Source organism: Lentinula edodes (genome assembly GCF_021015755.1).
Source record: "Lentinula edodes strain Le(Bin) 0899 ss11 chromosome Unknown C8R40scaffold_43, whole genome shotgun sequence".
Classification (NCBI taxonomy): Eukaryota; Fungi; Basidiomycota; class Agaricomycetes; order Agaricales; family Omphalotaceae; genus Lentinula; species Lentinula edodes.
In genome coordinates this window covers 128,024-178,507 of record NW_025764349.1, presented here as the reverse complement: position 1 = coordinate 178,507, position 50,484 = coordinate 128,024, and the positions used below count along the sequence as shown (strand labels likewise).

Below are 50,484 nucleotides of genomic sequence, written 5' to 3'. Positions count from 1 at the left end.
GTCTGGTGCGCCGCAGGATTCACTTACTCCCAGCAGCTAGCAGAGGAAGCCAACTGAGACAAACCTGTGAAAACCTTTGAAGAAATGGTCCCTGAGCAGTACCGTGATTTCAAGAAGGTTTTCTCAGAATCCGCCTCTGAACGATTACCTGCCCACCAACCTTGGGACCATGCGATTGATCTCGTACCTGGAGCACCGGCAACCATGCGTACCAAGATTTATCCCATGTCCCTAAACGAGCAGGAGGAGTTGGATCGTTTCCTAGAAGAAAACCTACGGAAAGGCTATATCGTCCCCTCAAAATCACCAATCTCATCACCGGTCTTCTTCGTAAAGAAGAAGGATGGGAAACTCTGTTTCGTACAAGACTACCGGAAACTGAACGAGTACACTGTGAAGAACCGATACCCTCTCCCATTAGTTGCTGACATCATTAGTCGACTTCAGGGAGCAAGATACTTCACGAAGTTTGACGTTCGCTGGGGCTACAATAACATATGGATTAAGAAGGGGCATGAATGGAAAGGCGCGTTCGCAACAACCCGAGGCTTGTTTGAGCCTAAGGTTATGTTCTTTGGTCTCACGAATTCCCCTGCCACATTCCAACCACTTATGAACGCTATATTTGCTGATCTCATTGCAGCCAGCAAGGTGGCAGTCTACCTAGATGACATCCTTATCTTCAGTAACGACCTCGAGGAACACCAACGAGTAGTACGTGAAGTATTAACTCGGTTAGAAAAGCACGACCTCTATCTACGACCCGAAAAATGCAAATTCGAACAACAACAGATTGAATACCTTGGACTCATCATCTCAGAAGGGGAGGTGAGAATGGATCTGGTAAAAGTAGCGGCTGTTCGTGACTGGCCAGTCCCTACTAACCTTCGGGGACTATGAGGGTTCTTGGGATTTGCAAACTTCTACCGACGCTTTATCCGGAACTTTGCCAAAATAGCATGACCTCTGAATGACCTGACCAAGAAAGACACCAGCTTTACCTGGACCGACACTCAACAGAAAGCATTTGACACCCTTCGAGAAGCCTTCATCTCCGCACCAATCCTTGCTCTATGGACACCAGACAGGCCTACTCGAATCGAGGTAGACGCATCAGGCTTTGCCACAGGAGGCGCCCTTATGCAGAAGCAAGACGATGGCCAGTGGCATCCGGTAGCCTTCAGATTGGCATCCATGCAGCCAGCGGAATGAAACTACGAAATCTACGATCGAGAGATGCTTGCCATCATTGAAGCACTGAAGGATTGGAGGAACTTTCTAGAAGGACTCCCCCAACCGTTTGACATCATTACGGACCATTCGAACCTTGAATTCTGGCGCACTGCACAAGATCTTACCCGCCGACAAGCCCGATGGGCCCTCTATCTGTCACCGTTTGACTTTCATATGATCCACCATCCTGGCAGAGTAAACACCCAAGCTGATGCCCTCTCCCGCATGGCAGTTCATCATGTATTGGACAGCGACGATAACCGACAACAGATAGTCCTTAAACCTGGCCATTTCGTAAAAATTGCAGCTTCAATCCTATGGAACCCCTTAGAGGATCATATCCGAAAAGCCTCAGAACGGGAAACACAGGTATTGGAAGGTCTCAAAACAGTCAAAGAGCACGGACTACAGCGCTTGGCCAATGGGATAGCTGAATGGGAAGAGGACAATGGGTTGGTCTACTACCGAGGTCGAGTATATGTACCAGCAAACGACGACCTACGCACTGAGGTACTCCGTCAATGCCATGACCATCCAACTGCAGGACACCCCGGACTACACGGGACACTCAACTTGGTCAGTACCCATTTCTGGTGGCCAACGCTGCGCTCTTTTGTGGAGAAATATGTTGAGGGATGCGAGGTTTGTGCCCGTAAGAAGATCCAACGACACCCACGGGCCGTAACTCAACCATTAGATGTACCATCCGGTCTATGGGAAGAGGTAGGGGTTGACCTGATAACACAGCTACCTAGGAAAGAAACAACAGAAGGAGGGATACGAACGCGGGAAGCGGAAAGCTCATCAATTTAAAGTTGGAGACCTAGTCTGGCTCAGTGCAGAGGACATTAACCTTCAGCTTTCCAGTGAAAAGTTGGGAGATCGGCAGCTTGGCCCGTATCACATTCTGGAGAAAATTGGCCCTTTAGACTACCGCCTTGACCTCCCCCTATCCCTAGATCACCTTCACCCCGTCTTCCATGTTGATAAACTATATCCCTGGAAGGGTAACTCCATTAACGGCGAAATACCAACACCACCAGAGCCGGTATACTTAGAGGATGAAGATGAACTGGAATACGAAGTAGAGGAGATCTTAGACAGTCAGGTTCGATGGAAGAAGTTGGAATATTTGGTTAAGTGGAAAGGTTACGACGCAGGGCACAACTCTTGGGAACCCGCAGCCAACCTCAGTCGGGCCCCAAAAATTGTTCAGGCCTTTCATAAAAAACACCCAACAGCGGCAAAACCTTGACCATCGAGGGCAATGGTCATAAGGAGGGGGGTAATGTCATAAAGTACGCAGCCCCTATCATTTTCCTTTTCTCACGGTCTCAATGCCTTTACTTGTACGATACATCATCCCATCACTGTCAAACCCCCATCGATTACTGATCCACCTGACCCATCTTCTCTTTCTACCGGCTTCCGCCACCTTCCTTGCCCTTGAACTGTACAGTATTACATCGTTGTTTCTCGCAGACCGGATTATGTATATATAGCCAACCCTCCACAGCCTGGTCCCTTATCTTGACCTCTCTGTCATTATCTGGGACCAGGTATGTGCTTACTTACTACTACCTATGACTACGATACTCAATATATCTCTGTCATTATCTGGGACCAGTTTGCCTCCGCTCCGCTTAGTTGCTCTGCCTCACTGACCTGCTTAGTCGCTCCGCCTCACTGCCTTGCTTAGTCACTCCGCTTTCCTGCTCTGCTAGTCACTACGCCTCTGCCGCTTCGTGACAGCGTATGCCATCAGACAATCCCTTATCAATACAGCCTCATGGGCTCCGCACTTCATGCCATCCCCATTAGATGCTCGTTTATTACAATGTCTCTTTACCTATTCATCCCACCTATATAAGTATCCTCGGTAACATAAATGTCCCCAGCTTGGTATATTTTGAACACACACCCTTTTGCATAGGTCCAGTCCCTGTCCCTCTGTACCTGCTAACCATACAGATTTCTCTGTACTCTCAGTTTCTTTATCTCTGTTTCTCTACTACTATCTCATCTCTATGGTCATCTAAATAATCCAATCGACATTTTTACCTCACGTCTAAGCAATCTGAGTGAGTTTTCGAGCTCCCTCGACCAGTACTAAAGCTCCCCAACGTCTATCGTTTTGGTGAGCCAACCTCCCCCAAACCTCCTCAAGCTCCCCAAGTGCTCCACAAGCTCAGGGACCTTGATCTAGGTAACGTCGAACTACGTACCACTTCTCCATTACTACCTCCAATGCTCCAGGACATCCGCCTCTACCCCCACTTCCCCGGGACCTCCCTCCCAGGCTTACACTCTATCGGGAGCTCTTACGTTCAGAACCCACTTCAGCTATGATTTATAATGATCCTGTGTTGTCATCCCTATTTACTACAACTCGTATGACATAACCATCTGACATTCACTAGCTCCTCGTAACCTTTATCCCTGTTAACATCCTAGGGACCCCCCAGGACCTCCTAGGAACCTCGTTGAAGGTCAACCCTTTCAATCCGAACTACTCGTAGATCATTCCTGTCCTCGGTCGCAGTTCCCGTAGCTCCCTTTGAGCTCCAGCTTGCTCCTAGCACGCTACAACATAAATCTGTTATACCAAACCCTACCCTAAGACCCATTCCGACCCAGGTCCTACAGGAGCAGGAGGAAGAGGACGAGAAGTGGTATAATGGTTTGTAGGTACACAGTGATGCCAAGTTTCGGAAGCTGATTAAGGAATCATATGGAGAGAAGGAAAAGATTGAAGCAATGGGATCGTAGAGCTATGATGAATCTGGGAAAGAATGGGAGGGGAAGAAAAATTGATCAGATGTTCCGGTCCTTGTCCAGTAGACATGCGATCCCGAACTGGAACATGCATATATGCAACCAAATGTTGAATTTGGCAGAGAGGTGCGGAGACCGGTGTTTGATATGACATTGATGGAGCACAATCGCAATGGACAGGGTCTGTCAGATCCATCGGTGACCCGGTTGCGTCAGTATACATCCACGGCGGCAAGTTTTCACGAATTGGTCATGTTAAGCGAGAACAAATGCGTCACTCCAAAGATTTGAGCTAAAAGTTTGGTTCTATACGTTCGATGTATAGAGTAAAGTATAGAGTAAAAGACCTAAAGGGAAAGACCCATAACCTCTTAGAGGTCGAGTATCCTATACGATGAACAAAATGAGCCAGAACCTCAGTGTGGAACCAAAATGGTGTAAACAGCTGAGATTAGTACCTATACGATGAACGAAACAAGCCAGAACTACGTAGCTGGTAAGGATCAATAAGTAGATGTACTAATAGGAAAAACTCACCCTCAGTGTGGAACCAAAATGGTGTAAACAGCTGAGGGCAATGAACGTGCAAAAAAGTCTATAAGAATGAGAAGTCACGTGTATCCGGAATGAATCGTCAATAACAGGGAAAACATCTCCCAACACAAAGCATAGAGAAAATTTCAATATTTTGTCAATACATATGGTAAACATGCAGGTTGAAAGGCCTTCCCTATGCTTAGAAATCTGCACAATGACCAGCTTGAACATATGTGATATGGTTAAATTCAATTAACATTTCAGGCTCACCAGACCTTTCATACTTCTCACCAACAGCCTCTATTTTCATTTTCTCCGTTATCTTCTTCTTCCTCATTGAAAGATCTCCCATCCAATGGAGCACCAATATTCCCCAACATCCGGTTGGAAGCAAAGTCCAATGATGACACATAAGTCTGTTGAACTTGGGACATTCTGGTGTTTCTAGGTTTAGAAAATGTGTGCAAGTTAAGCATCAACCGGCTGATGAGAAGGTTGGGCAATCTGGAAAATGAATCAGAAGGAATTATAATCAACAATGAAAGATTATTTCACATATCAAAGAATGGAGTAATAAAGTCCTCAAAATTCTGTTGTAAATGGTGAGTGTGGTTTGCACTAGTCTAAAACCTTGTGGATACAATAACATACATTAGCATTTCCTGACTTTAATGATACCTGGAAGAAGTCTATCAATATAATGCCCCCAACAACATCAAGAAATTTTTGAAAACTGACCACTTGAAAGATAGTTTCAACTATGGCTACCACAAGCATGAGTCTTAAAATACTCAATATCAGTTTTATTTCTCCACTTAAATGATGGAATAGAACATACAGGAAGTACAAAGTCCCTATTGGGAATCTTGAGCATTATTCTCAGAACAATATATACAAGAATTACCATCACGGATGATTATTTGTGTGATACTAGATTGATTGAGCCTTTGCATTTCCACTGAATGTTTGACAGTCTTTACAGCAGTTGAGACAAAGATGAAAATGTCATATCCCAATGCCAACAATGGAATAGCCAGTTGGACTAGAAAAATCAATGGTCAGAATATTGTTACTTCACTATGGTTAGTTCACACTTCTAGAAGATGCAAAGTCAAATGATTGTAAAAGGCCTGATAGATTGTTGCTTACTGATTGTCTTGATCAGGTGATTCCAAATCACATCTTGAGATGTATTGAAATGGAGACTCAATTGTTGAAACACCAATTGTTAGTACTGTACTCTATACACAAAATGTGTCAATGGACAATGAGATACAAACCACTAATCCTTGCTGGCCCAGTGATGATGAGACTTACCCATATATCAAGTATAAGTCTTGAAATGATGAATGCAGAAGCTATACCAAAAATCACTTTATTTTTACTGTATATTGCATAAACCCTCAAAGCAAAAAGAACTTTGATAGGTGAGTGGGGGTCATTGAGGTAAGATTTTTACCACACCATTGGTTGCAAACAAGGCAATAGTTGAACAAACCGAAAATATCAAGTCTAATGCTTGGCACCTTTTGGTCATAATTAGTACCCAAAGAACCTGTGCTAGGAGAGTCGGAGCTTACTGTTCATCTGTTCCATTTCCAGAAAAATTGGATACTGCTTGGGTCATGACAAACAAAAGCAACATGTATCTGTTGATTAGGAACAGTACTGAAATTCCAGTTTTTCTTGTTTTCCATATTGAGCTGATTTCTGTGGGCCACATCTCGATATGGTCTGCAACACATAGGGCTGAACCAAATAGAATCAAAGGCATAGTTGGCACAGGAGATAAATTGCTCACTGGTAACAGCAGCCTGTGCGTAATTACCCAATACCCTTGTTTGGAAAAATAAAAGTCAAATGATGTTCAAAGAATTTATGAGTAAATACTATCAATAGGTATCATGGGATTCATTTACACAGATTGAACTTGTGGAAGTATATCATCCATTGTGGCGCTCTTGAAAATCTGAATAGGTGGATCCGGAATGATGAGAAATATGGAGAGAGTTAGGACCAGTTCCTAGGTGTAACCCAGATCTGTTTGCGCAGTATTGAGAAACGTGAAACAAGAATTATTGTGTTTTGCAATCACCTCATATGCCCTGCTTTTATAAGTGTGAGATGGTTCAAATTAGAATGGCAGTTGCATTCAGGTTGCAGATAGAAAGATGAATTATCTTGATTTGTTTTGATAATCTTGGCTATTTCTATTCTCTCCTCAACATCTGTCAAAACCCCCCTCAAATTTCAATCTCTCCTTTCCATATCTACATCAATTCCCATGCACTTGGCAGTTTGAACAGTTAGATCCTTGGAACATGATTCATAATGTGATATCTGCCAAACCCTGTTATATACCATAGCTCGAGTCTGCCTAAGGAGACTACCTTATCATAGCACTAAAATGCATTGTCTTTTGTGAAAATCAAATGACCTGAAAAAAACCAGGTTTTGCAATTTTGCTATAAAAATACCCCTGCAAGTTGAAAAAACTCACTTTTTAGTTCCCAGTGGATTCTGAGTCGTGTGTTCTGAAATTTCCACCTGTGGATCAGTTGAAAATAGAAAGGATGAATTGAAGCATCTTTTCTTAATTTACTCTCTCTAACCATCATCCCTCAATCCAACCAACTTCTTCGATATATATACCACATCATTTCTTATGTACTTGGCAGTTTGAACAGTTGGATTGGATTTGGATTCTGGAAACTCTGATGATTTATTTATGGAGCAGCGACTTGCGAGAGAGCTCTGCCTTTTGCAAAACCTGTAACATGTTATGCTTGCCAGAGTGGTGGTGGTGTTGGTGATGGGCATGAGAGTACTCCAGTACAGTACTTATATGAAGTACTAGCATGACTCTGATTCTGGAGTAATAATAATGAAAACAAAGCTCAAAAGTGATATATGATATGATATGTGAATGATTACTGCTTACAGAGTGTTTACGGTGATTATAATCATTTCTTATTCATGTACTTGGCCGTTTGAACAGTTTGAACAGTTGGATTGGATTGGATTGGGTTCTTGGAACTCTGATGATTTTTTCATGGAGTGGTGAGGGAGTCTGCCCTTTGCAAACCCTGTGACACATCACACTTGCCGGAACCGAGTGGTGATGTGCTCTCTAGTACAGTACAATTTGCATCAAGCAAGTGCTTATCAGTTGGTTCAAGAACAGGGACAAACGAGGCAACTGAAGTATGTAACAATTGAAAAATCTATCTGAACAGAACTCAGCAGCAAAGAAAAGAAAAGAACGTTAACCATTGAAAAATCAAGGGATCCTGCACCAGGATGTTGTTGGTTGGGGGAATTGAAGTACAGAGAATTGAAATACATACATACATACTCTGGACTGGTGAGGATAGGATAGGACTGGTGAGTACATATAGACTTGTGAAGATAGGATAGGATAGGATAACATGATGTCAGGACAGAGACAGAGACAAGAGAGAGTGATAATGCATAATGCATAATGTAAGAGGGAGTAGTAAACTCATTTTTGTGATGTCAAACACCATTTACATACTTACTTTATGTTGGTTTGGAGGGAAAAAACTCGGACCCGGATTCGGATTCGGAGTGGGATTCGGAGTTGGAGTTGGAGTGGGTTGTGGTGTTCATTGATACAGCAGGATGTAGAGAAAGGAGATGGGGACGGGGAAGAGGAAGAGTAATGATTAGTGATAGGTGATAGGTGATCGGTGAGTGGTGTATTGTGCCTCTAATACTTGCTCAAGTATTGCATTGTATAGCGGTCCCGTTCTCATTGCGCTCCGATCTTCTCGACGTTGTTGCATTTGTGAATTTGCGGCTCCTTCGCTTCTCTCTCTCGATCTATATCTGTCTTTGCACTCAGCACTGATCCAGTGAACTCTTGTATGGGGTGCATATGATGATGGCTGGTGCTGCTGCTATCGCGTTCTCTAGTGCTTCGGGTCGTGACTATGTAGCTCGTTAGCATTGACGTTGACACTGGATCAAAAGTGGTGGTAGCGAAGACCGAAGGCCGAGGGATAGTGTGAACATTGAATATTGATGCCTAACGTCGATGAGGAGTCGGGAGATAGAGATGGCGGGGCGGGTTGGAGTCTGGACTGGACGAGACATGTTCAGTCAAGATTGGTTGGGTCTACGATGACGCGGATGAAGGGAAAAGCGACGATGGATCGATGGATCTTAGGGGTTCAAGTTATACCATACAGAGAATGGTGACTGTCTTCGCTCTTCCCGCTCTCGTTTTGTTTACTCAAGTTTCTGTCCAGGTTTGGAGATGGATGGTATCACCAATCCTCCTGTTCTCCTCACAGCTACCGCGCTACCGTGCTACTCCCGGAAACCACCCTTTCCCTCCGCGCCTTCTATGGCTATCGAAACCGCCGACATCGTCCCCGCTCTCATTGCGATTTGAGCTCCTCGACGTTATTGATGGTTACATGATCTCTGAGTCCTCACCGTCGGCGTATTTGCGGCTCGTTTACCTTCTCTCGATGGATCCATCTTCGCAATCATCTTCGCACTCATCAAGCGAATTCTTGTATAGGCGTGTATTACTCTACACGCAATACAACCATCCTCGGTATCCTCGGTATCCCCTCTCTCCCTCTCTTCGTGGGTATATTCCTCCTCCCTACTGGATTGTGCATGCACCCTATGACGATGATGGCTGGTGGTGGCTGATAGCCTGGTAAGGCGGCCCTATGGCGCTCTGTAATCTATCATTTCGGTCGTGACTGGCTTGTTACTATGTAGGTCTCTTCGATGTTGACGTTGACACTGAACCCGAAGTGGTGGCGGCGAAGGCTTGGAATAGATGTAATGCCTGATGTCGATGAGGAGTCGGGAGATAAGTGGTTTTCAGTCTGGAGTCTGGACTGGGCTTGGCTTGTTCTTTGATACATGGTGCGAGAGCGGGTGTTGGAGATGATGGAAGTGTTGGAGGTTTGGTTAAAGGGAGAGGCGTGGTTAAGGAGAGATAAGCGGGGTATTGATGTAGAGAGGAGGAGACGTCGTGGGTCGTTCCGATTTAAAACGCGTATCCAGGGCGTCGAGTCGAGCATTCCTCTGTGCTAGTCACATCCAATCATAATGTAAGAATACTGAAACTGAGGGCAGGAGGATGAGCGTGTGATCAGGTAACAAATAATGTGACATAACAACGTGTGACTAACGCGTTTGTTTTTGCTCTTCAACGTACCTTCACCGTTGTCGTCGTCGACCGTCGAATCGCGATGAGTAAAACTGGCCAGTTCAGCACAATGTCGGATGACCAGTTTCGGCATGTCATATCTCAGGTGAGTATCCGAGTTCTTTCGCAGAGATAGTAGCTAATTAGACGGATTGTATGTAGTTGCCATTAAGCGGTAGACCAACAGCAGGAGCAACAACGCGTGCGACGCGAGGATCGAGCTCGTCTACGCCTCAATCACCACCAATGTTGATGCTCGCACCGCCGTCGTATGTACCGCAGTATCCGCAGGGGCAGCAACCACCACAAACGCAGAATCAAACTCAAACTCAAACACGGTATCAACACTACCAAATCCCACAACCCCAACCACAATCCCAACCACCCGCGGTAGCTCCAATCGCACCAGTAGCAGGAACCCCGATATCCTCCTCCGCCCAAGCGTACTTTACGAGTTATGCTTCCCGACTCCGAACAGGCTCTACGCTGCTCGTTCAACCGACTCTGTTCCCAGGGTCCACTACCACGACTGCCTCTTCCTCTTTGCCTATCCCCTCCACCTCATCATCATCAACCCTGGGAACAACGACGCGTCCAACACGTGCATCCCGTCGATCTCGGGGAACAGTGATCAACTACGCCGAGGTAGACGACGAGGGGGATGACGACGAGGGTGACGGTGACGATGCGAATGATACTAAAAAAGACGGAGATCATATACCGGACGCTGGTGCACTCGATGATGATGTAACCGATGGGGATTTCGTCGCTGGGAGTGGGAGTGGGAGGAGAGTGGGGAGACCGAGCAAACAGCAGCAGCAAGTTAAGGAGTATAACTCGGATTTGGATCAGAGTTATCTCGGCCTGGTTCCACCTGCGAGGTTCATCAAGTCTAGGGGGTTTCTATCCAATGCTGCGACGGCGCAGGGCGGTCCGATGTTCAGTTTAGACTACGGTCCAAACTACCTTTCTTCTCTTCCCCTTCCCTCCACTCCTCCTCCGCACCCAATTCCAAATCCCATCCTCATCCCAGTCCGGCTAGAATTCGACGTCCCAGAACTAGGCTTACGCATCCGCGATGTCTTTCTCTGGAACCTCCACGAACCGTCGGCGTCTATAACCCCAGAAGTATTTGCTGCGCAATTTTGTAGGGACCTGGATATCGGGGTGGATCCGTATGGGGAGATCGTGGCGAGGCAGATTAGGGCACAGGTGGAGGATACGAGGGGCGAGGCGTGGGTTGGGTGGATGGATTCGTTGGGTTTCTCTGTTGATGAACACAACGACGACGACGACGACGAACAAGACCTAGACCTAAACCAACATCACCACCAAAACACCCCCACCCAAAACACCAGCCCCGAATGCCGCGTCATCCTCTCCCTCGACGTCCAAATCTCCACCCACCACCTAACCGACCACATCGAATGGGACCTCCTCTCTCCCCTCACCCCCGAAGCCTTCTCTCTCCAACTCTGTGCCGACCTCGGGTTATCCGGGGAAGCCATCCCACTCATCGCGCATGCAGTGCACGAGGAGCTGTGTCGTCATAGGAGAGATGTCGTTGATTGGGGTGTTTTAGGTGCTCTGCATCCTCCTAGTGCCCCTTTACTTGGTGACTCGGAAGGAACGGTGAAAGACCGAACAGGGCTTGGCCTCGGGTTAGGTGTAGGATCCCTCGGCCGTCCGTCCAGAGAACGAGACGGGCGGTACCCGAAGCCTCTACGGAGTGCGTGGAGGGATTGGGCGGAGGCGGAGGAGTATGCAACAAGGTGGGAGGTGTTGAGTCCCGAGGAGGTAGAGCGGAGGGAGGTCGAGAGGGAGAGGGCAGGGAGGAGGTTGAGGAGGGAGACGAGTAAGTGGAGGTCGAGGAGGTGATTGATGTAGATGATGTGTTATGTTATATAGTGTATGATTGAGTGTTTGAGGTATGATATACCAGTTCATTACTTTTTGCATTACTTTTGCCCTTCCTCTCCTTCCTCCGATCCATCCTATAAACGTCCTGCTGTATCCATCCCAAGTCTGAGTGCGAATTTGACTCTTTGAGTCTATTCTCCACCATGAACATCAGATCCGGGAAAAACATCGAGAGACCCAAGAAAAACAATCAAGACTAAGTGTAAGAAAAGCCTTTTCAATTCCTGACTTTTCAACTTTACTTTGATTTTGCATTCCGGAAAGACATTTCATGGATGGAATGGATGGATGGATGGCCATGACCTATGTATATGCTCGAGTTCTCACTTGGGAGGACATCCTCTAAAAGCTCCACCACCCCCTCCCAGGCAGTGTGGCCATGCTTATACTAATGTAGAAGGGGACTGCCAGAGGAATTAATCCCGCCCCTGGAGCTGAGAAGGAGTCTCAACTCACAACAGCATTTCACAGCTACTCCTGTTAGATTATATCTCATTCGAGATTCAGAATTGCTGGACTTGGGAACTGAGTTGCCATTGTGATTCTTGTTGAAGTACTCACACAACTGCGATTCCAACTTGACTGACCTGAACTGTTGTAATCCACACCTATAAAAGCAGGGCATTTGGAGACTGAACAACACAATAATTCTTTTACCACATTCACCAATATTACACAGACACAGTTTCAACTCTCTGCATTATCTATCACTTTGGATTGGCTTTCTGAATTTTCCAGATTTTGCCACAATGGATGATATTCTTCCACAAGTTGAATCTTGGTAAATAAATTTTATGATACCTATTGATAGTCTGTACTCATAGTTTTTTTTTCATATTATTCAACTTTTATTCTTTCGAACAAGGTTGTTGAGCAATTATGCTGAGGCTGCTGTTATTAGTGAGCAATTTATCTTGTGTTTCAACTACACCCTTGATTACATTTCTTTTAGCACTATGTGTTGCAGACTATATTAAGACATGGCCCAGAGATTTTAGCTCAATATGGAAAAGAAAATTGACTGGAACTTCAGTACTGTTCCTGGTGAACAGATACATGTTGCTCTTGTCTGTTATGATTCAAGCAATACCTGGTTTTCCTGGAAATGGAACAGATGAACAGTAAGTCATGACTTTTCTAATACATGTTGGTCTGGTACTAATATAAAAAAAGGTGCCAAGCATTAAACATAATATATCCAATTTGTGGAATTTTGGCCTTAGTTGCAACCAATGGTATGTAGTCAATCTGACCTCAATGACCTCCACTCACCTGTTTAAGTTCTTTTTGCCCTGAGGGTTTATGCAATATATAGTAGAAATAAAGTGATTTTTGGAATAGCTTCTGCATTTATCATTTCAAGATTCACACTTGATATATGGGTAAGTGTCATTATCACTGAGCCAGCAGGGATTGGCTAGTTGTATTTCATTGTCCAGTGACCCATTTTGTGCAAAGAGTACAGTACTAGAAGTTAGTGTTTCCACAATTGGATCTCCATCTCAAAACCTCTCAAGGTGTGGGCTAAGCATTAATAATATAGATCAATACACTCAGTAAGCACCAGTTTATCAGTTCTCTGACAAATATTTGATTTTGCATCTTCTTCAGGTGTGAGATAATCATGTTTATGCAACAATATTCAGACTGTTGATTTTTCTAGTTGAACTGGCTATTCCACTGTTGGCATTGGGATATGACATTTTCATCTTCATTCTAACTGCTATAAAGACTGTGCAACATTCACTGGAAATGCAAAGGCTCAATCAATCTAGTATTACACAAATAATCATCCGTGATGGTAATTGTTGTTTATAATGTTCTGAAAATGATGCTTAAGCTTTCTAATAGGGACTTTGTATTTCCTGTATGTTCTATTCCATTATTTGAACCGAGAAATATAACTGATATTGAGTATTTTAAGACTCATGCTTGTAGTGGCTATTATTCTTGCTATCTTCAGTGTGGTCAGTTTTTAAAATTTCTCAAAGTTGTTGAGTGCATTATATTTAAAGAATCCCTCAAGGTATCATTAAAGTCAGGAAATTTAAATGTATGTCATTGTATCCAAAAAGGTTGTGGATTATTGCAAAATACACTCTCCATTTACAACAGAATCTCAAGGAGTTTGTCACACCCTTCTTTGATATGTGAATCAATCTTCCATTGGTGATTATATTCTTTCTAATTTATTTCCCAGATTGCCCAACATTCTCATCAGCCGCCTGATGCTCAACTTGCGCACATATTCTGAACCTGGCAATACCACAATATCCCAAGGTCAACAGACCCGTGTGTCATCATTGAACTTTGCTTCCAACCAGATGTTGGGGAATATTGGTGCTCCATTGGATGGGAGATCTTTCAATGAGGAAGAAGAAGAAGAAGAAGAAGAGAGAGTGGAAATAGAGGCTATTGATGGGCAACATGACAGGTCTAGTGAGCCTGAGAGGTAACTTGGATTTGATCATGACATGATACAATCTCATGTCACATATGTTCAAGCTGCTGATTGTGCAGACTCCAAAGCATAAGGAAGGCTTTTGAACTTGAATGTTTACCATATGTTTTGATGGAATATTGAAATTTTTCTTGCACTTTGATATATATATATTTATTTCTTTTGTTCTTCCCACAATACCTAATTGAATTATTTATTTAGCTTGGGTGTTGTTGTTGTCAAATTGACCTAAGTAAATCAGGACAGTTTAGTATGGTGTCATGATCAATTTAGACAAGTAACATCTCAGTCTTTTTACAGATGAAGTAGCTAATTAGATATATCTGTCATTGAGTGGAGGCACAACAGGTTTAACAGGAGTAGAAACAACACATTAGATGCAATGGTTGAGTTCTTCAACACCTCAACCACTGCCAATGTTGATGTTGATACTCCCATCTTATGTTCCACAATATCTGCAGGTATAACAGCAGACACAGGATCAAACACAAACACAGTATCAGCATTACCAAATCCAGCCACCGCAGCCACACTGAATGTGACTCTGCACAAATCAGTGCACAATTAAGAATACAAATACGGAGTGTGCATTGCAAGCAACGTGATTTTCAATTGCATGTAGTACATATAGTTGTCACTCCTCACTTTTTTCCACCCAAGTGACAAGAGGCAAAAGTCTTCAATAAACTTTGGACACTATTGAAGCCTGACTGGTCCCTGAAACTGTGCCTACATTCATGTCCTGCATGATTGCAGCTCCAGAGGACCTGTATAATATACATTGACACAGGGTTTTTGGATAAGAAAGAAACACAAGGGGGGAACCACGTATGTCCCAACCCTCTCTGCACCAGCTCCCAACATCTCCACACATTTCTCAAATGATTGAATTCCCGCACTTGTTTTCACTTTAACTTTATCACCCTTCCCATCATTCCTCCCAGAAGTATATTCCACAGACCGATACAAAAGCCCCACATCCTCCATCGTCGCTCCTCCCCCACCAAACCCAATACACATTTTGACAAAATCTGCACTGGCTTCAGCAGCGATGAATGCTCCAGCAATTTTTTCGGAGTCAGAGAGAAATATAGTTTTGAGGATGACTTTCAGGTTGACTTTTCTCATAGCTTCTTCACTTGTTTGGGTGAGGGATGACTCGGAGGATCGTAGATCGTGCTGATGGAGCTGAGGCTGGTAGACGTGGCATGCTTCAGCAACAGCACAAATATCATTGAAAACAGTGGTGTAAGATTTGTATTTAAGTGCGCCAATGTTTATTACCATGTCGATTTTGCGCGCGCTGTTGAAGATGGCGTCTTGGGCTTCGCTTTGTAGTAAGTAGGTAAGATCGTTATTGAGTGTGGGGTATTATTATCTAGTGTTGAACTCACAACACTTTTACCGCCGTTGTACTTGCCCCGAGAGGAACCCCAATCACTGCACATGGAATAGATTTGGATCCGTGTAATCGTTCAGCAACTTGTTTAACGTGGACTCCATTCACGCAGCATGACTAGACTTTGTCCACATACACTGTGTACACATGCAGACACAAAATAAAGCCTTACCTTGAACCCATACCTTATCACCTCATAGCACAAAACATCGATCTGCGCTGAAGTAGCATCCGGTTTCAATAGAGTATGATCAATAGTCAAAGGGAATAAAGGATCCGATGGGTATGTTATGGTTATGAACTTGGTCTGGGATTACCAGTGTGTGCTGCTACTGTACCATTGTTATCAGTGTTCTTGAGTTGGAAAATCTTTTCCTCAATGGCGATTTTCCATTCCTCATCTGTAAGAGCCATGCTAGCACTGTGGATATCGGTACTGACTCAACTGGAACGATACAAGCAAAGTTCTCACGCTTGGTTTCTTTCAATTCTCAGCACATCTTTTGGTGGTATGGATCAGGGATACATGAACAACAGAATACTCAAGTTGCTGATAAATAGCAGCAAGAAAGGATCCTATGCAAATAAAATAACCAGAGTGATAGTCCTCCGAGTCCCTTTCTAGTTTGTCACCACCTTGTAGCTTCGATCCTCCTGCTCAAGTTCACTACTAGATGCTGACATTGTGGTGAAGAACCCATTCCCATAATCCCCAGATACCGACTGCTCCGACTCGCCGGATACAAATTGTCCAGGTGCAAACCGGATTGTACTACACTTTGGCAAGGCTCCGACTCCTTTCTCAACATCTTGCTTTAAAGGCTCTCTATGGCCTCCGACCACTGCTGAAAAGCTTTCCAAAATGGATCTTTGGGAGGCGATGATTGAGATTACGAGTGCTGAGTGTGTTCCCTATGTGTAAAGATGAGGTACAGTACTGGATCAACATTGAAAAGAAAAAAAGTGGCAAGGTAGGGGAAGAAGAAGCTCACTGCGAAAAACAATGTAAACTGCGCAACAATTGCACAACCAAGTACTGAAGGCGCATTGTCATCTACAGTCAACGTTCCATTTGCCACGGACATTCATGAGTGAGCATCAAAACTACATTGGACTATTTCATCCATCAAGTAATAGAAACCCCACCTGAACTGCACAGTAAAATAAACCACACTCAACAAGGGAAAGCAAAATTTTGAAAGACACATTCTTGTTCACTCGATCTCGAGACATTGTTTTCTTGATTGACTGTTGGAAGAGCCTAACATGCAAGTTATTACAAGTGTGTAGTATGATTAGCATCAAAAATGTGTCAAGGACAACAAAAACTCAATGGGAAAAGTGAAAAGATCAAGTTTCCCCGACATACCAAGCTTTACTCATAATACAGCTCATCGCCGCGAGATTCACAGCTAACGAGACAAACATACTTGAAGCATTGCCCTTCAAGAATCCATTTCCGCTTGCTCCCTTGTTGCTTGTGAGGATGATGGAGAAATTTGTCACGTCATATATTGATGCAGCTGAGATTGCAAATAATATTCCCAGTCAGCAATTATTGTATGCCAGAAGATTGCAGGAGGATTTGGAGGGGATTGGAGACCAGGAGGTCAACATAGGTAGTAGTATGAAGGAGTAGTCTGTGGTAAACTCAGTATGTCAACTGACCTGCACTTCCAGCCAACAGTACACACAATGTATACCACACAGCTCTTGAATGGTACCAAAGAACAGAAATGCACCACACGACAATTGCATCCCCGGCAAAGAACTAGAGAACAATTAACAAGGTATCCAGATTTCAAATATCAGCAAACTCAATGATTCATCACTTCGGAGTACCAATTCTCCAACAAGGTTTACTTACATTCAAAACCTGAAAAATCAGGGAAGCGATCCCATAGGGCTCTGCCCTCGCGGATGCGCTAGCCATTCGATCAAGATATGAGATGCTATCACTAGGAGATTGAGACCAAGACAACCCGGTGAGGGTCTCCCCGACATTGGTGATGAATTGCCCGGTAACGGAGAACAGAGTGAGACATGTGAGGATTAAAAGGAATCGGACAGGTTTGGAGTTGCGTGCTCTTTGTCTACAGTTTGAAGTAAGTAATGATGATTGTTGAGTTATGAGATGGAGCACATATGTATCTTTATGCAAACTCAAACACGCACCTTAAAACATTTATCGAAAGTGCGAAAACAGGTAAAGAGAGACCTGCCAATATAAGAAACAACAGTCGTAGGTAGTATCATCAATTCCATTGATAGACCACATACCATAAAAGAGGCTCGCCCCTAGGATGTAGACAACGTCGAAATACGCTGAGAACCCAATCTGGTCTGCTATCTCGTTTTGAGAAACAGTAGGGGAAGACATGAGGCGTTGGGATGAAGGTGAGGCTGCAGGGAACTTGAAACAGTGTTGACTCCATTCTCATTATATATTAACTTCCCTATGGGACCGCATCTCGAGTAATCAATAGTGGTTTTTCTGCGGAGCGGTTTGTGGTATCACACAATCTATCTATTTATCTTAGTCAAGATTGAAGCTTCTGAGTAGAATATAATGCATGTCAATTCAACGGTAGTCCTGATACAAGCAAAGAAACACACATTGACTTTGATGTAAGTGTTCAATGCCTTCCATAGAAATGACCCAACGAATAACTTCCTTGCGTTCCAACAGCGTACTCATCAGAATCATGATGGTGTATATGAGGAGATGAATTCCACAAAAAAAAAGTTGGGAGAAGCTAAATGCATATACTTTGGGGGGAAAAGATCTATAATTAGAAATAGAACCTGCTTCAATGCAGGTGAAAAAGAGCATACCTCATAAACGTGTATATTCAATGCATGTTCTATCCTTCCAACACAAACTAAGCTACACTTTTCCCCTGTCCCTCAAATCCTTCGCAATGCCCTCCAACAAATTTTCAATCCTTTCCTGTCTTTCCTCCAACTTCGCCAACCTCTCCGACCACTGCGAAGCACCACCTGCACTCCCCTCCTCCTCCTGAATCTGTCCAGCTGTAGGTATATCCAAGCCCCCACGACTAGACGGGCTCTGCCCAGGTGGGCTCTCCGAGATAACGCCATCTGCACCACTCATGACTTCCTGCATCGAAGGGAAGTTCTGCTGAGACCGCGGTTGCTGTTGTTGCACATGCTGAAGATGTCGATTCGGTGTACCCAAGTTATTATTGCTTTGACGAAGAAGCCCAACATCGCTTGTATTACGCCGATGAACTCCCTGCATAGACGACAGCCGTCTTCGTGTTGTCGGCCCGTAGCTAATCAGTGGAGCACCACCCTGTGGTACCGAGGGAACCTGGTCTAGGGACTCATCACTCGCAAGAGGGAGATCGTCATCAACGACCAAAGGCTGATATATCTGTGCTAAGGGACTGGTGAAACTTTGCGCGGCCTCCATACCTCAACTCATAATTGAGTTGACTCGAGTTCGCGGAGGTATAGGATGCGGTTGACTTCCTCCTAATTGATCTTGTGAAGATGAAGAAGGACCACCACCAGGAGTAAGATGAGTTTGATTCGCAAACGGTCTATTTTGGGAGGAGTTCGAGGTTCTTCGTTGTTGAAGGGAATTGGATGTGCGACGATTGGAAGAATTGGATGTCTGCCGTTTGCTTGGAGAAGGTGGGGGGCTGTTCGGTTTTGATGATGTTGATACAGATGGTGATAGAGGTGGTTTGTCACTCGGACCAAGTTCAACATCATCCCTAGTATCCAACGCACTAGTATCTAGTTCTTCCTCGATTTCGAAGATCTAAGGAAAAATGAGGACATCTGCTATTTTTTGCACATTGTCAACTCTTACTGCATCAATATCACTATCAGATCCAGCCAATCCTTCAAAAATAGCTGTAACAACCATCAGATTCTATAACACAAGGAAAAAGCAGGTTAAACTTACACAATCGTTTCAATTGCCTTGGAAGTGGATTAATCATACGCCCTCTCCGTGACCACTATCAAGGTCTCATAGAATCCTGTAGTCCTGTTATGTTTAGCCTGCCGTTCATACAGTGCAATGATCAGGAGCGCAGGAAGGTTCATGATTCTGATCATGAATACGTTGACCTACACGAGCGACACCGATGAGTGTTGAATACAGAAAATTTTCAGTAAATGGACCTTATGGAACCACCTAGGGGTGAGGATATAACTGAGTGGAAGCATGAAACACAGTGCAACCAAGTTTATCGGAGGCTGGTAAGAGAACAAGGAGTCTGCCTTTATGCCTTCAATCGTGGACACGGCTTTTCTGAACATGGCCTGGCGTTAAAGGGGTGAAATCTACAGTAGTTCCAGGGATGGAAATGAGGACACTCACCTCCGCAGCGGCGTCTTCGTTTATTGTCGCAAAAGTGTTGGAAAGAATCTAGCAAAAAAAATTGAGAACACAGTATAGCTTATTCGATCGACCACTCACAGACACGAGGACTGAACAGGATATTGTAAACAATGAGCGCCATAATCTTTTCAAACCACATACCAGTCAGCAGCAGAGTATTACTGAGCATAGCGTATGTGACCATAAGCACTGGCCCGAAGACTTGATGAAATTGAGCTTGTGATATAGATTATATTTTGGACAGAACCGTATCAATCAAGGAAAAGCAACTTACTCGACCGTTCGAAACCACTGGCATCTAACCCGAACCAAAGGTCAAGCATCCATCAAGCAATGGTCCTTTGTGTTGATTAGAGATAAGCTGATGTGGATCGAGAAGACAGACGTACCCAGCACTGTATCTGAAGATGGTCTAGTTATTGAGAACACCGCTAATCATATTATCTAAGAGCGTGGCATGACATACTGTGCTTCATTGCGGCTTAGCCTACGTGTTGAGAACCAAAAAGAGAAGTGTAAATTCAGTAAGGAACTGTGTTCATTGAATATAGCTTGACGCACGTCCAAAGAGCATAAAGAAAACCACAAAAGCAGAACGCAGCGATCAGCATGAGCACAACGAATTGCGTAATCATAGCTCTCAATGAAAGGACCATTAGATTATTGCGAAGCGTGACAAATGCCAGTCTGATACAGAGTCAACCAACATCAATGTATGATAATGTTAGCTCGAAAGTGCTAACCTCGGAAACATCAAGCAAGCGATGAGAGCAAGACAGTCTATACCGGTAGAACGCGCCCAGAGACCTATACTTAGACTCTTGAATGATTGTTCCGAAAGAAACCAAAACGGGACGACAAACTATGGTGAAATACTCCATAAAGCCTGAGGATAGCATAAAGCATAAAGGTCGTTACTGAAACCGAGTTTGATCACCAAGCTGGACATTTTACTAGATGGGATTAAGAGTTTACCAAAAGCGAGATCGAAACCATTCTATAAACGGTAGGTCAGTTCTACCTCTTTCGTAAAGGTAGATAGCTTACCCAAGTACCCTTAAAGTACACTGTACGCCGAAAATTCGAAATGATGTTCAGAGAATCACCAGCCTGACATGGGTATACGCACCTTGTACACCATGTTCTTGCATCGCAGCAACCTTTTCGAGACAGAATCCAAGAGCATATACCATGAAGATTACCTCGGGAGCATTCAACTCGTCTCGGGTGTTCCATTCAGTAGCGAGGATAAAGAGTACGAAAAGAATCAAGAAGCTAACCAAAACAGTTAGCTTTTTGGATTGTAGGTCTCTTTTCGTCTTGGATCACGTACTTGGTGTATTCCAGAACCGACCGAATGAAAGGTACCTTGAGACTGTTATCAAAGAACGTTCAGCCAGGACCAGTTATCTGCAAGAGCCGCCCGACCAACCGATAATGATCCAATAAAGGGGCTTTGTGAGGGTCATAGAAGTGGATTGGGTTCCGTTTGTAGGTCTACTAGAAGATGAAGTGATAGTAGAAGACTCTCGATGGCGAATGATACTTGCATCTGATAGGATCGAGTGACTGCTTTCGGCTTGATACACACACTTTCCTCTGAACGGAAATACGGCATTGAACGACGAGTGATGAGAGAAACCATGATGTGAGTACGCACGACCAAATCCCATCAATGACCTTCTGACAAGAAGAACTTTTTATAAACCTCTTCGACCTTCCTAGAATCGCCATTTCAATAGCATTCCCAACCCTTTCTTCCAGATCTTCCCTCTCCTCGCGAGCCATTTGCATCACAGTCTCGTCCGCACCGCTATATACCATCCAACTCGTCGTCAAGACCACGGCGAGCTCCAACAGATTGTTGCCGTACTCCCGCAATGTGCGTATTGCCAGGATTTCACAAAGTTCTGCGCGGGTTCGAGATACAGGAGAGGTAGCCATGTTGAAGGAAGACGCCGTTGACATCGAGGCGTTCAAGAGCGTCATTGGCGCCAGTGTTGAGGCTACTTACTCGTCACTAGCGCTGGCTGGAAATATATTCCACGTTCTACTCATCGAAAACACGAACACGAACCACGGGTTTCATCGAATCCAATGAACACTGCGTTCATCACCCAATCACCGAATTGTATCACCAAGTTGAATTCCCGGAATCCCCTCAACGGCCTGCAACGCCTCTGTTTCTCCGTCCCTCCGTCCCTAGCGGCGGTTCGACATTCAGGAGAACAACTTCAGCTGATCATGAGTTCAACTAGGTGTCGTAGGATATGGGTTCGAATATGGGTTCGGATAAGAAGTTGGTACAGACTCGGAGACGTGTTTAGTCAAGATTGGTTGGGTCTACGATGACGCGGATGAAGGGAAAAGCGACGATGGAACGATGGAACGATGAGGTTATAACATATGGAGAATGGTGAGCACCTTCGCTCTTCCCTCTCTCGTTTTGTTTACTCAAGTTTCTGTCCAGGTTTGGAGATGGATGGTATCACCAATCCTCTTGTTCTCCTCACAGCTACCGCGCTACTGTGCTACTCCCGGAAACCACCCTTTCCCTCCGCGTCTTCTATGGCTATCGAAACCGCCGACATCGTCCCCGCTCTCATTGCGATTTGAGCTCCTCGACGCTATTGATGGTTACATGATCTCCGAGTCCTCACCGTCGGCGTATTTGCGGCTCGTTTACCTTCTCTCGATGGATCCATCCATCCATCCATCTTCGCACTCATCAAGCGAATTCTCGTATAGGCAGGGTATCCCTCTCGGTTCGGGTATGGGTATTCCCTCGCATTGTTATGATGGCTGGTGCTGCTGTTGGTATGGCGTTCTGTACTCGAGCGTTGTGGTTGTGACTGGTCGATGTTGACGTTGATACCGAATCAAAGGTGGTGGCAAAGGCTGAAGTCGGGAGATAGGGATAGCGGGGTGGGATGGAGTGGGAATGCGGGAGTTGTTGGACGTTCTAGGGGAGTTCGAAGTGTTAGACGTTAGAGGGTTGGATAAGGGGAGATGAAGGAGAGTATTGATTGCTGTTGAGACGAGGGGTGGTTGTGGTTGGTCTGCGGTTTGTAATGTTTGAAGGTGATATGGGGATAAATAGCATTCTTTCTGCGCCGCTTGCTCTTTCAATCTTATTTTCGACCTCTACTAATCGACGGAAAATGAAAGTGAGGGGACTAGCGTGTGATCAGTAACAAATAATGTGACATAACAACGTGTGACTCCCGTACCTTACGCGTTTGCTTTTTCATTCTCATCCTCAACGTCGTCGAATCGCGATGAGTAAAACAGGACAATTCAGCACGATGTCGGACGATCAGTTTCGACATGTTATATCTCAGGTGAGTATCCGAGTCTTTTCCTCTCAGAAGTACCTTGCTTACCGGACGGATGTAGCTGCCATTAAGCGGTAGAACAACAGCAGCAACAACAACGCGTGCGACGCGCGGATCGAGCTCGTCAACGCCTCAACCAGCGCCGATGTTGATGCTCGCACCGCCGTCTTATGTACCGCAGTATCCGCAGGGACAGCAACAACCGCAGACGCAAATTCAGAATCAAATGCAGCAAAGTCAAACACGGTATCAACACTACCAAATCCCCCAACCACAACCACAATCCCAACAAGCTCCGGTAGCTCCAGTCGCACCAGTAGCAGGAACCCCAATATCTTCCTCCGCTCAAGCGTATTTCACATCCTATTCTTCCCGCCTCCGAACAGGTGCGACACTCCTCATCCAACCGACTTTATTCCCTGGTTCCACCACCACCACCGCCTCTTCTTCTTTACCTATCCCCTCCACCTCATCATTGTCTTCGACCCTGGGAACGACGACGCGTCCCACGCGCGCATCCCGTCGATCTCGGGGAACAGTGATCAACTACGCCGAGGTAGACGACGAGGGGGATGACGACGAGGGTGACGGTGACGATGCGAATGATACTAAAAAAGACGGAGATCATATACCGGACGCTGGTGCACTCGATGATGATGCGACCGACGGGGATTTCGTCGCTGGGAGTGGGAGGAGAGTGGGTAGACCGAGTAAACAACAACAGCAAGTGAGGGTGGATAGCTCAGATTTAGATCAGAGCTATCTCGGCCTGGTTCCTCCGTCGAGGTTTATTAGGACCAGAGGTTTCTTATCGAACGCTGCTACGGCGCCAGGCGGTCCGATGTTCAGTTTAGACTACGGTCCAAACTACCTTTCTTCCCTTCCCCTTCCCTCTACCCCTCCTCCGCACCCAAACCCGATCCTCATCCCGGTCCGACTCGAATTCGACGTCCCAGAGCTCGGATTACGCATCCGGGATGTCTTTCTCTGGAATCTCCACGAACCGTCGGCGTCTATAACACCAGAAGTCTTTGCCGCGCAGTTTTGTAGGGACCTGGATATCGGGGTGGATCCGTATGGGGAGATCGTGGCGAGGCAGATTAGGGCACAGGTGGAGGATGCGAGGGGCGAGGCGTGGGTTGGGTGGATGGATTCGTTGGGTTTCTCTGTTGATGAACACAACGACGACGACGACGACGAACAAGACCTAGACCTAAACCAACACCACCACCAAAACTCCCCCTCCCAAAACACCGAATGCCGCGTCATCCTCTCCCTCGACGTCCAAATCTCCACCCACCACTTAACCGACCACATCGAATGGGACCTCCTCTCCCCTCTCACCCCTGAAGCCTTCTCTCTCCAACTCTGTGCCGACCTCGGGTTATCCGGCGAAGCCATCCCACTCATCGCACATGCGATACACGAGGAACTGTGTCGTCACAGACGAGACGTTGTTGATTGGGGCGTTCTCGGTGCCCACCCTCCGTTGAACTTGATTCCCGGGAGTGGGGGTGACTTGGAAGGACCGATAAAAGACCGAACAGGGCTGGGTTTAGGATCCCTCGGACGCCCAGCGCGAGAACGAGATGGGCGGTACCCGAAGCCTCTGAGGAGCGCGTGGAGAGATTGGGCGGAGGCGGAGGAGTATGCGACGAGGTGGGAGGTGTTGAGTCCCGAAGAGGTAGAGCGGAGGGAGGTCGAGAGGGAGAGGGCAGGGAGGAGGTTGAGGAGGGAGACTAGTAAGTGGAGGTCGAGGAGGTGATTGTGAGGTTTGGTTATTACAGGGAAAATACGACAGTCAATTCCATATCCTCTACTTCCTCTAATACATCCTTCAAACATCCTCCCAAGTCCGAGTGCAAAAAGAAAAATCCAACTCTGGAGTCTATTCCCCACAATCACCTACTATGAATAGTGGATAGTGTGAAATGGGAATAATACATCCTTCTGTATCCATTCCATTCCAAGTCCTGAATCCTTCGCTGGGTTCGTCATTGGAGTGTGTTTGTCCCATGGACAGGGTAAAAATCTCAAACTTCGCACTAACAGAGGTCATTGTGGAGAATAGACTCCAGAGTCGGGTTTGCACTTGACACAGCGAGTGATTTGGGATAAACATCCAGAGACCCGGAATAAACATCATATCCCGGGAAAAATAATCAAGACTAAGTGTAAAGAAAGCCTTTTCAATTTTTGACTTCGACTTTTTCAACTTGAACTTTTGACTCTGTATTCCGGAAAGACATTTCATGGATGGATGGATGGGCACGACCTTCGAGCGATTTTGTCTATGCTCGAGTTCTCACTTGGCAAGAAATCCATATCCTTCTATCCTTCTACTTGACATATCCTTCTATCCTCCTTCTTGAATGCTTGAATGCACAGGTCCTACGGGCTTGAAGACGGAGTATACCATAGGATACCTATGTATGTAAGCTAATTACAATAGAAATTTAGTACACAACAGTACATAACAATCCCTGGAATGGAGAAGGAGTCTCAACCCCACAGCAGCATTGCCGAGGTAAGGCTCTGGTTTTGCAGGGTATACCATCCTGGAGAGCACCTGTGAGCCCATCACCACTTGGTTTAGGCAAGTGCTACCGGCTTTTGCTGGATCTCACTACATCAATTATTGGAGTTCTGTGCACTGCCAAGTGTATGGGGAATGATGTAGATATAGAAGGAGTTGGTGAATTGAGGGATCTGACAGATGCTGAGGAGAGCATAGCCAGATTTTCGGAGGGATCAAGGTATTTGGATTTCCATTTTCAACTAATCATTGTAGTTAACAGTGGAATTTCAGAAACAGATTACAAAAATTCATCTAGCCAACACTGTCACTGTCCTTGTTTGCTGGAGGGGATTGCTCTTTGCATAACTAGTACTGTGATATAAGCACCTATTCCTGAGCACCTTCTATATCTTTTAAAAGCTCCACCCCCTCCCAGGCAGTGTGCTTGTGCTTATACTAATGTAGGAGGGGACTGCCAGAGGAATTAATCCCGCCCCTGGAGCTGAGAAGGAGTCTCAACTCACAACAGCATTTTACAGCAACTCCTGTTGGGTTATATCTCATCTGAGATTTAGAATTCCTGGACTTGGGAACTGAGTTGCCATTGTGATTCTTGAAGTACTCACACAACTGCACTTTTAACTTGACTGACCTGAACTGTTGTAATCCACACCTATAAAAGCAGGGCATGTGGAGACTGAACAACACAATAATTCTTTTTACCACATTCACCAATAAACACTAGGAGCCAGTTTTGACCTCCTGAATTATCAATCACTATAGAACAACTTTCTGAATTTCTTAAATCTTGCCACAATGGATGATATTCTTCCTCAAATTGAATCTTGGTAAATAAAACTCATGATACCTATTGATAGTCTGTACTCATAGTTTTTTCTTCACATTATTTGACTTTTATTCTTTCAAACTAGGGTGTTGAGCAATTATGCTGAGGCTGCTGTTATTAGTGAGCAATTTATCTACTGTTCCAACTATGCCTTTCATTACATTTCTTTTAGCACTATGTGTTGCAGACCATATTGAGACATGGCCCAGAGAATTTAGCTCAATATGGAAAAGAAAATTAACTGGAACTTCAGTACTGTTCCTGGTAAACAGATACATGTTGCTCTTGTCTGTTATCATTCAAGCAATATTTGAGTTTCCTGGAAATGGAACAGATGAGCAGTAAGCTATGACTTTTCTAATGCATGTTGTCCTGGTACTAATATAACAAAAGGTGCCAAGCATTAAATATAATATATTCAATTTTTACAATTCTGTCCATAGTTGCAGCCAATGGTGTGTAGTCAATCTTACCTCAATGACCTCCACTCACCTAGTTGAAGTTCTTTTTGCCCTGAGGGTTTATGCAATATACAATAGAAATAGAGTGATTTTTGGAATAGCTTCTGCATTCATCATTTCAAGACTTACACTTGATATATGGGTATGTGTCATTATCACTGAGCCAGCAGGAATTGGCTGCTTGTATTTCATTGTCCAGTAACACATTTTGTGTACAGAATTTAGCACTAGGAGTTGGTGGTTCCACAATTGGATCTCCATTTCAAAACCTCTCAAGGTGTGGGCTAAGTGGTAATAATGTAGATCAATACACTCAGTAAGCACCAGTTTATCAGTTCTCTGACAAATATTTGATTTTGCATCTTCTACAGGTGTGAGATAATCATGTTTATGCAACAATATTTAGACTGTTGATTTTTTTAGTGGACCTGGCTATTCCATTGTTGGCATTGGGATATGACATTTTCACCTTCATTCTAACTGCTATAAAGACTGTTCAGCATTCACTGGAAATGCAAAGGCTCAATCAGTCTAGTATTACACAAATAATCTTCCGTGATGGTAATTCTTGCATATATTGTTCTGAGAATGATGCTCAAGATTCCTAATAGGGACTTTGTATTTCCTGTATGTTCTATTACATTATTTGAACCGAGAAATATAACTGATATTGAGTATTTTAAGACTCATGCTTGTAGTGGCTATTATTCTTGCTATCTTCAGTGTGGTCAGTTTTTAAAATTTTCTCAAAGTTGTTGAGTGCATTATATTTATAGAATCCCTCAAGGTATTATTAAAGTCGGGAAATTTCAATGTATGTCATTGTATCCAAAAAGGTTCTGGATTGTTGCAAAATACACTCTCCATTTACAACAGAATTTTGAGGGGTTTGTTGAACCCTTCTTTGAGATGTGAATCAATCTTTCATTGGTGATTATATTCTTTCTAATTCATTTCCCAGATTGCCCAACATTCTCATCAGCCGCCTGATGCTCAACTTGCGCACATATTCTGAACCTGGCAATACCACAATATCCCAAGGTCAACAGACCCGTGTATCATCATTGAACTTTGCTTCCAACCAGATGTTGGGGAATATTGGGGCTCCATTAGATGGGGAATCTTTCAATGAGGAAGAAGAAGAAGAAGAAGAAGAAGAGAGAGTGGAAATAGAGGCTATTGGTGGGCAACATGACAGGTCTGGTGAGCCTGAAAGGTAACTTGATTTTGATCATGACATGATACAATCTCATGTCACATATGTTCAAGCTGGTGATTGTGCAGACCCCAGAGCATAAGGAATGCTTTTGAACTTGAATGTTTACCATATGTTTCAACAGAATATTGAAAGTTTTCTTGCACTTTGATATATGTATATTTATTTGATTCATAGTTCTTTTATCCTGCCCACAATACCTGATTAAATTATTTATTCAGCTTGGGTGTTGTTGTGGTCAAACTGACATGATGTTAAGATTATGTACACCATGAAGCTGTGCCAGAGGCCACAAGGTGTCTAAGGGCAGAGGGTTGAATGGGACAGTAGTGAAGTTATTCACAACACCGCTGTTACACTGCTAGTCCCCGGAGATCGAGAGTGGAGAGTAGGCAACTAGAAGCCACCAAGCTGGAGTGGCAGTAATGCCAATGACAAGGAGCGGACCAAAGAACTCACAAGTCCTGAGATCAGAGTAGAGAGTACTTCAAGGCGACAGGCCTGAAGACTTAGAAGACAGAGAGAGACAAGAGAAGGTGATCTAAGTTGATCTAAGATGATAATTAAACTGAAAAACTACAGTATAGTACAGGAGTATTTATACCTATGAACTGGTGCATTGGAGCAGAGCATCAGACTAACTACTAGGAGCTATACATATAGTGCCTTCAGGGTTAAGCATAAGACAATAAAGAGAGACTAGGTTGAAAGGAAATGTATAGCAAGAAAGAACAATAAAGAAGAGATTATAATAAACAATAGATCTTGGAGTACCGAGTGGCAGAGCGGGGCACCAAGGCATGGTCCTGACAGTATCCCCCTCAAAAGCTGAGATCACTGAAAATTGATCCCATCAACAAAATAAGTTGTTGAAAATTTAAATTCACATCTTCCTGCGGGCCGCTGGTTTAATCGAATGAACCTAATATTTGGTTTTTGAAGCATGTAAAAGGCCCAGGGTTTTCCACTGTGGAACTAACTTTTCCCAAACTCCTAAGTCCCACAGTATGATGACCAGCTGAACTATCACCACAACTACCACCACCTCCCATAACCCTTCCCCCGGCCCTTCCTCATCATGTCCCGCCAACCTCCTGACACCAATACCGCTGCTGTAGAGGACGAGGAGCAGGAGATCAAGAGGATCATGAAGGAGGTGGAGGAGAGGAAGGCCACTGAGGAGGCCAGGAGAGTGGCAGAGGAGGAGGCTGCTAAGAGGGCAGTGGAAGAGGCAAAGAAGAAGGAGGCAGCTGCTTGGGCCGGCACTGCCAGAAGGAAGGCCACTGTCAAGTCCATGCAGCGGGCCTCCATTCCGCCGCTCGGTATTCCGAAGATTTGCTTTTATTGTAATCTCTTCCTATTGTTCTTTCTCGCTACCCATACCCTTTCGTCCTAGTCTCTCATTATTGTCTTTTACTCTTTCGTTCTAGTCTCTCCTTATTGTCTTTCACTCTACCCTGCAGGTACTACTCGTATAGCTCCTAGTAGTTAGTCTGGCGCTCCGCACCGATGCGCCGCTCCGTAGATATAAATACTGCCTGTACGCTACTGTAGTTCCTTAGTTTAATTATCGACTTAGATTCCCTCTTTCACTCTGTGCTCCTCTAAGTCTTCAGGCTTACTGCCTTGAAGTTCTCTCTACTCTACCTTAGGACTTATACGTTCTCTGGTTCGCTCCTCGTCACCGGCGTTATCGCCGCTCCGACTTGGCTGCTACTCAGCTCCTCTCTTCTATACTCTCGACCTCCGGGGACATACGGCGTAACGGCGGTGTTGTTAATAACTTCACTACTGTCCCATTCGTATTCCGCACTTAGACACTCTGTGACCTCTGGCACGGTTACACGGGTTGCATGATCTTAACAGTATAATTAAACTCAATCCGTAACGTCGTACTGACATATCATTTTTTATGCCTCCGAAAACTCGAGCTCAATCCAGAGCTAATTCCGAAGAAAACACTTTCTTCACCACAGCTCAATCATTTGCCCCATTCTCCGACTCTATCTCTGCCATCGGTCAACCACGTCGCCGTAATCGCGGTTTCGGTCCAGCCACAGTTCCTACTACGTCAACTCTTCCTGAAGCCATGGAAGAAGATCAGCAATTTGAGTACAGCACTTTGTACACCGGTGACGGACAACCTGTCCAAGTCTTGACCCCTCGCCGTGGACAACCCCCCGTGGTCGCTCCGGCTCGGGGCCGGTCAACTGCTCGAATTGATTCTCCAATTCTCCAAGCCATAGCCCGCCGTACGGGAAAACAACCCCAACGTCGAGCTGCTTCTGAATCTCCTCGTGACCCACCTCCTCATTTCGATTTGGATACTGGTGATCACGATGATCAAGACCCTCCTGTCGACCCCGACGATCCGGGTGCCGACAACAACAATGACGATCTGGATGACGACTCCGGCGGTTTACCGCGTGGTGAGCCTGGTGACCCCAGTGGGCCTGGCGGTCCCGGCGGTCCCGGCGGACCTGGTGGTCCTGGTGGACCTGGTGGTCCTCGTTCTCCTAATTCTCCTGACATCCCCAACGAGCAACGAGCTATGTTGGATCTTCTCTCGGGATTCAAGGGTTCCATTGAAACCCTCGGTACCGTTCTCACTGCACTCGGCCGTCCCTCTGACAGCTCTGAATCTAAGAGTAAGGTCAAGGAACCCGAGGTATTCGACGGTTCGGATCCCCGAAAACTCAAGACGTTCTTCGTCAATCTCGCCCTGGTCTTCAATGACCGTCCCAAGTACTTCACCGACCAACGGAAGGTGAACTACACCCTTTCCTATCTCAGTGGGTCAGCCAAAGAATGGTTTGTCCCTGATATTCTCGATCCGGACCTCGACTCGCTGCCGGCCTGGACGTCCTCCTTCAAAGCCCTTGTAAAGGAGCTTCAGGATAATTTCGGCGTTTACGACGCCCAAGGCGAGGCCGAAGATTCTCTCGGTAATCTGAAGATGAAGGAAACCGAGAACATCCGGAAATACAATATCCGGTTCAACACCCTGGCTGCTAGTACCAACTGGGATTCTGCTGCCCTGAAATGGGCTTATGGACGAGGCTTAGCTGAGCGCATCAAGGACGAAATGGCGCGTTTGCCCGAGCCGGCGACGCTCGCCGATTACCGTCAAGAGGTTCTTCGCATTGACAATCGTTATTGGAAACGCGAGGAAACTAGGAAGCGCGAGGCTGGTAAGCCTTTTGTTGCTCGGAACCCGAAGAAGGGTTCCTCGGACTTTAAGACTGGTTCTACTAACCAGCAAAACAACTCTCAGCCATCTGGATCTTCGGCGCCGCTCACGCCGAAGCCTAAACCCTTCTCTGGTGGTAAGCCTAATAACAATGGTAAGCCCCAGAACTCTTCGAATTCCGGCCAATCCGGCGGTCAGCGCCCCGCGTTCAACCATCTAGGAGCAGATGGTAAAGTACTTCCCTCCGAACGGGAAAGAAGGATGAAGAACAACCTTTGTCTCTTCTGTGGTGGTAAGCATCAGATTGCTGACTGCAATAAGCGAAAGGCCCGAGAATCGAAGGGCCGCGCTGCCGAGGTTGAAGAAACCCCCGAAGCAACCATTGAGGTTGTTGAAGAGGATTCGGAAAACTAATCCGCAGCTCTTGTTCCCCGGTACGAAACGGGAGCTGCGTTGATCAGGTTCGTACCTCACCTGGGGAGTTATATCTCAACGCGTCCGCTCTTTCTTCCATTGAACGTTCTCTTGTAATTTCATTAACTACTGAATTCTCGTTATCCGATTCGGCCGCGCCGGCCGAACCCATCTTTGCTCTCCTCAAATTTCCTACTCTTGTTGATTCTGGTTCTACTGACTCTTTCATCGATACTCGTTATGTTTCTCAGAACTCTATTCCTACGACCAAAATTTCTCCTGTTAATCTTCGTCTCTTTGATGGTTCATTGTCTTCTAAACCCATTACCGATATGGCGAATATCGCCGTTCGGTTCCCTTCCGGCGAGCTGCTTCTCTTACCCTTTTATGTTACACATTTAGATTCATCTTGTAAAGCAGTACTAGGTTACAGTTTCTTATCCCGCTACAATCCGTTGATTGACTGGGCATCTCGAAACATTACGTTCCGTAACACTTCACACCTTGATTCTCCACAGACGTCTGTGCCTTCTGCTATCAACACTGTTGTTGCAAAGGTCGCTGTTCCGCTACCGGAACCTTCGCCGTCGGTTTCACCGACAATTCTGGAGACCCCTCCTGGGGACTCACCTTGCTCTCGCTCTCGCTCCCGCTCTCGGACTTCACGGGCCAAGCCCCTTTCGTCCAAATTCCCTTTTGAACCCATCTACTCTTACCCTACGGTCTCTCAATTCGCTGCTCAGCTGGAAACTCCCGAGGTAGACATTGCACTTGTCAGTGCTGCAGTCTTCAATAGGGCTTGCAAGGACGCCGGTATGGAACCCATCCTTCTTCGTGCTATCCACTCAGAGGTCGCGGCCCGCGCCGCCGACCGCTCTTCCACCGCTCCTACTGTCCCTCTACTTCCTCCTTCCATCCGAGCCGAGTATGCTGAGTTTGCAGACGTCTTCGACGAGATAGCTGCAGATTCTCTTCCTGAACACAGACCTTACGACTTGAAGATTGACTTGGAAGAAGGCGCTTCGCCGCCTCTCGGCCGTATTTACCCTTTGTCTGAAAAGGAGCTAGTTGCCCTTAAAGACTTTATTGACAAACAGCTGGCTACTGGTGCCATCACCCCATCATCCTCTCCTCACGGCGCTCCGGTCCTTTTTGTCCCGAAGAAAGACGGCAAACTTCGCCTTTGCGTCGATTTCCGTGGACTCAATCGTATCACCAAAAAGGATCGTTACCCACTCCCACTCATATCAGATCTTCTCGACGCTCCGAAAAGAGCTAAAATATACACCAAATTGGATCTCGCTCACGCTTATCATCTAGTCAGAATCGCTGAAGGTGACGAATGGAAAACCACCTTTCGGACCCGCTACGGCTCTTACGAATGGAAGGTCATGCCGTTCGGCCTTACGAACGCCCCTGCGGCTTTCCAGCGGTTTGTTAATGACATCTTCTCTGACATGCTCGATGTTTGTGTCATCGTCTATTTGGACGATATTCTAATCTACTCTGATACGCCAGAAGAACACCGAGAACACGTCAAGGAAGTTCATTGGCGGTTACGCCATCATCGGCTTTACGCCAATCCCGAGAAGTGCGAATTCAATATGGATACTGTTGAGTATTTGGGTTACATTCTTTCTCCCGACGGATTGACTATGTCCAAGGAGAAAGTTCAGACAGTTCTAGAGTGGCCGGTCCCGAGGAAGGTTAAGGACATTCAGTCCTTCTTGGGTTTTGCAAATTTCTATCGTCGTTTTATTTATAATTATAGTGATATCGTTGTGCCGATGACTCGGCTTACCCGAAAAGGCGCGTCCTGGATCTGGGACAGCAGCTGTCAAGAGGCCTTCGAAAATCTCAAAATCGCTTTCACTTCTGCGCCAATACTGGCCCATTGGGAGCCGAATCGCCCACTTATCGTGGAGACCGACGCTTCCGATTACGCCATTGCGGCTATTCTTTCCATCCAATATGCTGACGGTGAAATTCATCCTCTAGCCTTCCTTTCTGTCATAAAGTACGCAGCCCCTATCATTTTCCTTTTCTCACCGTCTCGACGCCTTTACTTGTACGATACATCATCCCATCACTGTCAAACCCCCATCGATTACTGATCCATCGATTACTGATCCACCTGACCCATCTTCTCCTTCTATTGGCTTCCGCCACCTTCCTTGTTCCTAAACTGTACAGTATTACATCGTTGTTTCTCGCAGACCGGATTATGTATATATAGCCAACCCTCCACAGCCTGGTCCCTTATCTTGACCTCTCTGTCATTATCTGGGACCAGGTATGTACTTACTTATTATTACCTATGACTACGATACTCAATATATCTCTGTCATTATCTGGGACCAGCCTGCCGCCATTCTGCTTAGTCGCTCCGCCTTGTTGCCTTGTCCAGTTGCTCCGCCTCACCGTTCTGCTTAGTCGCTCCGCTTTCCCGCTCCGTTAGTCACTCCGCCTCTGCCGCTTCGTGACATTAGGTCAAGATCCATTACTGCACTGACAGCCTACCGATAAGGTTGTCCTTGCAGGGTCTATAGACACCACGTCTTCCCCAGTTCCGCCCGACTCTGAAACACCTGTTGCCAGTATAGACTGCTCCGCACTCCCGCACGCACTTGACCCCAGAGACCAAGCTCACACCCATAACAACGACGATACTTGGCGCGATTGCCAGTCTCAACCTTGCCCCAACGCCCTTTCGAACTCAATCCGAGAGCCACTCACTGTGAGCAATATAACCTTCCTGCCGATTCCCCAGCCCCGATTGCCTACTCCCATCATGTCGACTCCTATCCCGCCTGCCCCAAACACCTCTGCGGAGGATCTCATGGCTCAGCTCATCAGACAAGTAGCTAACCTTGCTACAGCTATGGAGGAACGCTCATCCTCTAAGTCAAGCATGAACAAACCCGAGGTTTTCAAGGGTAAAGATGGCGCTGAAGCCCGTCGCTTCATGGCTCAGTTCCAGAATTGGGCGTCAGAACAACCAGATCTCGCCAAAAGCCAAGTAAAACTCATCAAGTCCGCCTTGGGCTTTTTCACAGAAAGTGCCGGAGATTGGGCAACTCCCCATCTGCTACATTTCAATGCGGAAAATCCCCCTTTCGGAGGAAATTGGGAGGCGTTTCTGAAGGAATTTAGCCAACGGTTTGAACCAATGGACCCAGGTATGGAAGCCCGTAGCGAGATCAAGAATCTCAGGCAAAGTAAAGGACAGACAGTTGCGGAATTCGCTCAGAAGTTCAAGGATATCGGAGATCGGACTGAAATGTCTGATATTGACTTGCGGGAACGTTTCTTCACTGCATTACTCCCGGAGATCCGACAACACCTCATCACCGTAAACATTGCCCAAGGAATTGCTCCGACTCTGAAGGAGGCAATCAAACGGGCCATATCGGTAGATGTCTACCTGCACGATCCCACCATGACTGGCCGGAACTCTGGATACCCTCCCACGCATACTGCTCATACTACCCCTGCTGACCCCCACGCTATGGACATTGATGCAACCCACACCAGTAATGGGAATACTAGGGAAGCATTCCTAGCTCGCATGCGAGGACGATGCTTCGGCTGCGGTGCCCAAGGTCATGTCAAGCAAAACTGCCCACACCGAGAAACCACCTGCCGCTACTGTGGACGTCGAGGACATCTGGAAGCAGTCTGCCAAGACAAATTCATGGGACTCGGACGAGACCGAGGCCGACGCCAGCAACCTCGACGCCAACAGATATCCGCTACGGGACCCGCGCCATTCTCCCTATTCCCAAACGAATCCGTCCAAATCGCGTCCTCAACCCCAACATCTGCTCCTGCACCCGTAGCTGCTACTCCGAGCCCCCCTAACCAGGACTTTTCCAATCAGATTGGTCAAATAAGGGAATTACTTGATCGTGCTAACGCTATGTCCTCCTCGTCCTCTGGCTTTCAACAGGGTTTTTAAAGAGGGTACCCGCTTCGGCTGCACCGAGAGTACCCCGTAATCAGTTTGTTATGTTCGCTACTTCCTCGTATGACTCGCACCCATCATGTACAATATCGTCGATCCGGGAATTAAACTCTACTTCCCCACATTTCCGAATTCATGCGAGACTAAGAGGAAGGAATCACAGTATAACAACTGCAGCCATGGTAGACTGTGGAGCTACCGCCCTGTTTTTAAACCAAGACTTTGTCACCCGGAACCATGTAAGATGTGCACCCCTCCATAAACCAATCGACGTTTTTAATATCGATGGAACACCTAACCGAGCTGGACGGATAACCCATTTTGCACGTCTAGCACTCACAGTGGATAATCAAGAGCGATGGATGGACTTTCTGATCACCAACCTAGGAGGTGAAGACATCATCCTTGGACTCCCCTGGCTACGGAAGGTAAATCCGGAGATTGATTGGGAGAAAGGACGACTTTCAGTAAAGCCTCCTCGAGTAACGATAGAAGAAGTCCCAGACGAGGAGATCTTGTACTCTCATCTAGCTGCCACTCACACAGAAACCCCGATCCTCGAACTCCCGGAACTGGAACCTCCTGCAGAAAACCCCCACATTGAGGTGCCACTAGAAGTGACCCTTGAACCGAGTGAATCAGCAGCGGTGGAAGAACCACCAATACACCGAATTCGAGCCAATCATAAAACTCGCCGGGCATGGGTAAAAGCAGGAATTCTAGAGGAACAGACGGAGGAAGTCTGGTGCGCCGCAGGATTCACTTACTCCCAGCAGCTAGCAGAGGAAGCCAACCGAGACAAACCCGTTAAAACCTTCGAAGAAATGGTCCCTGAGCAGTATCGTGATTTCAAGAAGGTTTTCTCAGAATCCGCCTCCGAACGATTACCTGCCCACCAACCTTGGGACCATGCGATTGATCTCGTACCTGGAGCACCGGCAACCATGCGTACCAAGATTTATCCCATGTCCCTAAATGAGCAGGAGGAGTTGGATCGTTTCCTAGAAGAAAACCTACGGAAAGGCTATATCGTCCCCTCAAAATCACCAATCTCATCACCGGTCTTCTTCGTAAAGAAGAAGGATGGGAAACTCCGTTTCGTACAAGACTACCGGAAACTGAACGAGTACACTGTGAAGAACCGATACCCTCTCCCATTAGTTGCTGACATCATTAGCCGACTTCAGGGAGCAAGATACTTCACGAAGTTTGATGTCCGCTGGGGTTACAATAACATACGGATTAAGAAGGGGCATGAATGGAAAGGCGCGTTCGCAACAACCCGAGGCTTGTTCGAGCCTAAGGTCATGTTCTTTGGTCTCACAAATTCCCCTGCCACGTTCCAAGCACTTATGAATGCTATATTTGCTGATCTCATTGCAGCCGGCAAGGTGGCAGTCTACCTAGATGACATCCTTATCTTCAGTAACGATCTCGAGGAACACCGACGAATGGTACGGGAAGTATTAACCCGGTTAGAAAAGCACGACCTCTACCTACGACCAGAAAAATGCGAATTTGAACAACAACAGATTGAATACCTCGGACTCATCATCTCAGAAGGGGAGGTGAGAATGGATCCGGTAAAAGTAGCGGCTGTTCGCGACTGGCCAGTCCCTACTAACCTTCGGGAACTACGAGGGTTCTTGGGATTTGCAAACTTCTACCGACGCTTTATCCGGAATTTTGCCAAAATAGCACGGCCTCTGAACGACCTGACGAAGAAAGACACCAGCTTTACCTGGACCGACACTCGACAGAAAGCATTTGATACCCTTCGAGAAGCCTTCATCTCCGCACCGATCCTTGCTCTATGGACACCAGACAGGCCTACTCGAATCGAGGTAGACGCATCAGGCTTTGCCACGGGAGGCGCCCTTATGCAGAAGCAAGACGATGGCCAATGGCATCCGGTAGCCTTCAGATCGGCATCCATGCAGCCAGCGGAACGGAACTACGAAATCTACGATCGAGAAATGCTTGCTATCATTGAAGCACTGAAGGATTGGAGGAACTTTCTAGAAGGACTCCCTCAACCATTCGACATCATTACGGACCATTCGAACCTCGAATTCTGGCGCACTGCACAAGACCTCACCCGCCGACAAGCCCGATGGGCCCTCTATCTGTCACGGTTTGACTTTCATATGATCCACCGCCCTGGCAGAGTAAACACCCAAGCTGATGCTCTCTCCCGCATGGCAGTTCATCATGTATCGGACAGCGATGATAACCGACAACAGACAGTCCTTAAACCTGGCCACTTCGTAAAAATTGCAGCTTCGATCCTACAGAACCCCTTAGAGGATCGTATCCGGAAAGCCTCAGAACGGGAGGCACAGGTATTGGAGGGTCTCAAAACAGTCAAAGAGCACGGACTACAGCGCTTGGCCAATGAGATAGCCGAATGGGAAGAAGACAATGGGTTGGTCTACTACCGAGGTCGAGTATACGTACCAGCAAACGACGACCTACGCACTGAGGTACTCCGTCAATGCCACGACAATCCAACTGCAGGACACCCCGGACTACACGGGACACTCGACTTGGTCAGTACCCATTTCTGGTGGCCTACGTTGCGCTCTTTTGTGGAAAAATACGTTGAGGGATGCGAGGTTTGTGCCCGTAAGAAGATCCAGCGACACCCACGGGCCGTAACTCAACCATTAGATGTACCATCCGGTCTATGGGAAGAGGTAGGGGTTGACCTGATAACACAGCTACCTAACTCCCAAGGCTACGATGCTGTCTTGGTTTGCACAGACCTGTATGGAAAACAAATTCACGCCATTCCTTGCACCAGCTCCATCACAGCCGAAGGCGTTGCCGATATTTACTACCGAGAGATCTTCCGTCTCCATGGTCTTCCTCTTCACTTTAAATCCGACCGCGGACCCCAGTTTGCAGCTAAACTCATGCGATCCCTTCTCGCTAGGCTAGGAATTAAATCAGATCTAACCTCTGGATACCGTCCTCAGTCTAATGGCCAAACCGAACGAGCAAATCAGGAAGTAGAGAAATACATCCGCCTCTATGTAGGACGACGACAAGATGACTGGGCAGAGCACCTTCCCATGGCGGAGTTTGTGATTAACTCACGGACTCATTCTGCGCTAGGCATGTCCCCGTTCGAGCTAACCTACGGCTATCTTCCCCTGTTCAATATCCCAGTGGGCCAACGCAGCGGTATTCCAGCTGTGGATGACCGTATACGGATTCTCCGAGAAGCGCGACAAGATGCCGGAGCTGCCTTACACCTAGGAAAGAAACAACAGAAGGAGGGATACGAACGCGGGAAGCGGAAAGCTCATAAATTTAAAGTTGGAGACCTAGTCTGGCTCAGTGCGGAGGACATTAACCTTCAACTTTCCAGTGAAAAGTTAGGAGATCGACAGCTTGGCCCTTATCGCATTCTGGAGAAAATTGGCCCTTTAGACTACCGCCTTGACCTTCCCCTATCCCTAGATCGCCTCCATCCCGTCTTCCATGTCGATAAACTATACCCCTGGAAAGGTAACTCCATTAATGGCGAAATACCAACACCACCAGAGCCGGTATACTTAGAGGATGAAGACGAGCCGGAATACGAAGTAGAGGAGATTTTAGACAGCCGGGTTCGATGGAAGAAGTTGGAATATTTGGTTAAGTGGAAAGGTTACGACGCAGGGCACAACTCTTGGGAACCCGCAGCCAACCTCAGTCGAGCACCAAAAATTGTTCGGGCCTTTCATAAAAAACACCCAACAGCGGCAAAGCCTTGACCATCGAGGGCAATGGTCATAAGGAGGGGGGTAATGTCATAAAGTACGCAGCCCCTATCATTTTCCTTTTCTCACCGTCTCGACGCCTTTACTTGTACGATACATCATCCCATCACTGTCAAACCCCCATCGATTACTGATCCATCGATTACTGATCCACCTGACCCATCTTCTCCTTCTATTGGCTTCCGCCACCTTCCTTGTTCCTAAACTGTACAGTATTACATCGTTGTTTCTCGCAGACCGGATTATGTATATATAGCCAACCCTCCACAGCCTGGTCCCTTATCTTGACCTCTCTGTCATTATCTGGGACCAGGTATGTACTTACTTATTATTACCTATGACTACGATACTCAATATATCTCTGTCATTATCTGGGACCAGCCTGCCGCCGTTCTGCTTAGTCGCTCCGCCTTGTTGCCTTGTCCAGTTGCTCCGCCTCACCGTTCTGCTTAGTCGCTCCGCTTTCCCGCTCCGTTAGTCACTCCGCCTCTGCCGCTTCGTGACACTTTCCAGAACGCTTCATGCGGCAGAACTTAACTACGATACCCACGACAAAGAGCTACTGGCCATCTTCGAGGCCTTTAAAGCTTGGCGTCATTATCTGGAAGGTTCGGGTGATCCGGTGGACGTCGTCACCGATCACAAGAATCTTGAGTATTTCTCTACTACCAAGGTTCTTACACGCCGACAGGTCCGATGGTCAGAATTTTTACATCAATTTAATATGGTCATTCGCTTCCGACCGGGGAAACTCGGCGAGAAACCTGATTCGATAACTAGACGCTGGGACGTCTACCCTAAAGAGGGGGATATCGGCTACGCCCAAGTGAACCCTCATAACTTCCGTCCTATATTTACTAACGAACAACTCACTGCGTCTCTTCGAGCTACCTTCTTGGAAGGCCCGGTTTTACGAGCCTCGATTATCATGGATATCGAAGCCCTGCACCAAGCCATCATCCTCGCCCTTCCCGCCGACCCGAGCTCCGTTGCTGGTCTGGAACTTGCTAAAGATCCTTCCAATGAACGTTGGAGCTTAGGTAGCGACAAGCTACTACGCCTTGATGACCGTATTTATGTTCCTAATCACGGCGATCTTCGCCTTCAAGTTCTCCACTACTTCCATGATCATCCACTCTCCGGCCATTTCGGCCAGAACCGCACTTTAGAAGCTGTACGTCGTCAGTACACCTGGCCCAAGGTCAGAGACTTCGTACGTGACTACGTTACCTCTTGCACTATCTGTGGGCACAACAAACCTCGCCGTCATCGGCCTTACGGGTTGTTGAAGCCTTTGCCGGTTCCGGTCCGACCATGGGATTCCATCTCCATGGACTTCATTGAACAACTGCCAATGTCGAATGGCTTTACCGCTATTCTCGTCGTTGTGGATCGATCTTCCAAGCAAGCTATCTTTATTCCAACTCACGACACCATTACTTCTGAACAACTAGCTGAGCTTTTTGTTATTCACGTCTTCTCTAAACATGGTGTCCCTAATCATGTCACTTCTGATCGTGGTTCTGAATTTGTTTCGGCGTTTTTCCGGGCTCTCGGTAAAGCGCTCTCCATGGAACTTCACTATACCTCTGGATACCATCCGGAAGCCGATGGGCAGACCGAGCGCGTTAATCAGACTCTCGAGCAGTACATCAGGATCTATTGTTCCTACCAACAGGATGACTGGTCGCCGCTACTTCCGATCGCCGAATTCGCCTATAACAACGCTCCCAATGCTTCCACTGGTATTACTCCATTTTTTGCTAACAAAGGATACCACCCAAACATCACCGTTCGGCCCGAGGTCGACATGAAGTCTGATCTTGCTAGAGACTTCGTCGTTAACCTCGATGAACTCCACGCTTTCCTTCGAGAGGAAATCCTCTTAGCTCAGTCTCGTTATAAGGAACAAGCTGACAGGAAAAGAATCTCGCACCCGGAGTTCCCGATCGGCTCCGAAGTTTTTGTTCTTGCTAAGCATATTCGCTCTACTCGTCCTACTGAAAAATTCTCTGAAAAATATCTTGGTCCTTTCAAGGTCGTCAGTCGACCTGGTACTTTGTCTTATGAACTCAAGCTCCCGGATTACCTTCGCCGAATTCACCCGGTTTTCCATGTCTCACAGCTGGAGCCGGTTACGCCGAACCCGTTCCCGAATCGAACTCAATCTCCTCCACCTCCAATTGAAGTTGATGGTGAAGAGGAGTACAACGTTGCCGAAATCCTTGACTCCAAGCTGGACAGAAGGTACAAACGTTGTCCTCTACGTTATTACATTCGGTGGGCCGGTTACGAAGGTACCGATGATGAATTCTCCTGGGTTGCCGCTGATGAATTACATGCTGATGAACTGGTCCCCGCATTCCACGCTCGATACCCTTTGAAACCTGGACCTTGATCACACAAAATCATTTTATTCCTTTTCCCCGTTTTCCGCCGTGCTCCGCCGAAGATTACTTTGTGCGTTTAGAGGGTAAACACGATGATAGTAAATTGAGTGTTTATCCCTCTCTCTTAATTGTAAATTCTTCCTTCTATCTACTATTTCACTTATATTTCTTTCACACTTAAACTACTTATACTTCAAAACTAATTATTTCTTACGCCGCTTTTCGGCCCATTCGCTCTCCGATTTCAAAATTGCGTTGAACATTTTTTGTTATATACAAAGTTCAAAAATATATACAGGAGAGACAGGACTACAAGAAGACAACAGGAAGACTACAAGAAATATAAGAAGATGGCCGAAGGGCCGATGTCCGATGTCCGTAGTTTCACTACTCTACGGCCCTTTCCTTTCCCTTCTCCGACTGCGCCTTCGCCGGCGCCGGTTCCTCCTCTACCATCTCCTCCTCATCTCCTTCCCCATCTTCCTCCAATCCCTGCTCCTCTATCTCCTTCTCTATTTCATGATCTTCCTCCTCGTCGCTGTCTATTACCCTCCGTCGCTTCCTCGGCAATCCCGACGGCCCGGCCTCCGGTACTTCAGGGGGTGTCCTCCTCCTCCTCGCGGCGTCCGTTATCAGCCAGTCCAGCTTGCGATTGAAGTGGCGATGGTAGGTATTTGCCTTTACCTGACCATCTCGAAGTTCTCGATTATCGGCGAGGAGCTGGGCCACTTGACTTTCAAGGACCGCCAGGCGCTCGCCGGTCGGATTGGACCCTCCCTCTCGCTTGACCGTGAAGGGCCGGTTGGAATACGAACACCGTACCTTGGCGTCGTGGCAGGGTTTGCAAATTATTGAGCTCCTCTTGCCAGCCTGCATCTGGCAAGGGATTTTCTTGTTCCTGCATCGTTCGCAGGGCGTCCGTTCATCTTCTTCGTCATCGTCGTCACCGCCGTCTCCGCCGTCATCGGGATCCTCATCCCCGGGCTGGAACTCAGAACGTTAGTAAAGGCAGGAAGTACCAGGACATTGTTACTCACCTGGGCCTTGGACTTCCCTTTCCCTTTGTTCTTCTCCCTCCGGATCTCCACAACGGGCCTCCGAGGGGACCCCGAAGTCTCTTCTGGCGAAGATCCTCGCCGACTGCGGGCAGTAGCTGCTGCTGCCATTCTCCTCCTCCTTTCCTCCCTCGCCGCGGCTTGTTCTCGCGCCTCCTCCGCTACCTTCTTAGCTGCCTCCTCTTCGGCTTTTTGTTTCGCCGCTGCTGCCTTCCTCTCCTTCATCCGACGAACCTTCTCCTGTGCCTTCCTCAGGACCTCGGCTTCGTCCTCATCCAGGCCTTCTTCCTCAAGGGAGTCGGGATCGGCAGGTTCGGTGGGATTGACCGGTAATACCAGTCGTCGGTGTTCCGAAGGACCGGCGGTAGAAGAGGAGGTGGTGTGAGTTTGAGTACGGCTAGTCGACATTGAGGACTTGGGTTTTTGGGAAAAGTTAGGGCCCTAGCGGCAAAACCTGGCCCTTTTTATAGGGACAAAATGGCGCACGGACCAGCGAAAAATTTTCCTTCGAATTGTACTTGGTCTACGGTGCACCGAAAATTTTCACTGATGACTAACGCCAATTCCCGGTACCAACGGCTTTTGAAAATTTTCTTGCTGACTGATAGGCCGAAATTTCCGATGCTGACGGCCTTTAAAATTTTTCCTTGTTGACCAATCAACTCCCGGTATTAATGGCTTTCGAGGGCTCAAGCCTAAGAGGGGGATACTGTCAAGTCCATGCAGCGGGCCTCCATTCCGCCGCTCGGTATTCCGAAGATTTGCTTTTATTGTAATCTCTTCCTATTGTTCTTTCTCGCTACCCATACCCTTTCGTCCTAGTCTCTCATTATTGTCTTTTACTCTTTCGTTCTAGTCTCTCCTTATTGTCTTTCACTCTACCCTGCAGGTACTACTCGTATAGCTCCTAGTAGTTAGTCTGGCGCTCCGCACCGATGCGCCGCTCCGTAGATATAAATACTGCCTGTACGCTACTGTAGTTCCTTAGTTTAATTATCGACTTAGATTCCCTCTTTCACTCTGTGCTCCTCTAAGTCTTCAGGCTTACTGCCTTGAAGTTCTCTCTACTCTACCTTAGGACTTATACGTTCTCTGGTTCGCTCCTCGTCACCGGCGTTATCGCCGCTCCGACTTGGCTGCTACTCAGCTCCTCTCTTCTATACTCTCGACCTCCGGGGACATACGGCGTAACGGCGGTGTTGTTAATAACTTCACTACTGTCCCATTCGTATTCCGCACTTAGACACTCTGTGACCTCTGGCACGGTTACACGGGTTGCATGATCTTAACAGCCACCCAGGAGGCGCATGAAAGGGCCAACCAGGTTCGGTGTCAGGGCGAAGACGTCGTGGAGAGGAGGAGACTGTTGGCTGAGGCAGTCACTGCCAGAAGTCAACAAGGGACCTCTCCTAGCAAGGTGTCAGTGTCTCCTCAGAGGCTGATTGTGGACATTAGCAAGAGTAAGGGGAAAGGAAAGACAAGGGCCAAGGTACACTTTTACTAACTCCTTGATTTCCTTTTTCTAACTTGTGCTCCTTAGCCAGTTGATGGAGACCCAGACTGCGGCAACAATGATGATGAAGACAAGGAACCTTGCAAACAATGCAAGGTGAAGAAACCCCCTTGCCTACAGTAGGCCGACAAGTGGAGCACAGACATTTGTAAGCCCTGCCATGATGCAAAGATACAGTGCTCATATTTGGGCCGACCTTCAATGGTGAAGCAAGAGGGGGGATCCGAGCGGCGAATGGCTGGCCATCTTGGAGAGCCAAATGGCTCAAGTGCTGGCTGACAACCAGCAATTGAGGGATGGCCAAACTAAGGCCAAAACTTACCATTGTTACATGATGTGTAAGTTAGATTGGCTGATCATGGAGCAAGAGAAGGAACAAGGTGGAGAAGGGGAAGAGGAGGAAGAGAATGAACTGGCACCAAAGAAGGCGTGATTGGCAAAGGGAAAGGAGAGGGCAGAATAGAGTAGTGATGGACATTGAATATCAGACCTTCAACCTCTTCTTGTCATCTTGCCTTGTTTTGTAACAATTTTTTGAACTTGTATATACAAATTGAAAATTTATATAGTATTATCTTGGAAAAAGTGAATGGCTGCGGAGCAGCAAAATGATTGAACTTGGTGTATAAGTATTCAATTAGTAATGAAACAAAGATGAAATAAATGAAGTAAGTAAGCAATATAAAGAAGAGGATAAACACTCAATTTGCTATCATTGTGTTTACCCTCTCAATGCAGCGAAGTAAACTTTGGCGGAGAACAGAATTTTGGAGAAAGAAAGAAATGTTTTGTGATCAAGGTCCAGGCTTTTGAGGGTAGCGAGCATGAAATGTGGGTACCAGCTCATCAGCATGTAATCCATCAGCAGCAACCCATGAGAATTCATTGTCAGTACCTTCATAACCAGCCCACCAAATATAATAACATAGATGACAATGCTTATACCTTCTATCCAGTTTAGAGTCAAGGATTTCAGCAATGTTGTACTCCTCTTCACCATCAACTTCAATTGGAGGTGAAGGAAATTGAGTTTGAGCTGGGAATGGATTTTTGGCATAACCGGCTCCACCTGTGAGACATGAAAAACCAGGTGAATTTGGTGAAGGTAGTCTGGGAGCTTGAAGTCATAAGACAAGGTACCAGGTTGACTGATGACCTTGAAAGGACCAAGATATTTTTCAGAGAATTTTTCAGTAGGACAAGTGGATTTAATATGCTTAGCCAGAACAAATACTTCGGAGCCAGTTGGGAACTCTGGGTATGAGATTCTTTTCCTGTCAGCTTTTTCCTCGTAATGAGATTGAGCTAGAAGGATTTCCTCTCAAAGGAAGACATGGAGTTCATCAAGGTCAACAACAAAGTCTCTGGCTAGATCAGACTTCATGTTGACCTTGGGCCAAATGGTGATATTGGGATGGTATCCTTTGTTAGCAAAGAATGGAGTAATACCAGTGGAGGCATTGAGAGCATTGTTGTAGGCAAACTCAGCAATTGGAAGTAAGTGAGACCAGTCATCTTGTTGGTAAGAGCAATAAATCCTGATGTACTGTCCAAGAGTCTGATTGACATGCTCGCTCTGCCCATTGGCTTCTAGATAGTATCCAGAGGTATAGTGAAGTTCCATAGAGAGCACTTTACTGAGGGCCTGTAAGACCTGGGTCAGAATTGGTCTTATAGTAGGTTTTGGTATAATGAGTTTATGTTGTAGTGTGCTAGGAGCAGGCTGGAGCTCGAAGGGAGCTACGGGAGCCGCGACCGAGGACAGGAATGACCTAGTAGTGGCTGGGATTGAGAGATATGACCCTTGAAGGGGTTCCTATAAGGTCCAGGGAGGGGAGATAGAAGTAACAGGAACCTAGTAGCGCTGCATAGTAGGAGTTGTACTCGCTAGGATGTCAACGTAAGATAGAATAGGTCATAGTTGAGGTGGGTCTTGATCATGTAAGCTCCTGAGAAGATATACGCCCAGGAGGGGAGGTCCTGGGAACTGGGCTTAGAGGTGAATGTCCTTGAGTGTTGGAGGTTGTAATGGAGAAGCAATACGTAGTTCAATGTAAGGGGTAGCTTCGATGTTATCTAGATCGAGGTCCCAGAGCTTGAGGAGCAGTTGGGGAGCTCGAGGAGGTTTTGGGAAGGTTAGCTCACCAAGGTGGTAGGCGTTGGGGAGCTTTAGTATTGTTCAAGGGAGCCCGGGGACTCACTTGGATTGCTTAGACGTGAAGTAAAAGTGTATATTGGATTGTATAGACAATCATAGAGACAAACAGACGAGAGTAGAGAAACTGAGATAGAGAAACAGAGAGTAAAGAGAAATCCGTATGGTTAGCAGGTACAAAGGGACAGGGACTGGACCTATGCAAAAGGGTATGTGTTCAAAATATACCAAGCTCGGGCTTCGGGACGTTGCGGCACTACTTAAATATAGATATGGGAAGTGAACAAGAGAACATCTGGAAACATGAGGCAGCTAATCGAGGGAGGAAGGTAATCGAGATTAGTACTTGAAGGGGTTGGCGGTTAGGAGGGTTTTGTATGCATGTCGGGGTGATCATCAGGACGTTTGGGTAGGTATATCAGGAGAATGGTGATACTTGGGGAGGTGCAGAGGTGGATAGGAAGTGTGACAACGTGTGGCTGGTACTGGAACTGGTCTGGTTGTAGCCAGGGCATGACAGGGCCCAGACAAACGCCAAAACAAATTTGGAACCACGATCAGAAGTGACATGATTAGGAATACCATGCTTAGAGAAGATGTGAATAACAAAAAGCTCAGCTAGTTGTTTGGAAGTAATAGTGTCAAAAGTTGGAATAAAGATAGCTTGGTTGGAAGATTAATCCACGATGATGAGGGTAGCTGTGTAACCATTCAACATTGGTAGTTGCTCAATGAAGTCCATGGAGATGGAATCCCATGGTCAGACCGGAACCGGCAGAGGTTTCAACAAGCTGTAGGGCCGATGGCGCCGAGGCTTATTATGACCACAAGTAGTACATGAAGCAACGTAGTCATGTATGAAGTCTCTGACCTTAGGTCAGGTGTACTGACAATGTACTGCTTCTAGAGTGTGGTTCTGGCCAAAATGGCCTGAGAGTGGATGATCATGAAAGAAGCAGAGGACTTGAAGGCAAAGATTGCTGTAATTTGGAACATAAATATGGTCATCAAGGCATAATAACCCATCACTACCTAAACTCCAATGTCCATTGGAAGGATCTTCAGCAAGCTTCAAACCAACAATGGAGCTCAGGTCCTGTGGCAGAGCGAGAATGATAGCCTGGTGCAAAGCCTTGATATCCATGACAATAGAGGCTCAGAGCATTGGGCCTTCTAAGAAGGTAGCTCGAAGAGAAGTAGTCAGTTGCTCATTAGTGAAGATAGGGCGGAAGTTTTGAGGGCTGACTTGCATGTAGCCAATATCCCCCTCTTTGGGATAGATGTCCCAGTGTCTAGTTATCGAATGGGGTTTTTTGCTGAGTTTCCCTGGTCGGAAGTGGATTACTATGTTAAATTGGTGCAGATATTCTGACTATCGGACCTGTTGGCAAGTGAGAATTTTGGTAGTAGAGGAATCCTCAAGATTTTTGTGATCAGTGATGACATCTACCAGATCACCCAAGCCTTCCAGATAATGATGCCAAGCTTTAAAAGCTTGGAAGATAGCAAGGAGCTCCTTGTCATGATTGTTGTAGTTCCGGAAAGGAAGGCTAGAGGATGAATTTCATTGTCAACAGTCTGAATGGAAAGAATTGCCACAATGGTGTAGTCAGAAGTGTTGGTGATATGCCTAAATTTTGGCTAGACATCTATGCAGTAAATTGTGACACTTTCACACTTAGATTGGTATCAAGAGGACTGTAATTGAGACCCAGATCAGCAGTCAAAGTCAATACTGAATCAGTCTAATAGTTGAAGGGACCCTATACCCATACTACCACAAGTTGGTTAGTTTACCCATCCCCAATACTACCTTTGGATAAAAGTCTACCTGTTTGTCAAGCAGGATTATACCAGACTCAGACTACATCTGAAGAATGACCATTCACGTATGACATACCAAGGGTATTCTTATTTGACCTTACACTGGCAGGAGTTTGGAAGAACTTACTCAAGTGACCATGAGCCGAGGATTGACTCAAAATGACTTTCTAGAACTCAGGAATTGTCAAATACACATTCTAGAACAAGATCATGCATTTATCTAAAAGACTGCAATTTAGTCTAATAGACCAATCAGGCTGCATGGTTGAGGAAAATGACTAGAAAGATGATGGAAGTACTGCGAGTATCAAATGAATGTCAAAGAGTCCTAACACAGAAAACATTGAAGAATACAATGAAATGAATACTATGCATAACTCCCTTGATAGAGTATAGACACAATGGGTGTCTATGGAAAGAGAGAAGTAATTAGTTTAGTCCAGATAAATCAGATTGATAGGATTAGAAACAAGGAGAGCTGATTTGCCTCCAGACGAGATGACAAATGATCAAAAGAGATGTTGAGCATCAATGACAGATAAACACCATTTGGGTCATTCTCTAAAACAAATAAGATTAAATGAATATTGCAGCACCTACCTATGTTTGGAGGTATACTAGACTCTTGGAACCAATATGGACCAAATGAGAACAAATAGATTCAAATTAAATGATGTATGACTTATTATAGAAGTCTTGCAGTTCTGAACATTTATTCTATTAAATTAATTGCATTGTGCAATGCTATATCCTGTATGTATAAATAGTGATCAGATGTATCTGGAATACAAGTGATTTTGGGACAACATTGCAGTGCTAATCCATAAAAAGGAAAGACACACTCCCCCCAGACTGAAACCTCTTTGCTAGCAGCCATTTGGGCCCAGCACTTATGAGTATAGGAACATTGTGTTCTGCTCCTTGTGACTGCAAGAAGTTATTTCCAGTTGTTGGGTATTCTTCTAACTTAGGATCAGCTGTTGGTCTTAAGGGCGAATCACGCTGTGTGGTTGTGCCAGCACATAGTTGTAGCCCTCTGCAGGGGTCTGTGTGTTTTGGTTTTAATTTACTTTGATTCGGACCCCCAATTCTTGATATACCCATATCAATACCACTAAGGTACAAATTGTGCTGAATCTACCTTGATCAAAGGAATATACTGCCTTAGAATGATTCAAATTGATTGATTGAAGCTTTGTGGAACCTTTGACAATGCTACCCCTTGCTATTAAATAAATTTGATAGCAGTGAGGCCGCATATTGTGTATTAGATTGGTTGGCTGAAGTGCCCATTTGATTCCTTCCTTTCTCTTTCACACAAAAATGAGGCAAGCTCATTATTGGTTTCCATGATAATAGGATGATTGGGTTCCCAGTGAGCGAGAATAGGTGCAGAAGTGAAAGCAATTTTGAGGTTTTCAAAAGCCTCTTAACAGTCATTGCCCCAGATCTAGGGAGTGCCCTCCCGGGTGAGCCAAGTCATTGGCACAACAATATTACTCTAATTATAAATAAAACAACAATAGAAGTTTGTGAAACCCAGGAAGGACTGAACATACTTAACCTTCCTTGGAATGGGCCATTCTAGAATGGTCTGTACTTTCTCTTTGAACATAGTCAAATCCATCAGGAGAAAGAATCTCAATGGTATCCATATTGAACTCACATTTGTTAGGATTGGTGTAAAGCCAATGTTTCCAAAGTTTCCAAAGAACTTCCTTGATGTGTTCTCAGCGTTCCTCCAGCGTATTGGAGTAGATCAGAATATTGTCCAGGTAGACAATGACACAAACATCTAACATGTCAGAGAAGATGTCATTAACAAAACATTGGAAAGCAGCAGGAGCATTAGTAAGGGCATAATCTTCCATCTGTAAGAGCCATAGCAGGTCCAAAAGGTGGTTTTCCATTCGTCACCTTCTGCTGTTCTGACTAGAT

The 50,484-nt window shown here is 46.1% G+C and overlaps 8 protein-coding genes across 8 annotated transcripts; 4 read left to right on the top strand and 4 right to left on the bottom strand.

Moving 5' to 3' along the window:
- Positions 1-4,859: 4,859 nt before the first annotated feature.
- Positions 4,860-6,298, bottom strand: C8R40DRAFT_1019728 (uncharacterized protein; the record flags this gene model as incomplete). The annotated part of the gene is made up of 7 exons (XM_046222983.1): positions 4,860-5,049; positions 5,393-5,399; positions 5,432-5,587; positions 5,726-5,786; positions 5,812-5,963; positions 6,010-6,071; positions 6,126-6,298. Coding segments are annotated over 7 exons (801 nt in total), but the record flags the coding sequence as incomplete, so codon positions are not given.
- Positions 6,299-9,819: 3,521 nt separating this feature from the next.
- C8R40DRAFT_1153802 (uncharacterized protein) lies at positions 9,820-11,799 on the top strand. The gene is made up of 2 exons (XM_046229582.1): positions 9,820-9,845; positions 9,903-11,799. Exon 2 carries the CDS (start codon positions 9,986-9,988, stop codon positions 11,615-11,617), a length of 1,632 nt encoding a protein of 543 aa, XP_046081698.1. The 5' UTR covers positions 9,820-9,845; positions 9,903-9,985; the 3' UTR covers positions 11,618-11,799.
- An 811-nt stretch (positions 11,800-12,610) lies between these two features.
- On the top strand, positions 12,611-14,046 carry C8R40DRAFT_1019301 (uncharacterized protein; the record flags this gene model as incomplete). The annotated part of the gene is made up of 7 exons (XM_046222977.1): positions 12,611-12,780; positions 12,833-12,894; positions 12,941-13,041; positions 13,118-13,215; positions 13,306-13,454; positions 13,698-13,734; positions 13,860-14,046. Coding segments are annotated over 7 exons (804 nt in total), but the record flags the coding sequence as incomplete, so codon positions are not given.
- An 809-nt stretch (positions 14,047-14,855) lies between these two features.
- On the bottom strand, positions 14,856-15,805 carry C8R40DRAFT_1211784 (uncharacterized protein; the record flags this gene model as incomplete). Its single annotated transcript, XM_046233198.1, has 4 exons — positions 14,856-15,278; positions 15,324-15,450; positions 15,515-15,636; positions 15,692-15,805. Coding segments are annotated over 4 exons (786 nt in total), but the record flags the coding sequence as incomplete, so codon positions are not given.
- A 204-nt stretch (positions 15,806-16,009) lies between these two features.
- Positions 16,010-18,103, bottom strand: C8R40DRAFT_1125571 (uncharacterized protein). Its single transcript, XM_046228986.1, is given in 11 exon segments — positions 16,010-16,431; positions 16,512-16,595; positions 16,630-16,631; positions 16,665-16,780; positions 16,889-17,042; positions 17,188-17,290; positions 17,327-17,328; positions 17,341-17,344; positions 17,393-17,612; positions 17,695-17,737; positions 17,800-18,103. 11 exon segments carry the CDS (start codon positions 17,897-17,899, stop codon positions 16,141-16,143), a joined length of 1,119 nt encoding a protein of 372 aa, XP_046081695.1. The 5' UTR covers positions 17,900-18,103; the 3' UTR covers positions 16,010-16,140.
- A 303-nt stretch (positions 18,104-18,406) lies between these two features.
- On the bottom strand, positions 18,407-21,841 carry C8R40DRAFT_1175398 (uncharacterized protein; the record flags this gene model as incomplete). The annotated part of the gene is made up of 20 exons (XM_046232322.1): positions 18,407-18,916; positions 18,980-19,309; positions 19,361-19,423; positions 19,496-19,511; positions 19,568-19,623; positions 19,678-19,818; positions 19,877-19,924; positions 19,976-19,986; positions 20,039-20,113; positions 20,172-20,195; positions 20,287-20,309; positions 20,364-20,384; positions 20,459-20,584; positions 20,641-20,709; positions 20,761-20,894; positions 20,945-20,964; positions 21,027-21,172; positions 21,231-21,272; positions 21,326-21,496; positions 21,558-21,841. 20 exons carry the CDS (start codon positions 21,839-21,841, stop codon positions 18,407-18,409), a joined length of 2,310 nt encoding a protein of 769 aa, XP_046081694.1.
- A 2,232-nt stretch (positions 21,842-24,073) lies between these two features.
- On the top strand, positions 24,074-24,997 carry C8R40DRAFT_1056559 (uncharacterized protein; the record flags this gene model as incomplete). Its single annotated transcript, XM_046225091.1, has 2 exons — positions 24,074-24,392; positions 24,438-24,997. The coding sequence occupies 2 exons, from the start codon at positions 24,074-24,076 to the stop codon at positions 24,995-24,997; spliced, it is 879 nt and encodes a 292-aa protein (XP_046081693.1).
- Positions 24,998-26,744: 1,747 nt separating this feature from the next.
- On the top strand, positions 26,745-28,278 carry C8R40DRAFT_1211764 (uncharacterized protein; the record flags this gene model as incomplete). Its single annotated transcript, XM_046233197.1, has 8 exons — positions 26,745-26,938; positions 26,991-27,052; positions 27,100-27,200; positions 27,277-27,374; positions 27,465-27,619; positions 27,670-27,685; positions 27,734-27,789; positions 27,968-28,278. The coding sequence occupies 8 exons, from the start codon at positions 26,745-26,747 to the stop codon at positions 28,276-28,278; spliced, it is 993 nt and encodes a 330-aa protein (XP_046081692.1).
- Positions 28,279-50,484: the final 22,206 nt, after the last annotated feature.

Bases quoted from the DNA above. Each gene is read 5' to 3' on its own strand.
- C8R40DRAFT_1153802 (XM_046229582.1), top strand. From the start codon at position 9,986: ATGTTGATGCTCGCACCGCCGTCGTATGTACCGCAGTATCCGCAGGGG.
- C8R40DRAFT_1125571 (XM_046228986.1), bottom strand. From the start codon at position 17,899: ATGTCTTCCCCTACTGTTTCTCAAAACGAGATAGCAGACCAGATTGGG. The intron at 16,781-16,888 runs GTATGTCGGGGA...CTTGCATGTTAG, and splicing joins TGTATTATGAGTAAAGCTTG to GCTCTTCCAACAGTCAATCA. The intron at 16,432-16,511 runs GTGAGCTTCTTC...CTTTACACATAG, and splicing joins AGTTTACATTGTTTTTCGCA to GGAACACACTCAGCACTCGT.